Below are 72,089 nucleotides of genomic sequence, written 5' to 3' on the forward strand. Positions count from 1 at the left end.
GATATAAGTCTTCCAAGTAGTCCATATCCACAAACATAGCTATTCAAATAGCTCATATTACCCTGCAAGGGTGTACTTCTTCACACACGCTCTCACCACTTACCACCGTATACACATCATGTATCTCGGCAACCTTCAAGCGGAAGCCTGGCAAGGGTGTCGACCACAATCTGACTAACCACGCAAGACTCTAGTCCAGGTTTATTGCCTATCTGAGGCTGAACCCACAAGGGAAGTCTGGCCGAAGTTCCCATCACAGCCCAAAACGATGTGTGCAGGGTTCCCAAGTCCACCTCGACCGATGGTTCTACGCTTGGTACACCGGGCCACTATGCCTAGTCTGTTCCATGCCCACCTGTATCGGGTGCCACTTGGTAGACTAGTAGCACTACCTACAAACACCAGAAAGTAGTTGCAACTCTTGGACAGAGATTGAAGCGGTTAATAAGTCGAGAGAGCTTGATTACCGGAGCCCAATGTTTGGTAGTAATTGTTTTGGATAACATATACATGACTCAGTTCATAAGGACGATCTCAGTGAGACAACCCACCATGTACTCCTACATGGCCTCTCATCGCTACCTTTACTAAATCATGTTCACACACTTAACTCTGAACATCAGGACATGATCACAACATTCCAATTCATTCTCGGATGAATCGGACCTGACACAACTCTAAGCAATAGTAGGCATAATAAGCAAGCATGGATGAGTAGTCACAACATGGCTCAAGCAATTCCTACTACAGCTAGAAGGTTTTAAGTATTTACTATGGCAAAGACAGGTCATGCAGACGAATGGGTTCAACTATGGCAACATGTAACAGTTGAATCGTTGTTGTCCTTATGCAATAAAAGAGAGCAGGAGCGAGAGAGTGGGATTGTATCTGAGTGATCAAATGGGGTTTGCTTGCCTGGCACTTCTGAAGATAGTATTGTGCTTCATTGGTGTGAATGATCATAACATCGAAATCATCTACTACCGAGAGGGGACAAGAAATGAAAAACCAGAAGGAACCACTAGAAAAAAAAGACACATTCGTGACATTTTGGGCCGAACGAATATTTTTCTGTCATACTTATGAACTTCTATGACGATAATTGCGACAAAATCCAGTATCATCATAGATGTGGTGGGGTCCTACTTCTATGACAAAAAATCATGATAGAAAATGGGCTTTTCATCCTGGGCAGGCCGGAGACGCAGCTGCATGACATTCTTTGGGCCGTCCATGATAGAAAGAACCGTTGTAGAAGTGAGGGCGAGGAAAATATTGGGGTGTTCCCAGTTATGGTGGGTGGTCGGGGCCGAGCGATGCGCATTTCTTTCATACACGCACGCATGTGGGTGCGAGGCGTTGGGCTCTAATTGAACCCGAGCGAGGCGTTGGGCTCTAACTGAACCCGAGCGATCGATCGATGGCTGTTAACTGAACCCAATCGAGCAATTCCTTCGCTACTGTTGCTAACTGAAGCTGATCGATGCTGCCTTTGGATGAACAGTGAGTGTTGCTGGGGGGTTTGTATGAATAGTTCCCGGAGGGGGTGGCTGAACAGGACCCCGTGGTGTTTCCTCTGGATGAACATGATCTCGATCGATCGAGCTGGTTGAAGCTGGATGAACCGGACCCCGTGGAAGGCAGGATGAACAGGACCACCCCGTGGAGGGTTGGATGAACAGTAGACGGTGGAGGGCTAGATGAACAGTGGCCCTTGGAGGGGTGGTTGAATAGGAGCCCGTGGAGAGGGCTGGTTGAACAGTAGCCGGTGGAGTAGCGCGCGGTGGAGGCTGGATGAACAGGAGCCCGTGGATGAACAGTCACAGGTGGAGGCTAGAGGAGTTCGATGGTGGATGAACAGTAGCCCATGGAGGCTAGAGGGGGTCGACGGTGGAGATGAACAGTATCCCGTGGAGTCCTGTTTTGCGGTACGCCACACCCCTCCCGATGAACAGGACCCCCGTTTCGACCATAGCGCTCCAACACAAGTCCGTTGACTTCGTTTTACGATACGCCACCCCCTCCCGATCAACATGACCCCCGTTTCGACCGTAGGAGGTCCGTTTCCTCCGTTTTGCGGTACGCCAGACCCCTCCCGATGAACAGGATCCTGTTTCGACCGTGGCCGATCGAACACAAGGCCGTTTCCTCCGTTCTGCGGTACGCCAGGCCTCGTTTCCATTGATTGTTCCGTCCAACCCCCCCCCCCTCCCCTGACGAACATGACGACGCATTCTGTTCCGACCCAGCCGGTTGGCTCCCCATGAACACGATGACGACGCTGTTTCTCTGTTCCAACCCAGCCATGTACACGATCCCTCACCGTACGTATGCGTGAGTAGGCATTCGAGACCCTGTCCGGATGTACGTACGTGGCCGTATTTTCTTTCTTGCACACTGGCCGCTGTACGTACGTGTACATGCTAGGTGCGCGCCTCTATTACGACACGTGCGCGCCTCTACATCGACCAGTATGTACGTACACGTTCGCGACCAGAATGACAACACTACGTACGCTTTGACCAGGTGGGTCCCGACTGTCAGGCACTTCCTTGTGTGTGAAGATGTAGCTGGTGGGTCCTAGCTGTCAGGGGGCCGAATCATTTTTTTTGCCTGGACGCACTTCCTTGCGTGTGAAGATGTAGCTGGTAGGTCCCAGCAGTTAGGGGGAAACGTTTTTTTCGCGAAACACAATTGCCCGCCCGGTGGGTCCCTGCTGTCACGCGGAGGAATAATTATTTTGCGCGTAATAAGGAGGCGCTTCCTTGCAGCCGCCGTAGACCCAGCTGTCAGCCTCTCCACGTACAATACTCTTCCAATGGAAATCGATCCTTGACCACGTTGACCACGCCGCGCCGAGAGCACCAGGGCGGTGGACGATGGCGAGGCCTAGGAAGGGGACGACGCGGAGCCGGGGAAGACGCGGCAGTGGAAGCCTGCGCAGAGAGGTGTACAAGGGTTCACTGGTTCGGCTGCGGTGTGAGGCTGCCATCGCCGTAGGGCCTGGCCAGCGGTGGGAATAGTAGGGGGCGTGAGGCCTCTACGGCAGCACAGCTGGCCATGGGAGGCAGGAGCATGCGGCACGACCGGCGCTGCTTTGGGCGCCTGGAGCAAGAAGACCAAAGGTTGAAGAAGTACTATGGCTGTTGGATGGACATCGTACGGTCACTGGATGTCGAATTGTTCATATTGACTAAGTTGACAAAGCATTCTGTCCCCGTCAACTTAGTAGGCCCACAAGTCAGCCTCCCACCAAGGTGGGTCCCAACTAGCAGGGGGTATTCATTTTTCTGTGCGTAATAAGGAGGCACCTCCAGTGGGTCCGAGCTGACAGCGGGGGCAACGTTTTTTCGCGAAATACGTTGGCCCGTCCGGTGGGTCCCAGCAGTCAGGGGGAAACGTTTTTCGCCAAATACGATGGCCCATCCGGTGGGTCCCTGCTGAAAGGTGGAGGGATAACTATTTTCCACGTAATAAGGAGGCACTTCCTTGCGGCTGCCATGGACCCAAATGTCAGCCTCTCCATGTACAGTACTCTTCTGATGGAAGTCGTTCCTTGACCATGTTGACCACGCCGCGCCGAGAGCACCAAGGCGGTGGACGACGGCGAGGCCTAGGAAGCGGACGACGCGGAGCCAGGGAAGACGCAGTAGTGGATGCCCACGCAGAGCGGAGTACGAGGGTTCACTAGTTCGGTTGCAGTGTGAGGCTGCCGCCGCCGCAGAATAACAGAGGGTGTGGGTGAGTGGAGGGATGCCCTGGCCAGTGGTGGGAGTAGTAAGGGGCGGTGAGGCCTGCGCGGCAGCACAGCCGACCATGGGAGGCAGGAGCAGGCGGCACGACCAGCGCTGCTTTGGGCGGCTGGAGCAAGAAGACCAGAGGTTGAAGAAGCACGACGGCCGTTGGATGGACATCATACGGTCACTGCAGCTAGAATCGTTTATATTGACTAAGTTGACAAAGCCCTTGGTACGCATCAACTTAGTAGGCCCATAGGTCAGCTTCCGAAACGGTGCGCCCTAGATGTCAGGGGGAGGAATCATTTGTTGGGCGGGTGAAGCTAGAATATCAGAGTTTGAAGAAGAAACACGGCATCCGTTGGATGGACATCCAACGGCCACTGCTGCAAGAACCGTGTGTTAACTATAGGTTGACAAAGCCTTGCATACGCATCAACTCTCTTTTTATTGAGGGGACGCGTCAACTTAGTAAGGCCACAAGTGTGTGGCAGAGAACTTATAGCCCATTTGAGATTTGTAAGAATGTGCAGCCAATTTTTGAATTCTAATGGAATTTACTATATCCCATTTACAGTTTGTTAAAATTACGTCCCATTCCAACCAACCGTTCAAAACAGAATTCAATAAAATTTCCCACATTTTGATGGGATCCGAAATATTTTTATCCCGAAATTTCTAGTCAGATTAAATACAATTTCAATATAAATTTATATTACATAAAAATCCAACAAAACATTGCGCTCGCAACAATTAATGAAATTAAAATTTTCAATATCCAAAAATAATATTTTATAAAGTAATTACGTGTTTGGTGCATTTTTTATAGTTACTGCCCAGTTTTTGTAATTACATCCCATTTATGATTTCTTAAAGCCCATTTTCTTGTTAAGCCTAATGCATCCCTCCTAGGAAAGATTTGCAGCCCAGTGGGGCGGAGAATAACAACTTGAGCTTGCCTGGGTATTCCTAAAAAAAGTATAGTCGAGCTAGCCATTTTCAGCTTGAAAAAAATTAAGATCTGGGCTGGATATCTGGCCTAGGCTAGACGGGCCATAGCCCGCCCTATTAATAGCTGGAGCGATGTTTTCGCTGTTGTTCAGAGAAGAAAAATTAATATCTGGGCTAAACATCGCTGAAGAAAAACTCTGCAATGCTCACACCTAAAAAACACAAATACTGCTCGAGCTGCTTGGTCCCAGCTGTCGGCCGATTCTTGTGCAATTCTCTCGTTTATTGACTACATAGGTTGACAATGGTGTGGGACCATGATGTCAGGAAACTAGGAGGAAGCAAAAAAATTATAGTTTTATATACTAATAAGGAGGCACTTGCGTACCCGCGGCTATGGCCCTGGTGGGTCCCCACTGTCATCCTCTCCAAGTAAAGTCATCTCCACATCCTCATGTCCGTTGATCATGTTAACAACGCGAGACGGCGGCGCCACGACGAGCGCAACAACTCGAAGGACGACGGAGAGGGCCTCGCGGGCCCTACGGATGGTCTGATATAGCGCCCACTGCTCATTCGGGAAGCCAGGATCAAAGGGCCACATGTCCGCGATGGCATTGTCATCCGCTTGTTCACCGGTGCTCGTTGAGCAGACGGAGGTTGCAGCACAGTTCCTCCTGTGCTGGTAGCTCTTCCGCCATTAGGGCGTCGAAGTGCGGCCACACCTTCTCTATGGTGAACACGACATGAACCGGCTTGGACAATGGCGCCGGCTCCTGGTCGGAAGCTACATCCATCGTATGATTGTCGTCGCTCAGTTCGCCGAGGTAGCCGGCGAGCCAGCATGTCCGGCTGCTGGACCGACCCGCTGCCAAGCACGAGTCTGACTTCCCTGGCCCACCCAGACCGCCTCCCTTGCTTGCGTGCACTTTCCGCCCAAACCGGTCAGCGCCGCCTGCCCCGCTTCCCGGTGCATGCGATTGCTCCGCCTTCAAATGACACAAGTGCCGTCCGCCCGTCCTTCTGCCGCCCACATTCATGATACGCGGTTGCCAAGGCGGCTACTCGGGCGCAGCACATCCATCCCTCCGCCGCCCACCATTGCTATATAAACTGCTGCGCTGGCCAAAGCCGCAGTCATCTGCATCCGTTCCTATTCTCCTCTCCACACCACTACTGCCCACCATGGCTTCCTCGTGCTCCAGTGCTCTTCGGGACGGGAAGACAACAGACCACAAGGAGATGGCAGCCATTGCTGCCGACAGGCTGGCCGGCAGGTAGCCGGAGGACGACGACGTCCCAATGGAGAACATGGTAGTCGATGATCCGGCGCCAACCCCCTCATCCGTGCCATCCTCGCTGGTGCATTGCACCATGACCATCGGCGAGGCCCGTGCCCAATATATGGAAACACTGAGGCAGAAGCGTGAGGAGCAGTTCCGGGAGGCGCAGGCCAACGCCGCCTACAACCGCCATCTCCTCCAGGAGCGCCTGCAGGCGGAGGAGCAGATCACCGTAGAGCGGGCGGAGCAGGACGTGCTGCTCGACTCGTACTCCTCCGCCTGCGAGGGCCGCCTCGAGTGCTGGCGGTACCGCATGCGGGTGGCAGAGGTTGCGGCCGCCTACAAAGAGGGCGATGAAGCGGGCAAGGCGCTGTTTGGTGAGACCGAGGACGAGGCAGAGGACAATGCCGGTGCTGACGAGTCCCCGCTCCGCTGGTGTTGATGAGGCGTTGCTCCGCCGAGGCCCCGTGGCACCAACAACGAGGCAGAGGACACTGCCGGCTCCGCCGAGGCCCCACCCTGCCGACAACGAGGGGAAGGATTTCCCCCGCTACGCCGAGGTGCCGCCCACCGGTAACGAGACAGAGGACATCGCCGGCTCCGTCTAGGCCCCGCCCCGCTACCAACGAGGCTGCGCCACATAGAAAACGAGGAAGAGTGGAACACGGTAGGTCACTGCCACTCGGGTCCAAGTAAGTCCACCGCTGCTACCCTCCGGTTGCTGGCACTGAGTTGTACATCATGGAGCAATTCTATGATTACAGGATGATTGAAGAGCGCTCCGTGGTTGAGCAAGCTCATGCGATACAGTTATTTTCTAGAGAACTGGAGAACTTCAGTTGTATGCTACCGGACAAGTTTGTTGCCGGAGGTATCATCACTAAGCTTCCTCCTTCGTGGATCTCATTGGCACTCTTGATGTGGAAGAAAAGGCAAGAGAAAAGGACACACATGCTTGAGGAATTGAGGGAGGATCAAGTGCCAATCTGGTACAGAAGAAGAACTTCCAGCCCCACAAGTTCAAGAAGAAGGGCAAGTTTGATGGTAAAGCAAAGTTTGATGGTAAAGCGAAATTTGATGGGAAGAACAAGGCTGTGCAACACACGAACTTCAAGAAGAAGAATGACAAGAAGAAATGTGTTTGTCATGTGGGGATCCTGATCATTGGGCTCCTAGTTGCCCTAATCGCTATGATGAGCTAGGCGGGTTGACCACTAACGGTCGGTTAGCTTCTTGGCGGCGACGTGGAGTCGGAGAGCTATGTTGACGAAGGACGCTGCTTCTACTTAACTGCTGGTGCAATTGGCTGACTGACACGTGGGCCAAACAGGCATCTGGGCCACATGTCAGTTACGCAACTACTGTCGGATGTGGGGTTCCGGCTAATCCTTAATGTTCGATCACTTGGGTGCGCGCGAAGTCTTTCCCTTCTACCAATCTACGCTCTAGCTTGCTAAGATCTTGCGGACGAACTCGACGAACTTACAACACAGAAAGACCCAGGGTTTATACTGGTTCGAGCCACCGTTGTGGTGTAATACCCTACTCCAGTGTGGTGGTGGTGGATTGCCTCTTGGGCTGATGATGAACAGTACAAGGGGAAGAACAGCCTCCTGAGCTTGAGGCGTTCTTGTGCGTATGGAATTGTGTGTATCTCTGGGTCTGACGAGCTCTCCAGCCAAGATCCTGTGTCTCCACTATGGTGGCTAGCTCTACTTATAGAGGCCCTGGTCCTCTTCCCAACTATCGAGCAGAAAGGAGCCAACAATGGCGGGGAAATTTGAAGGGGGACAGCTAGTACGAGCCATCCTGACAAAAGTAGTCTTCGCCTGCACAAAGCTCTAGTGGTGATGCCGTCTTGGGTTCCACGATGACCTCCGTCTTGCAGTCCATGGTTTTGGTCTTGTTGCACCAAAATGGCAAACTTTGCCTGAGGCCTCGGTACTCCGCAGCTGCGCTTGCCTCCCTTGCACCAAAGAGGAAACAAGGATGCTGCCCGCGCCGGCGCCCATCTGGCGCCCGCCTGGTGTCGATCGTCATGGCTCACGTCATGAGGGCCTCATGAGGTTTGCCCCGCCTTGGCATCTCCACTCCTCGCGAGCCTGCGTGACTAGGCTGCTCGAGAGGAGGTCTTGCGTCATCCGCCTCGTGAGGCTTGGCCCCTCGCGAGGGTCTTGGGTGCTTTGTTGATGAAGATGGGTCGTACGGCCTGCTGTCCCTGCCACGCCATGGGCCACAAGCAGGCAAGTCTGGGGACCCCCGTTCCCAGAACGCCGACAGTAGCCCCCAGGCCCAAGGTGCGCGCGGGATTGGCTTCGCAGCGAAGCCAAGGGTCAAGTTCGGAGCACCGCGTGCCCCAAAAGCCTGCGGCCTCGGTTGACGCGTGGCGGTTGATTGGATGTGGGCGTCTCCGCTTCCCCACGCTGCCTTGACGACTGCACGACTTGACAAGTCCCTCCTCCTCGCTTGCTTGCTTCTTCCTCCTTGCTCCACTGCTTGCTCCAATGGCACCTATCGGAAGGTTTTCCCCAGAAGAGAAAGGGAAAGCTCCCCGGGATGTCTTGGAGCCACTCCCGCTAAAGAAGAGGCCAATCCATCGCCATGACGAAGCGGCGATGCAAGTGGTGACGAGGCCTCGGTGCGAGCGGCCTCCACCAGGGTACCCGCTACCCCTGTACGCCCAAGCTGAGGGATCGGGAGGACGAAGTGACGAGCAGCGCCGCCCACGCCGCATCCGAGGTCGCCACGCCATGGCGATGCGTGCAGTCCACGCCACGGACTCCTCGCGCGAATTGGTGTTGTGGGCGCCGATGCCTCCGAGCTCCTGGATCCTCTTCCCGCGGTACTTCTCCGACATGATGCCGCCGAGGGGGCCTCTTGAGCTCTGGGTGTAGCATGCCAACTACAGCGCTCCGACGACTAGAGCGAAGATTGAAGCCGTCCCCACCGGCAAGATCTTCATGACTCGCGGCTGGGGCGAGGTCGCACGGGTCTGTCGTGCGAGGGGCGCCATCGCGATCCACTTCGAGTACGATGGCGTCTCCGCGCTCTTCTTCATGGTTTTCGACGCTGAGGGCCGCCGCCTGGAGTGCTGCTCCGGAGAGGAGCGCGAGGCTGATGCGCGCTTCGCTCGCGACCACTCAAGCAGCAGCAGCCCTTGGGAGTTCAGCAGCTCTCCTAAGCTCTAGAGACTCCAGAGACGAGCGATCTCCTACGTGCCCCCGAGCTCTCGCCGCACTCGGAGCAGGGCTATGGTGTCTGGCCACCGCCTCCGCTGATCTGGATGGGGTTGGCGCCGGCCTCCCATGGCCCACTGTTGATGATGGCGTCTGCCACGGAAGGATATAGATAGGATCCCCCTTAGCATCAGCTTTTGCTTCCTGCGAACAATCATGAATCACCCAGTGGGGGCATGTAAGGATATGCAATGCCTTTGTACTTATTTTCCTTGTTATGAAGATTTGATGAACGCATGTCCCGTTGAGACTTGGTCTCCCCTTTCTTTCCTTGCGATAGCTCGTTGCTCTATGCTGACGGGTCCCGGTCCCAAGGCGGCTACAACCATCGCTGGTATGCTAGGTCGCGATGCCGTGGTCAAGGCCAGGAGGTGCGCGGCCCAATGTCCATTAAGAGCCCCTGAGGCGCGATGCTCAGGAGGTCCCCCTTAGCGCCCAAGCGGCCATGGTAAGGAAAGAAAGGAAGATAACTTGGCCGCAACGGGGTTGCGGCATGGTGTGACCGACTACTAGGCCCAAATATTTAGCCGATCCGAGGGCGAGACTTATCTTGCTGACTTCGTGGTGATTCCTGATGTAGCGCTAGGGCTGTGCGCCAACTTACGCGACGTAGCTAGGCCGGTCCATACGAGTTTTCCTTCTCCCCATCTCTTCTTAGTGCTCTACGTCCTTAGGTCCCAGCCCTCGAGCGAGCTCAGCCGCCACTCGTATGCCAGGTCGCGATGCCATGGTCAAGGCCAGGGGTGAGGGCTGGAGAGCCAGTAAGAGCTCTTGAGTCGCGATGCTCAGGACCCCCCTTTTAACGCGCAAGAGAATCGCACGAGAGAAAAGGAGACTCGTGGTGCCGCCTGCTATCCTTCCCGCGGGGTCCCTGTGGACAGACACAAGAAGAAACATGGTTTGCCGTTACTGCTGCCTGCCTGCCGCTGGATGGTCCGGGTGTAGTGAAGGCACTGAGGGCCTGGTGAGGTGACGTGCACGGCGCGTGCCACGAGCCAGAGCTCGACCACTCAGATTTGTCAGTCATGGCAGGGACGGACCCATGCACCGGTGTCGTGCCTGTGTAGAGGCCCCGAGGGAGGCGATGATCGAGCAGGTGATAGCAGTTGGCAGGTTAAGCATGAAGAGCAGATCGACTTGGGTAAATGCAGGAAGATACATGCCACTGGGTCTGGCCCGAGCGGCATGGGGATGATGCAGCCCGAGGGGCGCCCCTAGCAAGGTAATCTAAAGACATAGCAAAAGGGATACATGCCATAGGGACGGACCCATGTGGCCTAGGAATAATGCAGCCCGAGGGGCGCTCCCAGCTTAAATGGAATTAGAAGATGTCACCGGGTCTTGTAGACGAAGTAGAGTTAGTGCAGCTGAAGCCACACATTAATGGAATGGCTCCTCATGAGCCGCCGGGACCCTGAGCCTCGGGAGGCTCTAGGGGCTCAGGAGGTTTCTTGGAGACCGTCCCCATCTCCTCCAGGACGGCATGGGACCTGGCCTCCTGAGCCGTCAGGACTTGCCGCACGTCGCACTGATAGGCCGACGCCACGCTCGGCAAGCCAAGGGGCATGCGAACGTAGCTGTGTGGTTGGACCCTCACAGCGGCACGCACGCGAAGGCTAGAAGCACTCCTGAGCTGCGGCCCTGTTGAGCCCTGGGATGTCGATGCAGACGCGCAACCCGGCATCCTCGCCTGGATGGGGGGTTGCGCCTTGTGAGCGGCCGTGGCCGCGCATGGCCCTTGCTTCTTGGAGTTCCTCGGTGGTCTTGGTGATGAACTCCTGAGCGGTGGGCACTTCTTGCCCTGTGCTCTCTTGAGGAAAGTGTGTCGTGAAGCACGCTTCCAAGTGGTGCCCAAGTGCCTACCTCGTGAGGTTGGCAAGGTCCGAGGTTCTCCAGGAGAGAGCCCCCGAGCCCTGCCGGAGGATGGCGCAAGGCGCACTTTCCTATGCGGTGGAGGGAGGTGCCCCTGGAGCGGGCGCTGATCCTGACGAGGCTCCTAACGCGACGCCATCTTCTTGGGGTCCTGCGCGGCGCGGCTGCTTCTTCTTGGGGGTGGTCTCCGGAGGGCCTTCACTTCTGTTGTCAGGGTTGTCGATCGCTGCGGCTTGGAAGGCGCGCTCAAGGGAGCACTCTGCATCCCTTTCTTCACATGGGACCGTGATGATTCCCCCGCTTCCTGGCATCTTGAGGACGTTGTAGGCATGGTGAGTGATTGCCATGAACTCGGCCAGGGCTGGATACCCGAGGGTGGCATTGTACGACAGGCGGATGTGCGCGATGTCGAAGTCGATGAGCTCGGTGCGGTAATTCTTGCGCTGCCCGAAGGTGACAGGCAGGCAGACTTGCCCTATCGGTGTGGTAGAACCGTCAGTCACTCCTGAGAAAGGCTTGGTTGGCTGGAGGTGCTCATAGGGCACCTGGAGGTTGTCGAACGTGTCGACGAACATGATGTTGAGCCCTGCGCCGCCGTCGATGAGAGTCTTGGTGACTTGCACATTGCTGATGACTGGGAACACAACATAGGTAGGGTGCCAACGGTGGCTGCACACTTGAGCTGGTCTGCCGTGTTGAAGGTGATGGCGCATTGGGACCACCTGAGCGGGCGCGTGGCCTCGAGCTTGGGGAGCGCCGCATTCACCACATGAGCGAACTGTTTGAAGATGTGCTGAGAGGCTGGGGCCTGAGCACCGCCCAAGATGCAAGTGATCGCGTGCGGCTCCTGGAAGCCCCTAGCCCCCTTGTCCTGGTGGTGGTCGTCGTTCCTTCCCGGTGGCGGCAACGGGGGAAGACCGGCGTTGCCCTAGGGGCAATCCTCATGAGGCGGGTCCCTCCATGCGCCCTCGCGAGGTTGGTCCTGCCAGCGGTACTCACGAGGCCGATCGCGCCACTCCTGGCGCGTTGCGCTCGGGGCGTCGACCGAAGCGTCCTTCCCGTATGGCTCTGAGCTCTTGACAGTCGTTGGTGTTGTGGGTGTTCAGGTTATGGAAGGCGCAGAACGGACGACCATTCTTGGATGACTTGGCCTGATCTCTGCCTCGCTTGGTGTCGGGCTCCGCTGCGAGCACTACTGCCTCTTTGCGCTTCACGTCCTTGGCCTTGGCCTTCTTCTCCTCCACTCCTGCAGCTGGCAGCTCAACGAGAGAGAGGTTCCCCTCCTTAGCTCTTGCGCACTTGGTCACTAGGTTGAACAGTTTCTGTGATGTGCAAAGCTCCTCGTGGATAGCTAGCTCTTCCTTCATCTTGACGTCACGGACGCCATCTGAGAACGCGGAGATGATGGCTTCGTCCGTGACCTTGGGGATCTTGAGGCGAGTGTTGTGGAAGCCCTGGAGGAGATCGAGCCGTGCTGCAGGTTCAGGAGCCAGGAGCGGGCCCCATCCTTGAGAGCCATGGGGAACCAGTTCGCCATAAATTTTTCGTCGCCGTTGGCCGCTTCGATGCTCAACTCATAGACCTGCAGGAACTCTGCGGGGTCGACGGTGCGGTCGTATTGAGGAGGTATATCTGGCTTGAACTTGCCTGGCCAGGCAACGCTACGCAGCTCGGGGGTGAAGGCGCGGCAGCCGGTCGTGGTTGTCGGGGCCCGCTTCGGAGGTGGAGTTAGGTGTTGGCGAGGTCCGTGCTGCGCCACTTCAGGCGGCACGCAGTCTTGACGAGGTGGTGCGGGGAGCACCGGTGCAGCTTCTCGCGGCCGCAGGATTTCTTGGCAGCTTCTTTCGTCACACGCGGGCACCGGGCGTGGTGGATCACGCCGCGGAGGCACGTGCCTTGGTGCCAAGGCACCGTCTTGGGGTCGAGGCAGTGGAGGCATGCCATCGGCCCCGTCGCCTACGGCTAGTTGAGGGTGAGGCAGAGAGTGGGACAGCGTCGGAGAGCCCCCTGCGGCACGGACGAGCTCGGCGACGCGGTCAAGCCACTCCCCATAGAGGTCGTCGACGGGGCGGTAACGCAGGAGCTTGTTCGCCGCGATGAGCGCGGCCCATGCTTCCATGGGAGCGCGGTGCACGTGGGATGAAGAACCGGCAGGGGTGAGTGATGGAGTAGCGGTGCGGCCGTCCTGCCGCACTGAAGGATGACGCAAGGACGCCTGCTGCTCATACCCCACCGGGCCGGTGGCAGCGTTGGTGGCAGGGGACAAAGAATGATGAGGTGGCCCGCCGACGGGAGCCGGCTGAGCGACACGGGCGGCGAGTGCAGCCCGACGCTCAGCTCGAGCATGGCGAGCGTCTGACATGGAGACGACGGAGCGAGGACTGACGGAAAGGAAGCTACAGCGCACCCCTACCTGGAACGCCAAATGTCGGATGTGGGGTTCCGGCTAACCCTTAAGGTTCGAACACTAGGGTGCGCACGAAGTCTTTCCCTTCTACCAATCTACGCTCTAGCTCGCTAAGATCTTGCGGACGAACTTGACGAACTCACAACACAGAAAGACACGGGGTTTATACTGGTTCGGGCCACCATTGTGGTGTAATACCCTACTCTAGTGTGGTGGTGGTGGATTGCCTCTTGGGCTAATGATGAATAGTACAAGGGGAGGAACAGCCTCTTGAGGTTGAGGTGTTCTTGTGCGTATGGACTTGTGTGTACCTCTGGGTCTAATGAGCTCTCCAGCCAAGATCCCGTGTCTCTACTATGGTGGCTAGCTCTACTTATAGGGGCCCTGGTCCTCTTGCCAAATATCGAGCAGGAAGGGAGCCAACAATTGTGGGCAAATTTGAAGGGGGATAGCTAGTACGAGCCATCCTGACAAAAGTAGTCTTCGCCTGCACAAAGCTCTGGTGGTGACGCCGTCTTGGGCTCCACGATGACCTCCGTCTTGCAGTCCATGGTCTTGGTCTTGTTGCATCGAAATGGCAACCTTTTCCTGAGGCCTCGGTACTCCACGGCTGCGCTTGCCTCCCTTGCACCAAAGAGGAAACAAGGACATTGCGCGCGCTGGCGCCCGCTTGGTGTGGATCGTCATGGCTCACGTCATGAGGGCCTCGTGAGGTTTGCCCCGCCTTGGTATCTCCGCTCCTCACGATCCTGCCTGACTAGGCCACTCGGGAAGAGGTCTTGCATCGTCCGCCTCGCGAGGCTTGGCCCCTCGCGAGGGTCTTGGGTGTTTTGTTGATGAAGATGGGCCGTACGGCCTACTGTCCCCGCCACGCCATGGGCCGCAGGCAGGCAAGTCTGGGGACCCCCGTTCCCAGAACACCGACAACTACAACTGCAGTTAAGTCACTGAAGCTTCTGTTCATCACAGCCGGACACAGGTGGATAGCTTTAGTTAATTAATTATACCTCCAGCGCACCCCTTTTTAGTTGAAGAATGTATGAAATGTAATGAAATCCGACATGTTTATATGAAATCCGATCGTGTATGAATGAATTTATTTCGATTAGTTCGAATTCTTGTATCACTGGCATTAGATGAACATGCAAAACAATACGTACTAGCATTATTCCCAGGGTGATCACCTCGTTTGCAGCAGTTTCACATGTACTCCCTTCGGTCCTTTCTAGTCTGCATACAAGTTTTGTTTGCAGTCAAAGTATCTCTACTTTGACCAATCTTATAGAAAAAAGTATGCACTTCCACAATGCGCGAAGTAAAAAGGAACAGAAGGAGTACAAAGACTTTGAGCAGCTTTTTAGCGTTCCTCTACATTGCAATCAAACACACAGGCCTGGAAATTCATAGAGAACATTCAAAACAATCGATGATTATGCATCTCAGCGATTCACATGTCAATATTTACTTCACAACTAAAGAATAAGGAAAAAATGGATCGATGCTGCTGACAGCAAAGGGTGTCCCATTCGAAAATATCAAATGCATGTCTCCTTGCTAAAATCAATGAGAAAACTTTGACAAGGTTTTCCCATTCCAAAATATCAAATGCCTATGATTGTGGAATGGGCAGGGTTAGCCATCATTTCGGACATTGACATGGCGCCTTGTGCTAAATAAACCAGTTGTTCTTTTTGTGCAGTTCCACCAAAATCAACCAAATTCACGTGTAGCTTGTATGATTTCGCCCTTATATGTTGCAACGCCTTGAACTTATCGGCACCTCCTTCCTTGTGGTGGAAATGAATGATTCGATGTATTCATGAACATTTTGTGCAGTTCCCATTGAAATCAAGTTGAGCACCCCTGTTTGCACAAATACAAAAAAAGTGATTAGTATAAAGCAAACTGTACTATGAATTGACAGTTTAAACAGGCACCTACATGGTCCATGTAGAGCACACTTTTGGAACTCACCGAAAAGAATCCTAGAACAACATTGTACTCACGCATCACAGCAAGAAAATGAAGATTTGTTAGTCCTTCTGAGCTAAAGTTAGTTTGGTCTTGTGGGGGGTAATGTAACCATCCTTCAACTGCTCCTTCTGATGAGAAGATAGACAGGGCTTCTTCATCCTGGCATAATCGGAACTAGTTACTTCACGTACTCCATATTCTTCTTCAGAGGAGGATGATCCTGTTGTGCAAAGACAAGAGGATAACTAAATGCTAGCATCCCTGTTTGCTCGAAAAAAAGGAAAGGGAATATTTAAAATAGCACAAATGAAGCACTTCCCAAGGACAATACCACTTTTTGATGACAGTGTCTAAACAGTAGCGCAACACCAATAGAGATGACAAAGCTCAATCATATGGATGAAATCAGTGGGCGAGTACCAACCTTTGTCAGGAGGTTTATTGTGTAGAGCATATAGATGAAGCACTTCCAGGGAACCATCTGTTGCTATCTACTCTGGTGGCCATGCTTACTATATACTCCTCGATTAGATTAATGTTTCCAACATCTTCTTGTGTAGTTCCACTAAAATATATGGTATCTTCAAAGAAGATACCTGTTTGCACAAGTAGAGATAATTACATATTACATTAAGAGTGGCATCAAATCAGTGGCAAAACAATTGCTCGTTCCAGCCATAGCAATAAATTAAGATGCAGAACTATATCATTACTTGTGTCATCACAGTTCCAGTGCTTCATTACAGCACCAGGAGTTGATTTCTGTTTTTCTTCCACTTGTTCTTCCCCTTCATCACTTGGTTCAATAACAGACAAGCTTCACCTCCAATGTAATATTTGGCATGTCAATTAGGTTGCACAAGTATAGCACTAAACAATGACATTAATTTTTTGATGAAAGTGGCAAAATACAGGCCAACAGTTGTGAAATATCTTGATCTTACCTCAATGGGATATTGCGGTGCACATACAGATTGGAAGTCTTGTCTCCATTTGTGTAGTTCACTAAAATCAAGCAACATTACCATACAAGTAGCACAACATATGAAAGCACACTGCAGAATCATGTGAAAGAAGGCTAGTACTGACCTCTCATGATGCAGAATTCAAAAAACTCACAAGAAGAAGATCTGAACCAAATTTTCCAACACGAATAGGAAGTAAGATCTCCTCTTGTGCAGTTCCACTAAGATCAAGCAATCAAGCAACATTGTCGGTGTGACACTTTGGTTGAACTGCACAAAACACTCTTAAAACAAAAGTGTTTTGTGTAGTGCAATAAAAGGTCACAATGGCAACGAGGTGAAGTAGATAACCCTGTTTACACAGAGGTGCAAAGGAAACAACTAGTGGTCAATTACGGTGGATGACACAGAAGCCAACAAAAAGAAGCATCTACCTTATCTAAATGGGAAAGAAAGCAAGACAGTAGCATTTCTCAAACGGTGGCATTGATTAATATTAACAGACAGATTATATTAACAATAAAATTTGTTAAACATGTAATTTGCTGTTAACTGTGGCATTGCATCAAATTTCCAGCGGCATTATTAGAGGGTGCTTGTTTACAGGGAAATTTTGGTGGAGGGACTAAAAAAACTCCGTGTCAGTCCCATATAAACCAAACAGGAGGGACTTTTAGGGACTAAAAGTGGACATTTGTGACTAAAGAAAGAAAACCCCGAGGGAGAGTCTTTTTGGGACTTTTTCCAATAGTTGTCCCTGCCACGCATCGCACCTTGTCTCTATTAGTTCATTACTAGGGGTAACATGGTCTTTTAGCATGTCATTTAATAACCTCTAGTCCATGTTTAGTCCTTGGAACCAAGAAGGTAGGGACTAGGGAGTTTTTAACCAAACATGGCCTTAGATTAACAACAACTAAAGAGTTGCACGAGACAGTGGACGCACCAGCACCATGTGCATCTACCGATGTACTGGGTGATGCACAGTCTGTTGCAACAAAGAACAAACAACCAAGGAGCATATTTGCGTTGGTCCCAGTTTTGTTATCTTTAGACACCTTTCCCTATGTGAGCGCAGCTAATCTAGTCCCGCTCAAACTCTATAGCCTTGTCTCCCAAAACAAAAGATCATTTTGTTACAGATGTGCGTACTGCGTTTGTCATTGTTTTTACTTTTCGACCAACATAGGTGCTGGATAGCCAGTCTGTACTAGTACTTTCCCCACTTCCTTTCCTTTGTGAACCACGTCCTAGATTTATGCTATACAACTTTCCCCACTACTTTCCCCCATTCCTGTCCTCTTCAAACCACGTCTTAGTTTCATGCGATACAACTATCCCCCTTCTTTTCTTTTTTGAACCACGTCCTAAATTCATGCTATACAAATTTTCCCATTACTTTCCCCCATTCATTTCCTCTTTGAACCATGTCCTAGATTCATGGTATACAACTTTCCCCACTACTTTCCTGTTTGATCCAACACCTAGATTCGAGTGCAGAAGCGGAAAAAGCCCACATGCAGCTAGAGCAATGCATGTGGAATAAGTAAATTATACCTTAAGGTTCTTGGGGTATGGTTCGATGGGCGACCAGAGGCCGTTCGACCCACACTATGTACATCGGCGAAGAAGAAGGGGTCGAAGGCCCTCCCGCGCCGCCGCTGGGTGAAAGTGAACATCTGCGCCGGTAGTGGATTCCCTCCCTCGCCAACGGCGACATTGTTAAGCCTCATTCCCTTCCTGGCGGATGGATCCTGCCAGCTCTTTGACCAGCAGTGAGGGGAGAGAGAGAGAGAGAGGCCAACAAGTCTTGTCTAGATCTGGAGAGGGTGAGAGAGTGTGAAGAGAGCAACTACAAGCAGACCAGCGGTGAGGGGAGAGAGAGAGGCCAACGAAGTCTTGTTTAGATCTGGAGAGGGTGAGAGAGTGTAAAGAGAGCAACTACAAGCGCTGAGGCTGCAGCGTGTATATATATACTGGAGAGAGTGTGAAGAGTGCAAACCCTAGAAAACAAGCGCTGAGGCTGCAGCTTATACATGACGAGGTGATTATACGGTCACTACGAGATCGTATAGCTCCGTATCCATCCATTTTGACCAGTCAAAGAATCCTCCTGGCACGAATTATGCTCAAGTGTAGTTATCGAACCCGAGACCTCAAGTTTGATGAGCGAACAGGCTAACCAGCTACACAACCCTCCCATTATGTTCAACGAGAGGAAAATAACCTTTTATACATTCCTGCATTCATGGGACAAGCATGCCGTGTTTTTTTGTGTGTGGGAGTCATTGGGATTTAAATCATAATCGTGTCATGTGGCTTTGGTGGTAAGACTATCCACAGTGGTGCAGAAATAATGAAGCCTTAGTCACCTTACCTCTCTCCATGTAGTACGTCGGGTCCCACCAGTCAGAGGGTGAAACAAACAAATTAATAAGAAAAATTAAAAGCGGCAGTGGTGTAGTCCCTCCATTTCTTTATAGTCTGCAAATAAGGTTTGGTCAAAGTCAAGCTTTGTAGAGTTTGACTAATTTTATATTAAAAAGTATAAACATTCACAATATGAAATCAATATTATCAGATGCACCATGAAACATATTTTCATACTATATAGCTTTAGTATTGTAGATGTTCATATTTTTTTATATAAATTTGGTCAAACTTTGTGCAGTTTGACCTTAACCAAATCTTATATGCGGAGTAAAAAGAAACAGTGGGAGTGTCTTACCTCACACATCTTGCTACTGCTCGGGAACATTGTCCAATTGATCCCTCTGTTCGCTCACGTACTATTTTAAGTGAATCCTTATTATAACATGCACACAATTTGGGGCACTTGTATTCGACCTAAGTCAGTGTGCCACCGTATCTTGTATGACTCCCTCCGTCTAGGTGTAATAAGTCACGTTAGAAGGTGCAACGGGACCAAGGTGCAAGTAGATTGGAGGAGAAGGAGAAACTTGACCGATCATTCCTCCAATCAAAGCCCTGATTTCTCTCTCAAAACGCAACAATTAATCAAAACAACTAAGAGATGCCGTTTTAGCTACCATGCAGGGCCACGTATTAACTCGCATGCAAGCCGACTTTGATTTCTTGACTGATCAATGCATAGTTTGTGATCCATGCATTGGGTTTGCGAGGGAGATAACAAGGCAGAGTAAGGAGCGTTTTGTTACATTGCTTAGGCTGGTCATAGTGGTGACTAACTTGGACTAGTAAAACATGCATATGTTACTAGTCTATGTTACTACTATGTGAAGTTTGCCGTCGGAAGCGAGCCGATCTGGCACTCCTGAGCTAGCAAGGTTTTTCTAGCCCACCCAAGCTAGCTGGCCCATGAAAGCTAACATATTTTAACAGTTCCAAACGCCTAACGTTGCCCGGCTATGCTATAAGCTGTTCTTGCTAAGGATCCAAACACTCCCTAAGTAACAACGCTCGCTATCAATGAGGGCAGGAGGGGATTGAGATGCGAAGTTAATGGACGACTCCTAAACATTTTGGGAATATCTGATTTCCGTAGGATGACTTAACTCCTAGACGGAGGGAGTACTACTCCTTAGTCCAGGTTTGATGGAATATGCATCACCTCTTCTCTTCTTGTACGTACTCCATTTGTATCTCACTTCCTGTGGCTTCGCACTCACACGATTTTCCTATTCTATTAACCTATGTGTGCGTGTGTGTGTGTGTTTAACAACATGTGTGTGTTAGAGAGAGCGACAGATCGACCTAATCCTACAGAGAGATGGTGTGTAGTGTATGATTTTAGCCGCGAGAGTTGGTGCATCCTCTCATTTCCGGGCGTCCGATAGGGACATGCGGACAGCTGCCACGCCCGCTCCTGAACAACCTGGCCCACCCAAAGCCCCTCCATCGCCCGCGCACGCTTCCCGCCTGAAACGGTCAGCGCTGCTCCAAAGAATCGGTGCCGCATTCATGCCCGGGCAGAGCGGACGCGACCTCTCACTGGCGCCTGCGTTGAAGGGAGAAGCAGATTCAAGAGTGATGGTTGCTTCGTCCGTCAAACTTACTGCTGGGTCTATGTGATTTGACGGCTCATTGGTCATTATTACTGAGGTGGTAGGACTGCTGGATGTCCCACACTTTTGGCGAAAGGAGGTACTACTAGATTACAATTTTCTCCATTCTTACGTCGGAGGAGTGCAACAGCTGTGAAAACATGCATGCTCAGTGATTACATGGCCCACCTCACACTACAACTTTATTTATAAATGATGTGGCACCTACTACTCGTTCTCCTATAAACCTTGCGCTTGGCATCTCCAAACTATTAACCTTGCGATTGGCTCTTCGCCTCTTCGGGAAGTAGAGCAATAATGGTAGGGACAATTGCATTTTTGCCCCTAGTTGGAACCTACCCATGGGTTTTGCCCTTTCTTTTTGACTCTGCTCAATTTTGCCCTTAGATTTGCCCCCGAGGTCGCTCGAATGCCCTTTGACCATTTGACTAGTACTTTGAAAATTCATAGCAAATTCGTATGAACTCGGAAAAATGCAAATAAGATATCGAAATGTTCAGAAGAACATTACCTTTATGTGCATCTCATTTGCATTAAGGACAAAAGTATTGTTTAAGCTACCCGAGGTTATTAGTGTTATTAACATTATTAAAAATAAAAAGGTATAAAAATACTTTTTTCAACAATAAAAATTACATGCAAATGTAGGTGATGTTTTCTAATCATCCTGATATTTTTTTTGCATTTTTCTCAGTTCATATCAACTTGTTATGAAGTTTCAAACAACTTTGACCATTATATTGAAACTTCATAACAAGTTGATATGAAATCCGAAAAATGCAAACAAGATATCAACGTGTTCAGAAAATGTCACCTACATTTGCATGCAATTTTTATTCCTGAAAAAAGTATTGTTTATACCTTTTTATTTTTAATAATGTTAAAAACATTAATAACCTTAGGTAGTTTAAATAGTACTTTTGTCCTAAATGAAAATGACATACACATAAAGGTAATGTTTATCTGAACATTTTGATATCTTATTTGCATTTTTCTAAGTTCATATCAATATGTTATGAGTTTTCAAAGTATTGGTCAAATGTTCAAAGGGCATTCGGGTGACCTCGGAGAAAAATCTAAGGGCAAAACTGAGCAGAGTCGAAAGGTAAGGGCAAAACCCGTGGGTAGGTTCCAACGAGGGGAAAATGTATTTGTCCCATAATGGTACTGCAGTATATATCGTTCTGGCTATATGAGACCGAATGAATTGCTGCACGTCCACCACGTGGCGAGGGTCGAGGGGCGTGGGAGAGTGCATACTATTATGTTCGTTTCAATATGGACTACATACGGAGGAAAATGAGTGAATCTACACTCTAAAATACGTCTATATACATCAGTGTTTGGAGTATGTACTAGTAGTTCATATTGAAATCTACTAAAGGACATATATCCCAAACAATATGATAATCTCTCTAACCAAGGTAGGGACGAGTAAACGGAGGGAGTACTAGTAAAATTTTCTCCTCGTCCTGCGAGCCACCGCACGCCTGGGCGAGGGAGCGGGCGTAAGGCATAGTAAGCAAGCTTCACCTCATCCTGCGAGCCACCGCGCCCGTGGGCGGGGGAGACGGCATACAATCAAGCTTCTCCTCGTTCTGTGAGTTGACGGGACACAACAAAAGTACTCGAGTGTATAGAGCCTTGCCTCTAAGGTAGGCCCCACATGGTTTGCCTCTTTTTTAACATAACGTGTCAAGTCACAATTTGTTTGTTCACCCGTGGTAGACGATCCTCCCTCCATCTAGTGGACAACCAGTACACGTGTCAAATTACCACGTGGGCTGCCTTTTCGTACAAAAATGAGCTCCACCGTGTACCCGCGCGGGTGTGGTTGGGAAAGAGACGGGAGTACGTGCGCCATGCGTGCACCTCTTCTCTTCGTGCACGTCCCCCACCTACGTGGGTGTGTGTGAGAGATACAAACCTAGCCAAATGGCTTGTGCGTTCATGAGTGTTTTTTGCTTTGGGGGGTGAGGTTGATTTCGTGAATGTATTTGTGGGAATATGTGTCGATGACATCTCAAACAAAATTTTGCATGCAATGTGTGTGAAATGGAGGCCTATCCATATCATATATAGAGGGTCGGGCGATCCACGAGAAGAGAGGGAGGGGTCATAGATATCGATAGAGTGGAAGAGAGGATCAAGTGGGTGGGTGCGAGATCGATGAAGAGAGCCATCAAAATTGTGTGTGTGTGCAAGTCAAAGATATAGGGCGACTGACCTAGCTACCGGAACGTCAGAGGGCACAGGTCAAGTTTGTGTGTGGCAGGGAGACATGACTAGAGCGCTCGATGTATCACTGTGTGTGTGTGGGAGGGGGTGGGGGAGGGGTAGGCAGATGCCTAACTATAGAGGTAGAACGACTCATATATGTGTTGAGAAGGAGAGACCCAGCTATGTCTTGAGGGAGATCGGTCGACATCCATACATAACTGAAGGACGGGAAATAGGATGGGATAGAGAGAGAGAGAGAGAGGAGAGAGAGAGGGAGGGAGAGGGGTAGAGTGCTGGATGGGTGATGGAGCTGCTTCTCAAAGATGGTGGGAGAGGCCTACTAGACCAACTGAGGGTGGAACTGCAATATTATCAATAAGAGTGGGGATGTGTTTCTGTGTGTGCCTGTGCGTGATAGATATGTCGGGACACATCCATGGATGATGAAGGGGAACCATGTGTTTGGTAAGCAAACCTAACTAGATTGGTAGATCAATTGTTGTTTGTCAGAGGAAGGGAGAGACATAACTAATGAGGTAGATCGATCGACGCGTGGGGAAAAATGAGTTATAAGGACCTAGCTAGCTATATGTATAGCAGGAGATCGGTCGATGTACGTCCATTTGTTAGAGGCAAATAAGGCCCGGCGAGACGGATAGACAGAGAGAATGGAGCTAGGAGGTGGTGCGAGAGGCCCAGCTACTAGCTAGATAGGGGGAGGAGTGTGCGGTTGTGAGATCGATGAAAAGAGGGGCGAGAGTTTACACGTGTGTGGGACCATATGACAGACACGAGGCAAGGACACATAAAGGAGGAGATTGAAGGTGCGTGTGTATGTTGTAGGCAGACATCGCTGGAGGGGTTTATCGATTGGTGTGTGTCGGAAAGGAGTTGTGGAGACTGTGGGAGAACGACCAAAAGAAAAAAATGAATGTGCACGATGGATAGAATGCTAAGGGTGGGGGAGGGTGAGGAGGGCGTGTGCATGCACGAGAGAAAGTTAGTGGTAGCTACAAAGGTTAGAGGATTGTGTGGGTGTAAGAGACTAACAAAGATCATAATTTGATATGAAAGTGGATTCATATATTTGAATAGGAGATCATATTATTTTAAACATACGAATGCATGAATATAGCGGTGATACGCATGTTGTGGTTTTGCACATGTTATACCATAATGTGATGATGCATGGGATTTGTAACTCACAGCTAAATTTCGAACAATCTAAACCATACTATACATCGAACAATCTCAGATTTCATTTGAATTTGTGATAATGTGTGGCGTTTGCAGCTTACACCTAAATATCGAACAATCTAAACAATACTATATATTGAACATTCTCACATTTTATTTGAATTTGTGGTAACGTGTGGTGTTTGCAACTCACATCTAAATACTTGTAGGCGTAGGGGCGGGGCACCATACATAATGTGATAAACACATTATACATATGAGACATGGTTTAGTTTGTGAAGATCTAGCTAGAGCTTGAAATGTACTATGATTTGAAATCAACATAGAGTGGATTCAAAAAATCAAGTTCGAGTTCATATAGTACACATAGTTCATATGTAACTCGAGACTAATCATGTGGTGTGCTATGAAGATAATACACAAACGATGGTTTAACTTGACAATAATGATGATTGTAGATCTTATTAAAACAGAGAAATGAATTCAAATCCTTTAAATTCACAACAAACATTATTGTAGATCTTATTCAAATAGAGAAATGAATTCAAATTTAGTTCATATTGAAGCGGCAGTATATACGTTTGGAATGCACTACAACGGTCATTTGAGTACTAGGTTGCATGCATTATACACGTAGCGAAATATTTTAATTGAACATAACATGAATTCAAAGTTTTGAATGACATTTGTAGTGCGAATTGATTTGGTACAGTACATGTTAGGCTTGTCCGGAAATTTCAACCTGCGCCTTGTTAGCCCGAAATATTTAAGATATATCTTTGTCTCGTTGTGCTCCGACAACTCCCTCCATCTCAACCCGCGCCTTGCTATTCCAAAATTAAAACGCGCGTGAAAACTCCCACCTCTTGTGAAATCCCGACAGGCGAAATGCCCATGAACCGAAAGAACCGCCTCAAACCGGTGGGGGTACTTTCATAACTTACCCCACATTTCGGACAAGCGCGTCCCTATGCCATGGTTCCCCCACTCCCATCCCATCCGCCCACCCATTCGTCCACCGAGGCTGGCAAAACCTGCAAAGCCCCACACCCTCCTCCGTCTGCCACCCAGCTGGAGCCTCTTCCCCAATGACGTCGTCCACAGCAACACCTCGACGTCCCTCATCCACCGTACCGGATGAGGATCCGTCGTCGATCTGGTCGTCCCGCCGGTTTAGCCACCCCGTCCTCCACCTCCAAGGAGCTTCCTCATACGTCTCCATCGTATCTACTTTTCCAAACACTTTTGCCCTTGTTTTGGACTCTAACTTGCATGATTTCAATGGAACTAACCCGGACTGACACTGTTTTCAGTAGAATTACCATGGTGTTATTTATGTGCAGAAACAAACGTTCTCGGAATGACCTGAAACTTCACGGAGCAACTTTTTGGAAAATATAAAAAATACCTGCAAAAGATGAAGGCCAAGGGGACCACCACCTGTCCATGAGGGTGGGGGCGCGCCTGCCCCCCTAGGGTGCGCCCCCTACCTCATGGGTCCCCTGGAGCTCCTCCGACTCCAACTCCAACTCTATATATTGTGTTTCGGGGAGAGAAAAATCAGAGAGAAGAATTCATCACGTATTACGATACGGAGCCGCCGCCAAGCCCTAAAACCTCTCGGGAGGGCTGATTTGGAGTCCGTTCGGGGCTCCGAAGAGGGGAATCCGTCTCCATCGTCATCATCAACCATCCTCCATCACCAATTTCATGATGCTCACCGCCGTGCGTGAGTAATTCCATCGTAGGCTTGCTGTACATTGATGGGTTGGATGGGATCTATCATGTAATCGAGTTAGTTTTGTTAGGGTTTGATCCCTAGTATCCACTATGTTCTGAGATTGATGTTGCTATGACTTTGCTATGCTTAATGCTTGTCACTAGGGCCCGAGTGCCATGATTTCAGATCTGAACCTATTATGTTTTCATCAATATATGAGAGTTCTTGATCCTATCTTGCAAGTCTATAGTCACGTATTATGTGTTATGTTCCGTTAACCCCGAACTGACAATAATCGGGATACTTACCGATGATGACCATAGTTTGAGGAGTTCATTTTTTCACTATGTGTTAATGATTTGTTCCGGTATTGTATTAAAAGGAGGCCTTAATATCCCTTAGTTTCCGTAAGGACCCCGCTGCCACGGGAGGGTAGGACAAAAGATGTCATGCAAGTTCTTTTCGATAATCACGTATGACTATATTCGGAATACATGCCTACATTACATTGATGAACTGGAGCTAGTTCTGTGTCACCCTAGGTTATGATTGTTACATGATGAACCGCATCCGACATAATTCTCCATCACCGATCCATTGCCTACGAGCTTTCCATATATTGTTCTTCGCTTATTTACTTTCCCGTTGCTATTGCCATCATCACTACAAAATACCAAAAACATTACTTTTACTATTGTTACCTTTTGCTACCGTTACCACTACTATCATATTACTTTGCTACTAAATACTTTGCTGCAGATATTAAGTTTCCAGGTGTGGTTGAGTTGACAACTCAGCTTCTAATACTTGAGAGTATTCTTGGGATCCCCTTGTGTCGAATCAATAAATTTGTGTTGAATATTTTACCCTCAAAAACGGTTGCGATCCCCTATACTTGTGGGTTATCAAGACTATTTTCTGGCGCCGTTGCCGGGGAGCATAGCTCTATTCTTTGAGTCACTTGGGATTTATATCTTCTTATCATTATGAAGAACTTGAAAGATCCAAGAACCAAAATTTATCCCTCAACTACGAGGGGAGGTATGGAACTGCCATCTAGCTCCGCACTTGATTCACCTTCTGTTTTGAGTAAGCTTGCGACACCTAAACCTGCTTATGCTATTCATTCTGATATGTCGCATGTTATTGATGATGCCACTTCTGCTATACATGATACTTATGATGAAACTACTTCTATGCTTGATACTACCGTGCCACTAGGTGAATTTCTTGATGAACAACTTGCTAGGGCTAGAGAGATTGAAAATATTGAATCTGATAATACTAATGAAATTGATGATGAAGACTTGCCTGTTATTCCTGAGGGTTATGTTTTTGATAAAGAAGCTTCTTTAGCTATTTTAGCTTGCAAGGATAGACATGAACTTAAGAGGTTATTAGCTAAATGGAATAAGCAATCTCTAAATGCTAGGATGAAACCTGACCCTGCTTTTGCTACTTCACCTATCTATGTTGCTGATAAGGATTATGAATTCTCTATTGATCCTGATATAATTACTTTGGTTGAATCCGATCCTTTTCATGGCTATGAATCTGAAACTGTTGTGGCACATCTTACTAAATTAAATGATATAGCCACCCTGTTCACTACTGATGAGAGAACTCGTTACTTTTATATCCTTAAAATATTTCCGTTCTCATTAAAGGGTGATGCTAAGACATGGTTTAATTCTCTTGATCCTGGTTGTGTGCGTAGTCCCCAGGATATGATTTATTACTTCTCTGCTAAATATTTCCCTGCTCACATAAGAAACAAGCTGCTTTAAGAGATATATATAATTTTGTGCAAATTGAAGAAGAGGGTCTCCCACAAGCATGGGGGAGGCTTCTCCAATTACTTAATGCTTTGCCTGATCATCCTCTTAAGAAAAATGAAATACTTGATATCTTTTATAATGGACTAACCGATGCTTCCCGAGATTATCTGGATAGTTGTCCTGGTTCTGTTTTCAGGGAAAGAACACTGAATGAAGCTGAAATTCTATTGAATAATATGTTGAAAAATGAAAATAATTGGACACCTCCGGAGCCTATTCCTGAACCAACTCCGAAGAAGAGGGGTATTCTGTTTCTCAGTCCTGAAGATATGCAAGTGGCAAAGAAATCTATGAAAGAAAAAGGTATTAAAGCTGAAGATGTTAAGAATTTACCTCCTGTTGAAGAAATACATGGTCTTAATTTACCGCCTGTTGAAGAAACATACGATCTTAATCCTTTACCTATTGAAGAAACTCATGGTCTTGATAACCCGACATAGGTAGTAAAGGTAAATTCTCTCTATAGATATGATAAAGCTGAAATCCCATTTACTAAATTTGCTAGCCCATGCTTAGATGAGTTTGATAAATTTATGGCCAAGCAAGAAGATTTTAATGCTTATTTTGGTAGACAATTGAAATACAATTCAAATATGCTTGAGCACTTGGGTGATTATATGGATAATGTCAAAGGTGAACTTAAACTTATTAGTAAACACGCTTCTATGGTTACCACTCAAGTAGAACAAGTACCTAAAGCTCAAAATGATTTTCTCAATGAATTGAATAGTAAGAATAATGATAATGCTGTCAGATTATGACTAGAGGTGGTAAAATGACTCAAGAACCTTTGTATCCTGAAGGCTATCCTAGGAGAATTGAGCAAGATTCTCAGGGAAATAATATAGATGCACCTAGTCCTTCTAAAAGGAAGAAAAAGAAAAATGATAGGACTTTGCATGCTTCTAGTGAACCTATTACTGAAACACCTGAGAATCCAAATGATATTTCTATTTTTGATGCTGAAACTCAATCTGGTAATGAACCTGAAACTAGTGATAATGTTAATGATAATGTTCATGATGATGCTCAACCTAGTAGTGATAATGATAGAAATTGAACCTGTTGTTGATCTTGATAACCCACAATCAAAGAATCAACGTTATGATAAGAAAGACTTTGTTGCTAGGAAACACGGTAAAGAAAGAGAACCATGGGTTCAGAAACCCATGCCTTTTCCTCCCAAACCATCCAAGAAAAAGGATGATGAGGATTTTGAGCGCTTTGCTGAAATGATTAGACCTATCTTTTTGCGTATGCGATTAACTGATATGCTCAAAATGAATCCTTATGCTAAGTATATGAAAGATATTGTTACAAATAAAAGAAAGATACCGGAAGCTGAAATTTCCACCATGCTTGCTAATTATACTTTTAAGGGTGGAATACCAAAGAAACTTGGAGATCCAGGAGTACCCACTATACCATGCTCCATTAAAAGAAACTATGTTAAAACTGCTTTATGTGATCTTGGAGCCGGTGTTAGTGTTATGCCTCTCTCTTTATATCGTAGACTTGATTTGAATAAGTTGACACCTACTGAAATATCTTTGCATATGGCTGATAAATCAACTGCTATACATGTCGGTATTTGTGAGGATGTGCCTGTTGTAGTTGCAAACGTTACTATTTTAACGGACTTTGTTATTCTTGATATTCCCGAGGACGATAGTATGTCTATTATTCTTGGAAGACCTTTTTTGAACACTGCAGGGGCTGTTATTGATTGCACTAAAGGCAATTTCACTTTTCATGTTAATGGTAATGAGCATACGGTACACTTTCCGAGGAAACAACCTCAAGTTCATAGTATCAACTCTATTGGAAAAATTCCATCGATTATATTTGGAGCTTTTGAATTTCCTCTTCCTACTGTCAAGAAGAAATATGATATTCTTATTATTGGGGATGTGCATATCCCCGTTGAGGTAACATAGTGTTATTCGAAATTTCTCCGGTTCCATGTTATTCGGAATGAGTTCGTTAACAAGACTTGATCAACCTTGTTAGTGGATTCCTTTTGATGATCATGAGATGGATGAAACTAGAAGGCACAACCTTGTGTACCCCACTTTTACTTTCTGTTATTTATATTAAATAAAATAAAAATAAATATTTTTCTGTCTATTATCTGATTATCCATGCAATATAAAAATACCCCGAAAATAAAAGTTCTCTAAATGCCCTGAAATTTAAATATGATTTTTTCTAGAATATTTGAGAATATTTGGCACTGAGAACACAGCAGGGGGGTCAAACACCTACCCACGAGGGTGGAGGGCGCGCCCTACCCCCCTGGGGCGTGCCCCTGCCTCGTGGGCCCACGGTGGCCCTCCTCCACTTATCCTTTCAACCACACACTCCTTCTTCCTCCCCCAAACACGAATAACCAGCTCAAACCCGAGTCCAAGCTCGTTTTGCTGCTATTTTCGATCTCCTTGCTCAAAGCACCTCTCACAAAACTGCTTTGGGAGATTGTTCCTTGGCATGTGACTCCTCAATTGGTCCAATTAGTTTTTGTTCTAGTGCTTTATTCATTGCAAATTTTTTCTGACTAGGTGACCATGTTCTTGAGCTTGCATGTCAAATTTGTATGGTTCCAAGTAGTTTTGATGCATGATATAGGCCCTAGGCACTTGTAGGAGTAGTTGTTATCAATATTATTGAGTTTGGTTTACTTTTATTTTGAAGTTACTAAAAATTTCAGAATTTTTCAGAAACGATGAAGAGACTTTTGAGGGGCTCATCGAGCCGAAGCTCGAAGGAAAAGGCACCGAAACCTAAGTATAATCTGCCTCGCACCACGGAGGTTCGGGCGTGTGAGTGGCATTCCAATGATTTCTTGAGAGCAGCCGGGATTTATGAAGATTTTCATGAATTGGCTAAGAATGTAGGCCTTACCGCTTTCCTCCAACACCAACGCGATCAGTATCTCTTACTCACAAATATCTTTGTGCAAAACTTTCATTTCCATCCTAGGAGCTCACCACCTACGATGGAGTTTCATTTATATGATGAGCACAAGGAGATGTCACTTTATGATTTTTGTCGGGTTTGTTTAGTCCCTTTTGAGGGCAAGACAGAGGAACCACATCGCGAGGATGTGGATGGATTTATTGATACTATCACTATAGGGGACATAAGGAAGGTTTCCGATGCATGAATCACTAGCATACATTTTCCTGTTTTACGCTATTTTGCATTATTTGCTAGTCGTTGTTTAATTGGTCGCCGAAACTGTGGAAACCTTAGTGTCCCAGATATTATTACTTTGCTCCACGATTTATATGGTCATAACTCTATTAGTATGGGCGGCATTATTGCTAAACGGTTAAGTCTGAACCGTACAAAGGGCCCATCTTTGGAGGCATCTATGCTTCACGCCTAGCTGCACATTTTAACATACCTATTAGGCATTATGAGAAGGAAGAAAAAGTGATGCCTCGTGTTTATTTAGATTATAAAAGTATGGTGGCACATGATTTTATTGTTAAGAATAGGGAAGGAGAGCTTAAATACAAATTGTTCTTTGATAAACATCATCCTGAGACTATTACCCTGCCTGCTCCTTCTTTGTTTGATTTATCTGCAGGCCAGTACCTTGTTCTGTTAAAGGCTATCCATGCCTACCGGAACCTTGCACCAGCCATGGAGCCAGAGCCAGAACCACAAGTTGATCCTTCACGACAGTCTAATTACCAGTGGGACCCGGAGATGATTGTCAGCCAGTGGCAATCAGAGTCTTCTTCTTCTCAATACGACCCCAGCTATTATTATGGATATCTGCCAGGCCAGCCGTGGCCATATACCAACTTAGGCCAAAAGCCTAAGCTTGGGGGAGTACGTATTTCTCACCGACATTACATTTATGTTCACACACTCATTGCTAGATGTCGGTGCTCATACTTTTTCATTTGTATCATCCATGCTAGTTGATTTTCCTTTTATGCTTTCTTCTTGTGTGTTTGATAACCCTTAAGAAAAACCAAAAAAATAGTTGTAGCTTTTAATTAGTTTACTTTCCATGCTTGTAGTAGTAATTAAAAAGAAAACCCAAAAAGATTTCCTGTTCTTCTTTTGCTTGTTGGGAGCTCTCCCGTGTAAATAGTTTAATTTCTTTTCTTTTCTTTGGGGGTCGATAGGAGAAGACCATAATTAAATTATTGAAGTGGCTCTTATATGCATAATTGTTGATCTGACAAAAGAGCCCATATTGCCTTGTCTTCTCATGGTTATTGAATGCTTGCAGATCGATTCCAGCTTAGTCCAATGCACGTGCACTGTTATTATTATTCACATCTTTCGGTCGTTGAAGTTAAAGGCAATTATGACGATATATGATGGACTGACTGAGATGAGAAAAGCTGGTATGAACTCGACCTCTTTTGTTTTGTAAATATGATTAGTTCATCGTTCCTGATTCGGCCTATTATGAATAAACATGTTTGCAATGACAACTAGAGATCATAGTTTCTTGTGCCATGCTTGATTAGCTATGAGTTATAATGGTTTGTCTTGCGTGCCAACATGCTACTAAAATGGTTGTGATGTGGTATGATAGGGTGGTATCCTCCTCTGAATGATTTAAGTGACTTGACATGGCGCATGTTCACGCATGTAGTTGAAACAAAATCAACATATCCTTCACGATATTTATGTTCATGGTGGATTATATCCTACTCATGCTTGCATTCGATGTTGATTAATTTTAATGCATGTTCATGAGTGTTGTCTCTCTCTAGCTGGTCGCTTCCCAGTCTTTTGCTAGCCTTCACCTGTACTAAGCGGGAATACTACTTGTGCATCCAATCCCTTAAATCCCAAAGTTATTCCACATGAGTCCACTATACCTACCTATATACGGTATCTACCTGCCGTTCCAAGTAAATTTGTATGTGCCAAACTCTAAACCTTCAAATAAATATCCTATTTTGTATGCTCGAATAGCTCATGTATCAACTAGGGCTGTCTGTATCTTCCATGTTAGGCGGGTTATCCTCAAGAGGAGTGGACTCCGCTCCTCACTCACGAGATAAATGGCTAGTCACCGGGATGCCCAGTCCCATGCTTTATGCAAACTAAATCAAAATAATTGCAAACAGAACTCCCCCTGGGACTCTTGTTAGTTGGAGGCACTCATTGTTTTGAGCAAGCCATGGATTGATGCTTGTTGGTGGAAGGGGGAGTATAAACTTTACCATTCTGTTTGGGAACCGCCTATAATGTGTGTAGCATGGAAGATATTGCCATCTCTTGGTTGTTATGTTGACAATGAAAGTATACCACTCAAAATATTATTCACCTCTATTTCAAAACCGAGCTTTGGCACCTCTACAAATCCCTGCTTCCCTCTGCGAAGGGCCTATCTATTTACTTTCATGTTGAGTCATCATCTTCTTATTAAAAGTGCCAGTTGGAGAGCACCGCTGTCATTTGCATTAATTATTGTTAGTTTACATTGAGTATGACTTGACTGGATCTATTTTACCATGAATTACAATGTCTAGTCAGTCCTTGGTCTTTAAATGTGCTCTGCATTTATGTTTTGTGGCCTCGGAAAGGGCTAGCGAGATACCATCTTGTTATATCATATTATGATTGTTTTGAGAAAGTGTTGTCATCCGAGATTTATTATTATTGCTCGCTAGTTGATTATGCTATTGATATGATTAAACTTGAGACCTAACCATTATTGCGAATGTGGTTAGTTATAATCTTTGCTGAAAACTTGAATGTTGGCTTTACATATTTACAACAACAAGAGAAAATAGAGTTTGTCAAAGTTTTTCTTTATCACTTTCAGTTTGTCAACTGAATTGCTTGAGGACAAGCAAAGGTTTAAGCTTGGGGGAGTTGATACGTCTCCATCGTATATACTTTTCCAAACACTTTTGCCCTTGTTTTGGACTCTAACTTGCATGATTTGAATGGAACTAACCCGGACTGACGTTGTTTTCAGCAGAATTACCATGGTGTTATTTATGTGCAGAAACAAACGTTCTCGGAATGACCTGAAACTTCACAGAGCAACTTTTTGGAAAATATAAAAAATACCTGCAAAAGATGAAGGCCAGGGGGCCCACCACCTGTCCACGAGGGTGGGAGGTGCGCCCCCTACCTCGTGGGCCCCCTGGAGCTCCTCCGACTCCAACTCCAACTCTATATATTGTGTTTCGGGGAGAAAAAAATCAGAGAGAAGAATTCATCGCGTTTTACGATACGGAGCCGCCGCCAAGCCCTAAAACCTCTCGGGAGGGCTGATCTGGAGTCCGCTCGGGGCTCCGGAGAGGGGAATCCGTCACCATCATCATCATCAACCATCCTCCATCACCAATTTCATGATGCTCACTGCCGTGTGTGAGTAATTCCATCGTAGGCTTGCTGGACGGTGATGGGTTGGCTGGGATCTATCATGTAGTCGAGTTAGATTTGTTAGGGTTTGATCCCTAGTATCCACTATGTTCTGAGATTGATGTTGCTATGACTGTGCTATGCTTAATGCTTGTCACTAGGGCCCGAGTTCCATGATTTCAGATTTGAACCTATTATGTTTTCATCAATATATGAGAGTTCTTGATCCTATCTTGCAAGTCTATAGTCACCTATTATGTGTTGTGATCCGTTAACCCCGAAGTGACAATAATCGGGATACTTACCGGTGAAGACCGTAGTTTGAGGAATTCATCTATTCACTATGTGTTAATGCTTTGTTCCGGTACTCTAATAAAAGGAAGCCTTAATATCCCTTAGTTTCCGTAAGGACCCCGCTGCCACGGGAGGGTACACTACAAAAAAAAGACACATCCGTGACATTTTGGGCCGAACGAAATATTTTTCTGTCATACATATGACACTTCTATGATGATAATTGTGACAAAACCCGGTATCATCATAGATGTGGTGGGCTCCTACTTCTATGACAAAAAACATGACAGAAAATGGGCTTTTCGTCCTGGGCGGGCCGCAGATGCAGCTGCATGACATTCTTTGGGCCGTCCATGATGGAAAAAACAATGGTAGAAGCGAGGGGTGATTTCAGGGAGTTCCCGGTTACAGTGGGGCCGATCGATGCACGTTTCTCTCGTACACGTACGCGCCTGTGTGCGAGGCGTTGGCTCTAACTGAACCTGAGTGAGGCATTGGGCTCTAACTGAACCCGAGCAATTGCACTGTAGGCTATGCGTTACTGAACCCGAGCGATCGATCGATGGCTGTTAACTGAACCCGATCGAGCGATTCTTCGCTACGGCTGCTAACTGAAGCCGATCGATTGGATGAACAGTGAGCGTTGTCGGGGGGGGGGGGGGGGTGGATGAACAGTGAGCGGTGGCGTTGCCTCTGGATGAACAGGACCCCGTGGTGTGGTGGAGGGCTGGATGAACAGTAGACGATGGAGGGATGCCCATGGAGGCGTGGTGGAACAGGACCCTGTGGTGTGGAGGGCTGGATGAACAGTAGATGGTGGAGGGATGCCCGTGGAGGTGTGGTTGAACAGTAGCCGGTGGAGTAGCGCGCGGTGGAGGCTGGATGAACAGGAGCCCGTGGAGGCTGGAGGAGGTCGACGGTAGCCCGTGGAGGCTAGAGGAGGTCGACGGTGGAGATGAACAGTATCCCGTGGAGTCCCGTTTTGCAGTACGCCACACCCCCCCCCCCCAATGAACAGGACCCCCGTTTCGACCGTAGGAGGTTCGTTTTGTCCGTTTTGTGGTACGCCACACCCCTCCCAATCAACAGGACCCCCGTTTCGACCGTAGGAGGTTCGTTTCCTCCATTTTGCGGTACACCACAGCCTGCCGATGAACAGGACCCCCGTTTCGACCGTAGGAGGTCCGTTTCCTCCGTTTTGCGGTACGCCAGACCCCTCCCGATCAACAGGACCCCGTTCCGAACGTAGGAGGTCCGTTTCCTCCGTTGTGCCGTATGCCAGGCCTTGTTTCCATCGCCTGTAACGTCCAAGCCCTCCCGATGAACATGAGCACGCATTCCGTTCCGACCCAGCCGGTTGGCTCCCACGCGTTCCGTTGCCTCCCGATGAACATGACGTCTTCCGTTGCCTCCCCATGAACACGACGCATTCCATTGCCTCCCCATGAACACGACGACAATGTTGTTTCTCCGTTCCGACCCAGCCATGTACACGATCCCTGGCCGTACATATGCGCGAGTAGGCATTCGAGACCCCGCCCGTATGTACACATACGTGGTCGTATTTTCTTTCTTGCACCCTGGCCGCTGTACGTACGTGTACATGCTATGTGCGCGCCTCTACTACGACAGGTACGCACCTCTACTATGACACATGTGCGCCTCTACATCCACCAGTATATATGTACATACACGTTCACGACCAGAATGACAACGCTAGTACGCTTCGACCAGGTGGGTCCCGACTGTCAGGCACTTCCTTGCGTGTGAAGATGTAGCTGGTGGGTCCCAGCAGTCAGGGGGCAAATTGTTTTTTTTGCCCGGACACACTTCCTTGCATGCAAAGATGTAGCTGGTGGGTCCCAACAGTCAGGGAAACATTTTTTTCGCGAAATACAGTGGCCCGTCCGGTGGATCCCAGCTATCAGGTGGAGGAATCATTATTTTCCGCGTAATAAGGAGGCACTTCCTTGCTGCGGCCATGGACCCAGCTGTCAGCCTCTCTACGTACAATACTCTTCCGATGGAACTCGATCCTTGACCACGTTGACCACACCGCGTCGAGAGCACCAGGGCGGTGGACGACGGCGAGGCCTAGGAAGGGGACGACGCGGAGCCAGGGATGACGCGGTAGTGGAAGCCCATGCGGAGAGGAGTACGAGGGTTCACTGGTTCGGCTGCGGTGTGAGGCTGTCGTCGCCACAGGGCCTGGCCAGCGGTGGGAATAGTAGGGGGTGGTGAGGCCTCCGCGGCAGCACATTCGGCCACGGGAGGCAGGAGCATGCGGCACGACCGACGCTGCTTTGGGCGGCTGGAGCAAGAAGACCAGAGGTTGAAGAAGCACTACGGCCGTTGGATGGACATCGTATGGTCACTGGAGCTAGAATCGTTTATGTTGACTAAGTTGACAAAACCCTCCGTCCCCGTCAACTTAGTAGGCCCACAAGTCAGCCTCCCACCAAGGTGGGTCCCAGCTAGCAGGGGGTATTCATTTTTTGTGCGTAATAAGGAGGCACTTCCGGTGGGTCCGAGCTGACAGCAGGGGGAACGTTTTTTTCACGAAATACGGTGGCCCGTCGGGTGGGTCCCAGCAGTCAGGGGCAATCTTTTTTTTCGCGAAATACTGGTGGGTGTCCAGTGGGTCCCTGCTGTCTGGTGGATGAATAATTATTTTCCGTGTAATAAGGAGGCACTTCCTTGCGGCTGCCGTGGACCCAGCTGTCAGCCTCTCCACGTACAGTATTCTTCCGATGGAATTCGGTCGTTGACCACATTGACCACGTCGCGCCGAGAACACCACGGCGGTGAATGACGGCGAGGCCTAGGAAGGGGACGGCGCGGAGCTGGGGAATATACGGCAGTGGATGCCCACGCGGAGAGGAGTACGAGGGTTCACTGGTTCGGCTACGCTACCGTCACCGCAGAATAATAGGGGGTGTGGGTGAGTGGAGTGGAGGGATGGCCTGGCCAGCGGTGGGAGTAGTATGGGGGCGGTGAGGCCTCCGCGGCAGCACAGCCGGCCACGGGAGGCAGGAGCAGGCGGCATGACCGGCGCTGCTTAGGGCGGCTGGAGCAAGAAGACCAGAGGATGAAGAAGCACTACGGCCGTTGGATGGACATCGTACGGTTAGTCGAGCTAGAATCGTGCATATTGACTAAGTTGACAAAGCCCTTTGTCCCCGTCAACTTAGTTGGCCCACTATACTGGGTCCCAGCTAGTAGGGGGAGTATTCATTTTTTTGTGCGTAATAAGGAGGCACTTCCTTGCGTGCGAAGATATAGCTGGCGGGTCCGAGCTGTCAGCGGCGGTAATGTTTTTTTCGCGAAATACAGAGGCCCTTTCGGTGGGTACCAGATGTCAGGTGGAGGAATCATTATTTTGCGCGTAATAAGGAGGCATTTCCTTGTGTTTGGCCGTGGACCCAGCTGTCAGCCTCTCCACGTACAGTCCACTTCAGATGCATGTCGATTGAGGGACTCAGGAATCAAGTACAAAGCAGCCTCTCAAGGCAATTCTCCAGTCCGGCCATTAAACGTCTGGACACCATCAAGCGTGCCCGGAGTAACCTACAACAAGACCACCGGGCATGTTTCGAGCAAGCGTAGCAATGCGGCCCCAACCCCAGCCCTCGCGAACTTGCGAAACCAGTGTTGCGCGTACATAACTACGCTCTAGAAATACCATGGGCAAAAGGGGAGGGGCACAATCACGGCACGCCCGAAACATGGCTTAAACCGCACTAGGGGCTGCCGACTTTTTCATTTTCTCTTACTTTCAGGACTCCACTCTTCGGAAGGCCTGTCCGGCATTACAATTTCCACACAAACGATACAACAACCAGGGGAGCAGAAAGCTACGCCGCACTACAGAACTCTAAGGTGGTCTCAATAACGAGCAGTATACCTGTTTCGCATAACATTCCGCAGCTCGCCCCTGGAAAGGACATATTTGATAGTCCCATCTTTTGCTTATCGCACTATTTGTATCGTCCTGCTTTGATCGCAGCCTTTTTAAATAAACAATGCATAGCTTCCGTCTATTATTGCATTACTCTTTTTTACGAATATATGTTCATTAATGACATGTTGCACCCGTACACTTTGGTACGGCCAATACGCTAGGGGCTTAAGTACCCCACAATACGGTGTGAGAAGTCCGAACACTTTCACAAGTGCGGCACCCCGAACTTATAGCATTATATGCATCGGCTCCGAATCATGTCTTGGGTCAATAGTTGGGTTTGCCCGGCTCCTAGGTTTTGGTACCTTACGTTCCGTTATATCGGCTAAGGTAGCACTAGGAGGACTACTGCTATTGTGCCCCAGTTGAGCTGGGCTAAGCACCTCAGTATTGAAAGCTAAAACTAACCGTCATGATGAGGCGAGAGCTAGTCGCTGTTCGAGAGGTTTTCGAGTCCCTAAAGACTTATGCCGCTTAGAGCGAGGAGTCGGCTTTGTCTGGCCTAGGCGTGGATAGCACCCCGAACTCGGTTGTCGGCGTTCTAGGAACGGGGGTCCCCAGACTTGCCTGCGTGCGGCCTGCGGCATGGCTCAAAGGGGGGCCTAGCACGGCACATCTTCACCAACACAACCCAAGACCCTCGCGAGGAGCCAAGCCTCGCGGGGCGGACGACGCGGAGCTTCCTCAGGCGCGGCCTCGCCAGGCTGGCTCACGAGGAGGCGGAGAGATCAAGGCGGGGTACCTCACGAGGTGCCCGTGACGCAAGCCATGACGACGGGGGGCGCCAGGCGGGTGCCAGCCCGCATAGTGTCCTCCCTTCCTCTTTGGTGCAAAGGGGGCAAGCGCAGCCGCGGAGTACCGAGGCGTCAGGCAAAGGTTGCCATTTCCGTGCAACGAGACCAAGACCAGGAGTAGTACGAGACAGAGGTCACCGTGGAGCCCAAGACGGCGTCATCACTAGAGCTTTGTGCAGGCGAAGACTACTTTTGTCAGGGTAGCTAGTACTAGTTGTCCCCCTTCAAATTAGCCCGCCATTGTTGGCTCCCTTCCCGCTCGATATTTGGGAAGAGGACCAGGGCCTCTATAAATAGGACTAGCCACCCACAGAGCAAAGAGAGCTGGGAGGTTGGAAGAAAAGAGAGAGCTGAGGGGTTGGAAGAAGAGAGGGGGATCGAAGGATAGAGAAGATCAGTTAGAGAGAGAGAAGGGTGACTGAGCTCCTCCCACCAGTTCATCGCCCCAGCCAAGAACAGACCCTCGCGAGGCTGTTCTTCCTTGTATTGTTCATCATCATCAGCCCAAGAGGCAATCCACCACACCACACACTCGAGTAGGGTGTTGCACCACAATGGTGGCCCGAACCAGTATAAACCCTCCGTCTCTTGTGTTGTTCTTTCCTTAGTTTAGATCCTAGCAAGGCGAAGGAGTGCAGGTAGGCAGGAGGCGAAATCTCCACGCGCACCCCAGTGTTTGAACCTCAAGGGTGTGCCGGAACCCGAAATCCGACATTTGGCGCACCAGGTAGGGGTGCGCCGGGATTCTTCTTCCACCACCCCGTTCTCCTCCGACCATCACGCCCATGTCTGACGCTCATCGGGCCCGCGCCGAGCGCCGGGCCGCGCTCGCTTCCCGCGTCGCCCAGACGGCCCCTGTCGGCGGGCGTCCTCGCCGTTCCCCGTCACCTGCCGTCAACGCCGCCACCGGCCCGGCGGGGGACGAGCAGCAAGCATCGTCCCAGCATCCGTCCGTGCGGCAAGACGGCCGCACCGTGACTCCTTCGCTCACCCTAGCTGGTTCTTCATCCCGCGCGCTCCGCGCGCCCATGGAGGCTCAGGCTGCACTCATCGCGGCGAACGAGCTCCTGCGCTACCGTCCCGTCAACGACGTCTACGAAGAATGGCTCGACCGCGTCGCCGAGCTCGTCCGCGCCGCAGGGGGCTCTCCTGCTCCGTACGTTCCGCTGCACCGCACCCCGCCCCATGCGGGCAATGAAGCTCCGGCGGCGCCCCGGCTGCCTCCTCCTGAGGAAGGCGCCATGGCTCCAAGGCGCGTGGCCCCTGGGCGGAACCCGCTCCGTCAGGCGCCAGCGCAGCAAGAACAGAGCTGTCAAGAAGTCCCTCACCCGCAAGAAGCTGCCCGGGTGCTCCCTTGTCCAGTACGTCGCGACCATGCTCCTGCTCCTGCGCGTCAAGACCCCGCGCCGCTCCCAGCTGCAGCGCGTGGGGACATGCAAGACCAAGCTCCCCGCCATCAAGGGCCTCCCGTGGCCATGGCAGGCTGCTGCGCCTTCACCGCCGAGCTACGCAGCATCGCGTGGCCCGGCAAGTTCAAGCTAGACATGCCTCCTTGCTACGACGGCATGGCTGACCCTGCAGAGTTCCTCCAGCTCTACGAGCTGGGCATCGAAGCTGCCAAAGGAGACAAGAAGGTCATGGCGAACTGGTTCCCCATGCCACTCAAGGACGGGGCCCGCACCTGGCTCCTGAACCTGGCTCCAGGCACAATCTCCTCCTGGGACGAGATGCGCACCCGCTTCATCGCCAACTTCCAAGGCACTCGTGACCGGCCACCCGCCGTGAGCGACATGCGCCGCATCAAGCAACAGCCCGGGGAGACCCTGCAGAAGTACATCCAGCGCTTCAACAACGCACGCCTCAAGATTCCTAAGGTGACTGAGGAGGCCATCATCTCGGCCTTCTCCGATGGCGTGCGCGATGTCAAGCCTGCCGCAGACCCAGAAGAGAAGAAGCCCAAGGCCAAGGATGTGAAGCGCAAGGGGGCTGCCGTGCTCGCGGCAGAACCAGACACCAAGCGGGGCAGAGATCAGCCCGAACCTTCCAAGGGCAGCCGGTACTGTGTGTACCACGACCTCCACACCCACAACACCAACGAATGTCAAGAGCTCCGAGCCGTGCGAGAAGGAAGGATCGGCCGTCACCCTGACCGCAGTGACCGGGGCTACGGCCGAGGAGGAGGAAGGAACACAGGACGCTGGGAAGACCGTGGCCCGCGCCAAGGGTGGCGCGATCAACCTCGCGAGGATCGCTGGCAAGACCCACCTCGCGAGGGAGGCTGGAGGGAACAGTCTCGCGAGGGAGACTAGAGGGATCAGCCTCGCGAGGATCGCCCGCAAGGCAACGCAGGCCTCCCACTGCTGCCGCCGCAGCCAAGGAGAAACGAGGACCGTCACCAGGGCGAGGGGGCTGGGAGCTTCCAGGAGCCGCGCGCGATTGCCTGCATCCTGGGCGGGGCACAAGCCCCAGCCTCTCAGTGCATCTTCAAGCAGTTCGCCCGCGAAGTGAATGCAGTCCTCCCCAGGCTCGAAGCCAAGCGGCCTCTCAGCTGGTCAGCATGCGCCATCACGTTCAGCTCAGCAGATCAGCTCAAGTGTGCGGCTACAGCCGGAGTCCTCCCGATGCTTTGTTCCCCAATCATCAGCAACGTGGTGGTCACCAAGACCCTCATCGATGGCGGGGCAGGGCTCAACGTCCTGTCCGTGGAAACATTCAACAACCTCCAAGTGCCCTACAGCCAGCTTCAGCCAACCAAGCCTTTCTCCAGTGTCACCGATGGCTCCACGGTCCCAATTGGGTAGGTCCGCCTCCCTGTGACCTTCGGGGCACGCGACAACTACCGCACTGAGCTCATCGACTTTGACGTCGCTCACATTCGCCTGCCGTACAACGCCATCCTTAGGTACCCAGCGCTGGCCAAGTTCATGGCCGTAACTCACCACGGCTACAACGTCCTCAAGATGCCAGGAAGCGGTGGAGTCATCATGGTGCCCTGTGAAGAGAAGGACACGGTGTGTTCCCTGGAACGAGCCTTTCAGGCCGTGTCACTGGAAGACCCGGATCGTGGAAGCAGGAGGCCTCCCGAGACCGCCCCTAAGAAGAAGAAGACATCGTACGGCCCGACTACTCAGGAGGCAGGCCCCTCTGGGCCCGCGCCTGCTCAGGAGGAACCTCCTTCCATCGCATAGGAAAGCGCGCCCGGCGCCCTCCTCAGGCAGGGCTCGGGGGCTCTCCCCTGGAGGGGCACCAACCTCGCTAGGGTCACGAGGGAGGCGCTTGGGCACCACATGGAGGCGTGTTTCGAAGCACGTTTCCCTTAAGAAGGAGCAAAGCAAGGAGATCCAGACCCCCAGGAGTTCGTCAGCGAGGCCATTCAGGAGCTATAGGAGTCAAGAGTCATGAAAGGCGGCCGCCGCCTACCAGCAGTGGCTCCCCATCCAGACGAGGATGGTGGGCTGCGCATCTGCATCGACATACCAGGGCTCAACCGAGTCGCCTCTCTGGAGCGCCTCTGGCCCTCGCGAGTGGGGCGCTACGGAGGCCCACCCCACAGCTACGTTCGCATGCCTTACGACTTGCCGAACACGGCTGACACGTACTGGCGCCTCATGAGGGGCATCACGGAGGCACGAGAGGCAGGGCGTTCCGCAGCCCTGGCAGGGATGGAGATGGCCCGTGAGGAGCCGCCAGCGCCTCCGGAGCCTCCCGAGGCCCCTGGGCCTAGGGGATCGTGAGGATTGGCTTCCGCAGCCCATCGAGCCTGCTATATCAATGCTCCTTCGTCCTCAACATCATTAGGTGACATCTTTTGAGTTTTATTTCCAGCTGGGAGCGCCCCCCCAGGGCTGCATTATTCCCAGGCCGCGTGGGTCCGTCCCTACGGCGTGTATCCCTTTTTTTATTCCATGTTGTTAGCTTACCTTGTTGGGGGCGCCCCTCGGGCTGCATGATCCCCAAGCCGCTCGGGCCAGGCCCAGCGGCATGTATCCCATTTGTGTTTATTTCCGATCATGCGTTAGACCCACCATGCTTGATTATTTGATGTCGGTCCATGACACCTCTTTTTCTCCATGCCGACCGCTTGCACGTTAAAGGGGGGTGCCCGAGCATCGCGACTCAGGGCTCTTACTGGCTCTCCAGCCCTCACCCTCTGGCCTTGTCCATGGCATCGCGACCTGGCATACTAGCGACAACTAAGACCAGCTCGAGGGCCGGGACCCGAGGACGTAGAGTGCCGACATCGAACCAAATTTGCAGGGACACATCACAAGATAAGGCCCAGTGCCAGGCGCAACCCGCCTAGAGGTAGGGCCCCGTGAGTTCCGCGCTGGCTCACGGGTGCCCAGATACACCTCGCCAGGCCCTACCGTGACAGCCACGTGTCAGGGCGGGGCTGTACACGCCCCGGGGGCTCCTCCCGGAGGGGGGCCCCCTCCCACGTACCATTGGAAGCACCATGCTCCGTGCTGGCTGACGACACTGCCGAGGAGCGGCTATGCCCGTACACATACGGTAGCGCTATGCTCCACGCTGGTAATAAACAACTAAGGGTGGCGCCCGGGCCGCACCAACCTCAGGGAGCCTAGAGCTCAGTGTCTAGCCTCATCGTAATGCCTCCCCTCGGGAGTGCCGCGCGAGGGGGCTGGGCACGGGGGCTGCGCCTGGGTCACACCCAGATGCATGCCGCCCAGCCAGGTCCCCCTGGGCCTGGTTCGTCGCGCGCCTCTCCCCGAGCGGAGCCAAGGTACGAAGGCCGTTTGAGCGTCAAGGGGGACTCCTGAGCATCGCGACTCAAGAGCCTAACTGGTCACGTAGCCCCTCACTCCGTGGCCCCTTCCTGGTTTTCGGTCGGGACCAACGCTTGGTGAGGCACGCATGCGGCCGGGCTCTACAAACGTAGAACGGTAGATCCACCCGCATCACACCTCCCTACTTGCTGTTCGTGCGCCAAGGGGGACTCCTGAGCATCGCGACTCAGGAGCCTAACTTGTCATGTGGCCCCTCACTCCTTGGCCTGATCCTGGTTTCCGGTCGGGACCAACGTTGGGTGAGGCATGCGCAGGGCCGGGCTCTGCCGGCGTAGAACATAAGCAAGTAGGAAGGAAAGGCGCAAATTTCAAGGAATTCAAAAGCAAATATTACAGTCCACACTGTTATCTCAATGCCAAACGCAAGTTTAAACGCCTCCCTGAGGCATGATACATGTGCAGGAATTAAAGGCAGGACAGGAGCCGCGACGGAGTCACTTGTCGGCGATGGAGCAGCGCGGATTGGGTCCACCTCACGGAGCGGTGGGGTCGGCAGCGCCTTGCTTCGGCTTGGTGCTGAAGGCCCGGAACTTCCCCAACAGGGCCTCTGCGCGATCCTTCACGGCCTCGGCAGCGGCACGCTCGCCGCTCACTGGCTCCAGCAGGCTGTCGAGGTCGACACCGGGATCACGAAGGTAGATGTGGGTGAGGACCCGCGTCATTGCTGCAGAAGACAGGACACGCGCCTCGGCCTCGGCCGCGGGGCCAAGGCCAAGGGCGACATCTTCAAGAGCGTGAACCAGGAAGGGAAGCAGCTTGGCAGGGCCGTCCTCAGCGCCAGCCAGTGGGCTCTCCAGGCCGCTGTCGTAAAGCGTCCTCAGTGAGGTGCGAGCCCTCGCCTCCATCTCCGCGAAGGCCACGCGGTCCTCGGCAAGAACCAGGGCCTCATCGTCCAGCTTGGCCTTCCTCGCCCCAACTCCTGCTCCAGCGCGCCTAGGCGGTCGCGGCGTTTCTTGAGCTTGACCTCCCTCTCCTTGAGAGCCGCCTCGCGAGCCTTCACGCCTTCTTCCTGCTCTTGGCGAAGGCGGACCTCGTTTGCGAGCTGGTCCCGCAAATCTTGCAGTTCACCCTCCAGCGCCTTGCAACGACCACGGACGTCGACCACCTCCCCCAGGGCTGCGTCACGAGCAGCCTTCGCCTCAAGGACGGCCTGCTTCTCCTCGTCGCATGCCGTCGAGGCCTGGACCAGCGCCGCCCGAATCAAAGCGTCGGAGCGAACCCATCCAGAAGCCAGCTCCAAGCGCCCGGCCACCAAGCGGGGGTCGGCGGCAAGAAGATCCTAACGCAGTCGGTCCAGCTCAGCAACATCATGATCCAGAACGGCAGAAGGAGTCGGAGAGACAGCAGCCGGTGGAGTAGGAGGAGAAGGCGGCAGCTCGGCCACAGCATCCTGAGGCGGAGTCTGCCGCACCCCGACAGCCGTAGTGGCGGCGGCAGGCAAGAGCACCTTGGGAGCCACTTGGGCCGTGCGGGCTGAGCTCGCCCCAGCCGGCTCAGCCAGGCCTCGCAAGGACGACCGGGCAGGAGAAGCCTATGCGTCGCGGTCACCCTCCTTCGTGGGCAGAAGCGCTGCCACAGATGGAACCTCGGGAGCCCCCTTTGGCTTCTTTGCGGCGGGCACCAGCCTATCCAAGAGATGCAGACGTCAAGCCTCAGAAGCAGAGCAAGAGATAAAGACAAGAATCGAATGCTTATGGGTCGTCGCCAGTGAGCTCAGGCGGCCTCCGGCCAAGTTTGAAGCCTGAAAGACGGCTGGAAGGGTCAACCTCGGGAAGCTTGGAGGCGGAAGGTGCGTCTGCGGTCCGCCCCGGTGCCGGGGCAGACCCGCGGGAGATCAGCCCGGTCCTGTCCTTCTTCGGGATCGGGGGCGAGCTCCCGCCGTCCTGCTCGTCGTTGTCCACATCGTCTTCTTGGTCGCCATCCTCGTCGTCATCGCTCGGAGAGAGGCGGAGAACACGGGACCTGCGCCGGGGGAGGGGAGCCCTCGACTCTCCGTCAGTCGCCTCGGAGTCAGGCCCTTTTCCCCGCTCCCCTCCTTCCTCCTCTTCGCTGGAGTCGTCAGAGGGCACGTCCACCGGTTCCTCGGGAGTTTCCACGGGCACGGGCCCATCCCCGTTGAAGACGGGCACGGACTCCACTACCTGATCCCAGTCGTCGCGGAGGAACAAGGGCATAGGAGCGCCCGCCAACCTCGCCACATCGCCCCCGACCAGAGATTGGAGGACCGCAGCCAGATCTCCGTCAGCTAAGGCCGCGGGGCTCGGACGGGGCCTCCACATCGGAAGTGAGTACTGCCGAAGCGGGGCCAGCTGGTGCTCCAGGAATTCCCTCAACAGTGACGCGCCAGTCAGCTTTGCCGCCGCCATATTGGCCGGCCTCAGATCCGCGTCCATCTTCTCCAACATCAGCTTCGCGCGGGGGTCCGTGAGCTCTGCTCGACCACAATCGCTGGAGCTCGTGGGCTGCTCCGTGGGCAAGATCAGCCGAGGGTGGATGCGCCGAGCATCCACCAAGACCCACTTCCTCCTGAAGCCCTCAATCCTTTTCCCAGGGTTCGAAATGGCAATGGCACCACCGTACGCGACGAAGCTCGCGCACGCGGAAGCAGTACCACGAGAGGTCCGGAGGTAGAAGTAGTGGCGCAGCAAGGCCACTGAGGGCTGCACCCCTACGTGAGCCTCGCAGTAATAGGCGAAGATTGCCAGGAGAAGGACGGAGTTGGGGTGGAGATGCAGGGCTTGTAGCTTATAGTGGCGGAGGACAGAGAAGAAGAACTCGAAGAAGGGAGGCACCAGGCCAGCAGCAATGGCACTTACTAAGAGCGGATAGAAGGTGCTCCCTTGACCCTCAAGGGTGGCGGAGCTGGCTTTAAACACCTTCGCCCCGTTGATGCCCCACGCCGTCGTCATCTGGCGCAACCGGGCAAGGCTCGCCTCCGATACGTTCGGCGGGTCCAGGGCAGACGAGTACCAAGCTACGGGCGGGGGCTGACGAGGCGCCATGGCTTCCTAGGTCACACGGTCGGAGTGGATCTGGAAATTTTGGAGGAAGGAAAGGCACAGGAAAGGGGATCTGAGCAGCAACCGGGGAAAGCAAGAAGCAAAGCCTAGGTGGATGCCGTTCCTTTATCAACTCGCGCGGTTGCTAGGGCACCCACGTCCAATCAACCGCCATGCGACGCCCAAGGCCGCAGACTGTTAGGGCCTGCGGTGCTTCGCTTGTGCCCTTCCGCCTCCCTGCACGGCCATGTCCGGGCGCGCCTTGGGCCCGGGGGCTACTGTCGGCGTTCTGGGAATGGGGGTCCCCAGACTTGCCTGCCTGCGGGCTGCAGTGTGGCTAAAAGGGGGGCCCAGCGCGGCCCATCTTCACCAACACAACCCAAGACCCTCTTCGAGGAGCCAAGCCTCACGGGGCGGACGACGTGGGGCTTCCTCAAGCACGGCCTCGTCAGGCTGGCTCACGAGGAGGCGGAGAGATCAAGGCGGTGTACCTCACGAGGTGCCCGTGACGCAAGCCATGACGACCGGGGGTGCCAGGCGGGTGCCAGCCCGCATAGTGTCCTCCCTTCCTCTTTGTTGCAAAGGGGGCAAGCGCAGCCGCGGAGTACCGAGGCATCAGGCAAAGGTTGCCATTTCGGTGCAACGAGACCAAGACCAGGAGGAATATGAGACAGAGGTCACCGTGGAGCCCAAGACGGCGTCATCACCAGAGCTTTGTGCAGGCGAAGACTACTTTTGTCAGGGTAGCTAGTACTAGTTGTCCCCCTTCAAATTAGCCCGCCATTGTTGGCTCCCTTCTCGCTCGATATTTGGGAAGAGGACCAGGGCCTCTATAAATAGGACCGGCCACCCACAGAGCAAAGAGAGCTGGGAGGTTGGAAGAAAAGAGAGAGCTGGGGGGGTTGGAAGAAAAGAGAGGGATTGAAGGCTAGAGAAGATCAGTTAGAGAGAGAGAGAAGGGTGACTGAGCTCCTCCCAGCAGTTCATCGCCCCAGCCAAGAACAAACCCTCACGAGGCTGTTCTTCCTTGTATTGTTCATCATCATCAGCCCAAGAGGCAATCCACCACACCACACACTGGAGTAGGGTGTTACACCACAACGGTGGCCCGAACCAGTATAAACCCTGCGTCTCTTGTGTTGTTCTTTCCTTAGTTTAGATCCTAGCAAGGCGGAGTAGTGCAGGTAGGCAGGAGGCGAAATCTCCGCGCGCACCCCAGTGTTCGAACCTCAAGGGTCTGCCGGAACCCGAAATCCAACATCGGCCTTCCGAACACTAGGTGCTTCGCCAAAATTTAAAATTATAGAATTCTATGGCTAAGTGAGAGTGTTCAAGCATTATAGTCTGATTGCCTTGTTCGTTGTGTTGAGCGCCTCCATCGAAGGACCCAAGAATGGGAAAAAGAGCGCTCATGTTTATCTCGAACACCCCAGCACTCGTGCCATGGGGGCAGAAGCCGACGACTCTCCATCTCTCAAATTTGATAAACGGCCGCACAGAAGGTAATATTTTAAATTCAAAAAGCATTGCTTAGCGCCCATGAACAAGTTTTCAGCGCGCAGGACAAAACGAGCGAGTTTACTGAAAAATTACATCCATGGAACATTCATCCGCCACAAGGCGGGCACCCTTCAGAACGCCCTCGTAATACATCTCGGGCTTGCGATGCTCCTTGCCTGGCGGTGGCCCGTCCTTCACAAGCTTCTCAACATCCAGCTTGCCCCAGTGCACCTTCGCACGGGCAAGCGCCCTAAAGGCACCCTCGATGCATACGGAGCGCTTGATGACTTCGAGCCTTGGACAGGCCTCCACCAGCCACCTCACCAGCCCGAAGTAGCTCCCAGGCATGGCCTCTCTAGGCCACAGCCAGATTATGAGGCCCTTCATGGCCCTGTTCGGCCACCTTATGGAGCTCGACCAGCTGTTTCAGCTGGTCGCTTAAGGGCACCGGGTGTTCGGCCTCAGCATACTGAGACCAGAACACCTTCTCCGCCGAGCTTCCCTCCTCGGCTTGGTAGAAGGTGGCGGCATCTGACACGCTACGGGGCAAGTCTGCGAATGCTCCTGGAGAGCTCTGGATTCGGGTAAGTAACAAGTAATTCACTTTTACGTGCTTGCTTTGCATAAAGAATGCCTTACCCGCCGCTATCTATTTTATTGCCTCAACCTCCTGGAGGGCCTTCTGGGCTTCGACCTTGGCAGACTTGGCATCTTCAATGGCCGCCGCGAGCTCAGACTCTCGCGTCTTCGAGTCAAGCTCCAAACTCTCATGTTTTTTCATGAGAGCCTGGAGCTCTTGCCACACCTCGCCAACCTGCGTCTCATGCTTCTCCCGCTCGATGCGCTCCGTGGCCGCCCTCTTCTCGGCCTCGAACAGCGCTTGCTTAAGGGTCGTCACCTCAGTTGTGGCCCATACAATGGCCGCGTTAATCCTGTCACTTTTTGCAATTGCACCTTTCACACATTTCAATAAGGTATTTCTTACCTTCCTTCTCCTCGAGCTGCTGCTTGGCTAGGCCGAGATCTTGCTCGGACCGCTCGAGGTTCTGCTTCAGCGTGCCCACCTCCGGTGTCAGTGCGGCGGATGCTAGCAGCGAAGCCTGCATACGCATATTGACTTACTTTTGTTAGACTCCTGCGAATGTTATTAGATCCTCTATTTGGCTTTTCTTTCCGAACGCCGAACAGAGCATCAGGGGCTACTGTCTATGCGGTAATATTTTTACATATTCCTTACTTACCTCAAAGCCTGTTAGAAGGCTGGCACAGGCTTCAATCAGTCCGCTCTTGGCAGACTGAACCTTCTGGATCACCGCACTCATAATAGTGCGGTGCTCCTCATCGATGGAGGCGCCATTAAGCACCTCCAGCAAATTGTCCGGTGCCTCCGGTTGGACGAAGGTCACCGGCTCGGTAGGCTTTGTCCTCTTGGAAAGAGGCTGCCTACCGGAGTCCGGAACCGTTGAAGGTTTCGGCGTGCTGTCCGGCTCAAAGCTGGACTTAGAGCCCTTAGGGGTTCTATCCCCTTCACGCCTGGAGTCCAGGAGGTTGCCTTGCGGCGCCTCCAGGACCACCTCCTCCTGGCTTGGAACCTGTTGGGACGCCACCTTGGCGTCGTCCGTAGGGTGGGGGGAGGTAGCCGCCGGAAGCGAATTCACATCCGACGAATCAAGGGAGTTGCTCGACGACTGGTCGAGCCCGGCCTTGGGAGGACTGCATAGACATGTTCGACGTAAGGAAAAGTTGTGCAATGGGGGAATACTATGAATCACTCTGGTATCCAGATACTTACGATCTCGCCAGGGGCTTGGCCCTGTGCGGCATCTCCTCTTCGCCGTCGTCGGCGTTGGTGGAGTAGTCCGAAGGAGGGGTCTTCCCCCTCTTGGACCCTTCGGCCTCCCCAGTTGGGGCGGCCTTCCTTTTCTTCCCTCCCCCCGCTGGAGGGGGAGAGGTCTCTTCTTCCTCCTCCTTGTCTTCATGGGAGGAGTGCGCCTTGGAGTCGTCGGATGATGAATCCGACACCTCCTGGCGCCGGGCACTCTTTCGAGTCCCCGTGGCCTTCTTCTTGGCCTTCTTCTCCAGCACCACGTAGGGTGCCGGAACTAGCAGCCTCGCCAAGCGAGCGTCCGCTGGGCCTTCGGGCAAAGGAGTCGGACAGTTGATCTGTCTGGATGTCTCCTGCCAATCCTGTCAAAGGTAAGGGAGCTTAGATCCCGCATGGAGTCAAACTATGAAAGACTAATACCCTGTAAAAGGTAAAAACAACTTACCGCATGAGCGTGATGCTGCATGCTGAATCCGCGATCCTCGGTAGCGGATGCGGGGGCCTCGGCGCCCTTGAAAAGCACCTTCCAGGAATCTTCGTACGTCATGTCGAAGAGCCTGCTCAGAGTTCGGTGCCGCGCCGGGTCAAACTCCCACAGGTTGAAAGCCCGTTGTTGACACGGGAGGATCCGGCGGATGGGCATACCCTGGACTACGTTGACAAGTTTGAGCTTCTTGTCCACCAGGGTTTGGACGCATGTTTGGAGTCTGGTCAGCTCTCCTTTTTTGCCCCACGACAGGCCCGTCTCTTTCCAGGAGGCGAGCCGCATAGGGGGTCCGGATCAGAACTCGGGGGCTGCGACCCATTCAGGGTTGTGCGGCTCGGTGATGTAAAACCACCCCGATTGCCACCCCTTTAGGGACTCCATGAAGGAGCCCTCGAGCCATAGGACGTTGGGCATCTTGCCCACCATGGCGCCTCCGCACTCCACCTGGGTGCCGCGCACCACCTTCGGCTTGACATTGAAAGTCTTGAGCCATAGGCCGAAATGGGGGCGGATGCGGAAGAAAGCCTCGCACACGACGATAAACGTCGAGATGTTGAGGACAGTGTTCGGGGCCAGATCATGGAAATCTAGGCCATAGTAGAACATGATCCCCCGAACAAATGGGTGGAGAGGGAAGCCCAATCCGCCGAGGAAATGGGGGAGGAACACCACCCTCTCATGGGGCCTAGGGGTGGGATGAGCTGCCCCTCTTCAGGAAGCCGGTGCGCAATGTCGTTAGACAAGTATCCGGACTTCATCAGTTTTTTGATGTGTCCCTCCGTGATGGAGGAGACCATCCACTTGCCTCCCGCTCTGGTTATGGCTGGAGAAGGTTGAGGTGGGGTGTGCGGACTTGGGCGCTGGAGCTCGAGTGCGCGGAAATGGATAGGCAAAGGAGGAAGAAGGCATGGATGAAAAGGTGGATCCTTATCCCCTTATATGGGTGGACAAGACTATGCATCCCCACCAGCCTGGTAAAACTCGCTTATCTCCCAAGCGCCATAATCAATGACCCGGTTGGGTTACCCACGACCGTATCGATGAGAATCCCAGAATATGGGGACACGATCTCTGCTTTGACAAGGCGTGCCAAGGAAACGCCTCGCTAAACGCGCTAAGGTGGGACATTAAGACGATTCGAATAAAGACTTGGCCGTGGTGTGATGTCATGCTATGGAATACGTCACCAGATTAGATTTGTGTAAATATTATTCTCTCTATGGCAATATGTGGAAACTTATTTCGCAGAGCCAGACACTAACTTTGTGTTCAAAATCTTGTATGAGTACTTGGAGGAGGAAACCGCCTTGCAATGCCGAAGACAATCTGCGCGTCGGACTCATCGTCATTGAAGCCTGGTTTAGGGGCTACTGAGGGAGTCCTGGATTAGGGGGTGTCCGGATAGCCGGACTATACCTTCGGCCGGACTCCTGGACTATGAAGATACAAGATTGAAGACTTCGTCCCGTGTCTGGAAGGGACTTTCCTTGGCGTGGAAGGCACACTTGGCGATACGGATATGTAGATCTCCTACCATTGTAAACGACTCTGTGTAACCCTAGCCCATTCTAATGTCTATATAAACCGGAGGGGTTTAGTCTGTAGGATGAACAACAATCATACCATAGGCTAGCTTCTAGGGTTTAGCCTCTCTGATCTCGTGGTAGATCTACTCTTGTACTACCCATATCATCAATATTAATCAAGCAGGACATAGGGTTTTACCTCCATCAAGAGGGCCCAAACCTGGGTAAAACATTGTGTCCCTGCCTCCTGTTACCATCCGCCTAGATGCACAGTTTAGGACCCCCTACCCGAGATCCGCCGGTTTTGACACCGACATCGGTCGTTGACCATGTTGACCATGCCACGCCGAGAGCACCAGGGCGGTGGACGACGGTGAGGCCTTGGAAGGGAACGACACAGAGGCAGGGAAGACTCGGCAGTTGTTTTTGTTTCCCACGCGAAGGGGAGTACGACTGTACGAGGGTTTACTGGTTCGTCTGCCGTCACCGGAGAATAACAACAGGTGTGGGCGAGTAGAGGGATGGCTAGGCCAGCGATGGGGGTACGGTGGGGCAGCGAGGCTTGCGCAGTAGCACAGCTGGCCGCGGGGAGGAGGGAGCAGGCAGTCCGGACGGCGCTTGTTTGAGAGGCTGGAGCAGGAAGAGCAGAGATTGAAGAAGCACGACGGCCGTTGGATGGACATCCAACAGTATACAGGCCATATGTGGAAAGCCTCAAATCTGTGGAAAATAGCATACATCCCATCTGCCATTATTTCAAATAATTTACAGTCCATTTGCTAATTCTTACGGGTTTTTTTGGAGCCCATATTCTTTTTGTTAGCATTACAACCCATATTGTGGCCACGGTAAAAAAAATTATACGAAATTTTGCATATGTCGGTGCCTTCTCGATGCATTCATTGTTGATGTGTGGAGGCTCGATCTTGCGTGCTTCTTTCTTCTTCGAGTGTAAAGAAGTAGACGTTGCTTCCTCGCATCTAGTCTCATGTATAGCCTCTATTCTAGTAGGAGTATCAACAAGTGCACTAATCTCATCTCTTGCCTCTGTGCTAGCTAAAAGTGATAGAACATCTACTAAATTGTGCTCTATCAATATATGGATGTACTCTTCTTCCCAATACAAAAACTTGCATCCATTCTACTCCCTCCATTGCACAATACATGCCTTCTATTTGTCAAAATATATATGTATCTAGACATGTTTTAGTATATAGGTACATCCATTTTTGGACAAATGGAAGAAAAGTATTTTGGAACGGAGGGAGTACACAGTAAATTTTTTAAGTTAGCACAACTAGTCTAATCCGAGAGCACAACCGAAGATTTGGTCGGGTTCTTCCTCCTTTTGCGGACATGTGGGACATCCAGCATCTAGGTCATGTCATGAAATAAAATAGAGTGGTAGTTGAAGCCACGAGATGCGCATCTTGGGTTAAACTGTAAATAGAATCTTACTACTCTTGAGTAACTCCGAAAGCGGCCACCGAAGATCTTTATTGGATTTGTTTTTCATCACCAGCACGTCGATGTGAAAGATGTGCAGGTTCAGTGGGTCCTCTTGCGTTTTCACTAACATGTGTTGCCGCATGTGAGCAAACAAATGATGGGCTCCGCGCGTCCGCTGGCTGGCTGAGAAGAGATATAGAGGAGGGATGAGCATGGACTGCAGGAAATTTGTTCTACGTACCTCGATATAGGCTCGATATAGTGGGGTGGCATGGGCCATAACTAGCATTCACGTCTAGCAGTACGGCACACACGACCCACACGAGTCCCATCCGACACCAATTTTCTTGGAGTCCGTGCTACAGCCATCTCTTCTCCCTCCTGTTTTCTCAGCCATCGCGCGGTGGGCGAGGTGGGGGTTTGCCGATAGTCAGTTTGCTCAACCGCGGTCCCACTTGTAAGTGAAAATGCAAGACCGCACGCATTCCCGCTTGAGCGGCGTGCCGGACCAACCATGTGGGGGTGCGACGTGAACACAGCAGGCTTTTCCTTTTGAACTCGTAACTTGTAAAATTTGGTTCTGCTCCATGGCGCGACCAATAGATAGAAAATAATGATTTTTCCTAGAGTAATGAGAAGTTTGGTTCTAGCGCCGTTCATGCATGGAGTACGTACGAAAATTATGAAGTTGATGCGAAAGGTAAGATAATTACTTTAGTATCATATACTACTACATGGATTTGACGGAAAGATAAAAATACATACGGATCCATCAACGACATCCTCACGCCCTAGTGCATCGGGTCACCAACCGACGTGTGAGGAGCAGCGGCGTTGGCGGCGAGCTCAACATGCTTCTAAACAGTGTCGTCCAAGGTTGCCCTGCGGTCCAAGAAGGCCAGCGGCCTATCGTCCTCCTCTTGCATGTAGTAGTCCTTGTGGACGATTTGTCATAGAGGTGGGTGATTATGTCGATGGTGTCTTGCGGCGCCAGGCGCTGCGCGGCGAGCGCGACCTCGAGGTGGACATTCTCCGGCGCGGCGGTGGGCAGTCGCAGGGCCACCAGTGCGTCGAAGAGGTTGTCACCATAGTGGCCGTTGAGGGTGGCGGGCATCGCAGAGCCTGGGCGCGTCGGCTGGAGGCTAACGTCAAAGTCGTCCGCAAGCTTCTTGACGACTGTGAACTTGTCGAGGAAACCGACGTGGACCTCGTCGAACAAGGAGACGAAGCTGTCGTCCAATCGGCCCCTCGCCCTGGCAGCCTCAAGCAATACTACTGGGAGACGTTCCTCGGTGCCGGGCCGCAGGCCAGCGTCGTGGACCCTCTGGCACAGCCGGCTAATGCTCACGCTCATCGCCTCCATGGGTCTAGCTTAGCTTCTAGTCAACCTATCTTGCGATTCGAGTGATCACTCTTGCCCTTGGTTAGCGTGCGTAGGGGCGTAGGATTTCATACTACTCCTCGACCCTCTACTGCACCTGCCTTTGGCTGTATGATAGGTGGGCCAGCCACCCCCTAGGCCCATATGTCATTCACCCAAAGGCAGTTGACGTAAGTTAATGAAGTTGCGTCCCCCTCTGTGCCGGTGTAGTATAGTCATCTCACCGGACCTCTAGTTGGGGCCAAACGAGAGAAGTTTGATGTTTACTGGTTTATTGGTCCCCTTTGCATTTTGCGCCAAGTTTTGACCTTTGATTTAACTAATAAAATCTTAATGCATGTAAACAAAAATGTTGTGTAAGTCACCTTACGAAAACCAAATAATCCCAAAATACTTAGGCACGGTGCATTAACTCCCTCCTTGTTTCTTATTTCGTGACATATCAACCAATGAGAGATGTGGGCCGTGCATGCTTTCAATGACTTGAGACTACCAAACATGATATGCAGTGTTTAGTTCATTGCATGTAATCCTATTAGTACTCTAGTTAGCAAAAAAACATTAAGTTCTCTCGCCGATAGGAATAAAACACCATGTATTTATTTACAGAGGGAGTAGTACATTTTTTGTGACATGCATTACTAGATATTGCTAGTCAAATACTAAAATCCAGATGGACATGGTAGTACTCCTAAATCCAGACGGTGGTGCTACTAGTACTAGTAGTAGTACTACCAATGTAGTAGTAGGAGTACTAGCATTGTACTACCCGTTGGTCAAATTATTATGTGCTGCTCCTCACAGTGAAGTGACAAGACCCTGCGCCGGAGATGACACCAGACGCTAGGCGCCGTGTTCGGCATACCATAGTCAGCCACACTGTCTGCAGTCACTATCATCATGGCTCTAGAGCTAGCCTGCTTATAACTAGCCCTGTTCGACATAATTTCCCGTGCGTAGATGCCTGTGCATTGCACGGAACACCAAGATTGGGGGTGGACGACTCCGGCAGCGGCCATCGCACCAGATTTTTCCACGACCTTCTAGATGTGGTGGGGAGGAGATAAGGCTGATTGTGAGAGACAAGGAGTTGTTTGTAAATAGGGAACAACTGCGGGCATCTTTTTGCAAAAATGGAGAAGCTTGGTTTGTATGCGTCAGATCTAGATCCGACGGCTATTGGTGAAAGATGGGAGGCACAACATCATCACCAACTCAGGACCTGTTTGATTCGCAGGATTTTGAAAACGCGGGAATAGGACACGGCAATATTACAAGTTGTGATGAAAGGTTCTCTTGGAGACTGCGGCCATGCATTTGCAATCCCCGTCGCAAAGGCAGCTATCGATAGTGAGGTTGAGGGGGACACAGCGCCGGAGGGGTCGCCACCGCCAGGAGAGCAGGGCAGTCAGCACGGCAGATTTTGTGGGGAGGAGGCCGATGATGACGAGCAGCATGTCGTCGGGGAGGCTGCTGATGAAGTCCAGGCTCGACAGATGCAGTTTTGGCTCGAGCCGCCTCCGCTTGTTGGCTGCCTCGCTGTCCATCTCAACCGGCGGCGACGCCGGTGTACACGTGTGCTGGTGTGTGTTGTGTGCTGGGTGTGCGCGAGTGCGTCCTTCTATGCATGCCGCCGCACAGTGGTGAATTGTGCACGAGTGCGTCCTTCGCGCGCAAGAAGTTTGTCCTCAATGCGCCCTCAATTTACTAGCATGCGGGGTGCTACCCCGAGTGGTTTCAACTTTGTTTACTTCACCGCGTGTCAGATGGGCCTCTAGTTTACTTATTTTCACCCACTGCGACATGGGCCAGCACACGAAGATACAGAACACGAGCTGACAAGGCAGCATGTGGATTGGTTGACCGGTCAACTAAACAATATACCGAGCTATACGCTGACACAGTGAGAGTATAATTCGTCGGTATAGAGAGGTCGAGTGAGAGGGGAGGCCCGTGAGAGATAGCAGAGAGAGAGAGAAAGAGCTACTCCCTCCGTTCGATAATGTAGTTCCAACATTTTTTTTAAGTCAAACTTTTGAAACTTTGACCAAGTTTATAAAGATATTACTTATATCTACAACACCAAAGATAAATGATAGTATGAAGTAAGTACATGTTGTGATGAATCTAATGATCGTTCCAGATGTAAACGTGTTTCTCCACATATACCTGGTCAAACTTTTCTGAGGTTTGACTTTTCAAAACATCCATATGCTTATGGACGTGACAGAGTCCCTAACTAGAGAGAGAGAGAGAGAGAGAGTGAAAAAAGTGTGTGTGCGTGTGTGAAAGAGACATGGACAATACATGATAAAAGTAGAGAAAAACGTGCGTGTCTTATGAAAACATATCACACATGCATCTTCGACAACGGAGGCAAGGTGAGGAGATAGTGTGTGGTTGTTTGGAACCGAGAGAGCAAGACCCCTAGCATGTGGCCAAGAGGGGTCGGACAAACAAGGGAGAGAGGTCGAGAGAGACGTATGGAGAAAATGCAGACATGGGGAGGAGGGAGTGTATGTTTTTCATAGAGAGATCCCCTGGAGATCGTGATGGGACTACATGGGTGGGAGATCGAGTGACAAGGTGTGTGCACGATAGAAGATGCCCCGAGAGATATCGAGATAGACGTATGGATGGAAGGAGACAATACATGTGTTCCTGATGGCTAGTAAGAGATAATCATACTTAGGAGGGGGGAGTGCTTGCACCTATGATGGAGTGAGGGATTATGGTACTTAGGGGGTGCGTGTCACATGGAGACAGAACAAGGGCGGAGAGTGTTGGATGGGTCTATATGTATAGCGCGAGCGAGACATGTGTATGTGTGAACCAGTGAGATATAAGCCCAGTTTGGCTTGCGTCCTGAGCATCTTTTGCCTGTCCTAGGGTTGTGGCTGGATTTCATGCACGCTTGTTTGGTTGCTAACCTGTGAAAAAGAAAGCCCGCCTGGACTGGGTTCAATTGCACTTTAATTAGCCTGGCCGAACTCCAGACATTGCAAGTAGCCTGGCCCAGGCGACCGATTTCGAACGCCTGGCCATGCTTGGTCGTGTGGCCACGAGGCTAACAGCAACATGGATGGATATTAGCATTAAATAATTGATGCATGGATAGATTGATGGGACGTTGACGCTTTGCCTAGCCCAGGCATGAACCAAACGCTTCAGCACCACACAAGCCTGGCCAGGCAGAAATATTTTACATCTCACGTCCACACCAGGCAGTACCGGCCATCAAGGCATGATGTCAGGTCACGAACCAAACTGACCGATAAAGTTTGAGAGAGATTGAGGAGCCCCGATAAGGCTGAGAGCTAGGTCAGATAGCTGAGAGGGGGAAAGAGATATTCCATCTGCTCGATAATGCAGTGCATATAAATTTTTTAGAAGTCAAACTTTGGAAACTTTGATCAGGTTTACGCAAATGTTATTTATATCTACAATACCAAAGATACATCATACAAAACTACATCTAATGGTATATGTTTGTTGTACTAGATGTAATTCTTTTTCTCCACGTACATGGTCAAACTTTGTGATGTTTGACTTTTCAATAAATCTATATGCTATGGACCGAGGAGAGTGCCTCAGTCAAGACAGATCAAGTGCATGTGAATGAGAATGAGTAAGTGTGCAAAAAGAGTATGTGTGTGAAAGATAAAGTGACAACAAACGATAAATTAGAGAGAGTGTGTGTTTTTTCGTTTCTTATGTGAACATATGAAGCATGCATCTCCGAGATGGAAAAGCGAGGCGAGGAGATACACGAAGATAGCTAGTGTGTGATTGTTTGCAACGGAGAGAGACACCCCTTTAGCACATGTCCAATAGAGGTCTGGCCAACAAGGAACAAAGGTCGAGAGGGACACATGGATGGCATGGACGCATGGGGAGGGAGAGAGGGTGTGTTTGCGATAGAGAGATCCCGTCGAGATCGTGAGGGGACTATATGGGTGGGAGATCGAGGGAGTGCGTGCACGATAGAAAGATGCCCCGAGAGAAATGAGATAGACCATGCACATGTTTGTGATGGAGACTAAGATTAGCTAGTCATATACATATAGGGGGGACTGCGTGTGCCTACAATTGAGTGAGAGACCATCATACTTGGCTAGCTGGGCATGAGATTGTGTGTGTGCGCATGTGAGATGGAGAGAGAACGAGGGGGAGAGATAGAGTTTTAGATGGGCCTATCGAGTGCGAGTGAGATATGCATGTGTATGTGTGACCCAAGTGGATGGAGAGTTTGAGAGAGAGGGGAAGAGCTCCGAGACGACATAGTGGTGCATGAGAGAGTTACGGGCAAAGAGCCAAGGAATTTGTGTGCGTACGATGAGTGCACCCAAGATATCTAGCTTGGACTAGCTAGAGTATCATACATAGTGTGCGAGAGAGCCTATAGATGGTGTATATATGCATGCGAACTAGAGAGAGAGAGAGAGAGAGAGAGAGAGAGAGAGAGAAAGGGAGAGGGACCAACAAGGTTTTTGTGTCGGATGCGTGCGACAGAATTGAAGATTGTCGGAGAGAGAGAGAGAGAGAGAGAGCGAGAGAGAGAGAGAGAGAGAGAGAGAGAGAGAACAAGAGTTCGGGAGAGGGGGAGGTCGCGTTTTATGCATCAAAGACTGATATAAACCATGTTTCGATATAAACTTGCATTCAAATATTTGAATTGGAGAACATGTTGTCTGCAGTCCACACATGAACGGATATATGCATATATCAAACAAGTTCATTAATTTGACTTCCAACATGTTCATGGAGTACTACAATACTGTACAACATGCTACTCGATTGAGGTGTTCAATTTTGGATTAAGTTCACTATTTTGACCTACTAAACGATCTATTTCATTGAATCGAGATATTTCATTTTGGGTTTGATTCGCGTTTTTGAGTGGGTCAACTATTTGCCATATAGTAAATCGCTAGCAATGAGCATGTAAAAACACATTACTCCCGAGCATCATCTCTCCATCTAAAAAATAACTGGCAAGCTAATCTTTCAAAATTTGATCTGAATCGACTTGGTAAGGTAGACGTGGATGCTCGTTCTCCCAAAATTTGAACAAACCGTTAAACATCCTCTCTACTTGGTGGAATTCACCCAAGCAAATAAATGGGAGACGTGAAATTACCGTCCTATGTGGGACACGCATCAATTGGCCCGTTGTACATCAAGGGTAGGTTCGTAACTTCATCCAAGTGCGCCTTCTCCTCGGCCGAAATGACATGCGCCGAATAATTCATAAACCATGGTCGGTAAAACATGCTCTCCTTGCCCGAAATAGCTCGCGCCCACTATTTCAAAACACGCTCTCCTCGCCCGAAATCGCTTGCGCCCACTATAGTTCAAAACATGCCCGCCTCGCCCGAAATCGCTCCCGCCCATACCCAAGCCGAGAAGCCTATAGGCAAGGGTATAACTTTAACTCCCCCTCACATTTCAGACAAATGCGTCCGTAAGACATGGTTCCACTCCCCTCCCAATTCCCCCCCCCCCGCCCGCCCCCATTCATACCTCGTGGGTGCCAAATCACCTTCTCCCCGGGAAGCTCCCTTCTCCCGAGCCGCGAAACCTCAGACCCACCTCCATGGTGCCCCCACCGCACCAATTTCATAGTCGCCCTCCTCCCTAATGCCGGAGACGCTGTCGATTTGCCGTCGTGCACTAGGCCGTGTGCCTCTTACTCTCTGCTGCTGGTGCTGCCTCGACGACGGCCGTGTGAACCGTACCGGAGCCGATTCACCCCCGCTGTTGTTCACAGCACCTGTAACACCCACGATGCAGCTATATCTCCCATGTGTCGGAGCACGACTTAGAGGAATAACTGCATTGTAGGAAATGTCGCAAGAGGGGTAATCTTTACACATCCCATGTACTGAATAAGAAAAGAGGTACATAGTTGGCTTACAATCGCCACGTCACACAATAGCATAAATAAATAATTACAATCATCCAGATACAATCAAGGTCCGACTACGGAACCAAAATAAAGACAACCCCAAATTCATAAGATCCCTGATCCCCCCAACTGGGCTCCACTATTGATCGTCTGGAAAGGAAACGTAGTATCGTCCTGAGTCCTCATCGAACTCCCACTTGAGTTCAGTCGCATCTCCTGGAATGGTATCATCGGCACCTGCATCTGGTTTTGGAAGTAATCTGTGAGTCACGGGTACTCAGCAATCTCACACCCTTGCGATCAAGACTAGTTAAGCTTATGGGTAGGGAAAAGGTATGAGGTGGAGCTGCAGCAAGCACTAGCATATATGGTGGCTAACATACACAATAGAGAGCGAGAAGAGAAGGCAAAGCACGTTCGAGAATCTATGAGGAAGAAGTGATCCAAGACTACTTACGTTCAAGCATAACCCGAGACCGTGTTCTCTTCCCGGACTCCGCCGAAAAGAGACCATCACGGCTACACACGTTGTTGATTCATTTTAATTAAGTTATGTTTCAGGTTCTCTACAACTGGACATTAACAAATTCCCATCTGCCCATTACCACGGGCACGGCTTTCAAAAGTTCAAATCCCTGTAGGGGTGTCCCAACTTAGCCCATCACAAGCTCTCACGGTCAATGATGGATATTCCTTCTCCCAGGACGGCCCGATCAGACTCGGAATCCCGGTTACAAGACATCTCGACAATGGTAAAACAAGTCCAGCAAAGCCACCTGAATGTGCCGACAAATCCCGATAGGAGCTATACATATCTCGTTCTCAGGGCACACCGGATGAGACGTCCTACGAGTAAAATCAACCCTCAAGTTACCCCGAGGTGGCCCCGCAGTCTACTCGGTTCGGACCAACACTCAGAGGAGCACTAGCCCGGGGGGGTTTAAAATAAAGATGACCCTTGAGTCCGTGGAGCCCATGGAAAAAAGTCTAGGTGGCAAATGGTAAAACCAAGGTTGGGCCTTGCTGGAGGAGTTTTATTCAAGGCGAACTGTCAAGGGGTTCCCATTATAACCCAACCATGTAAGGAACGCAAAATCAAGGAACATAACACCGGTATGACGGAAACTAGGGCGGCAAGAGTGGAACAAAACACCAGGAATAAGGCCGAGCCTTCCACCCTTTACCAAATATATAGGTGCATTAAAATAGACAAGATATAATAATGATATCACAACAATAAACATGTTCCAACAAGGAACAAACTCCAATCTTCACCTGCAACTAGCAATGCTATAAGAAGGGTTGAGCAAAGCGGTAACATAGCCAAACAACGGTTTGCTAGGACAAGGTGGGTTAGAGGTTTGACATGGCAATATGGGAGGCATGATAAAGCATGTGGTAGGTATCGTGGCATAGGCATAGCAATAGAGCGAGCAACTAGCAAGAAAAGATAGAAGTGATTTCGAGGGTATGGTCATCTTGCCTGCAAAGTTCTCCGAGTTGACGTAAGCTTGATCCTCGTAAGCGTACTCAACGGGTTCCTCAATCACGTACTCGTCTCCCGGCTCTACCCAAAGAAAGAACACAAGAAAAGGGAACCACAGTCAACCACGGTTAAATGCGCAAGCAACATGATGCAAAACATGGCATGATATGCGAGATGTGATATGCAATGCATATGTGTGCTTTGGAAGGGAAATATTGAACCAGGCGTCAACTTGGCAAACCAAGAGTGCCGCTGTAAAGATGAGTTGATATCGGTCGAAATCGATATAAATATCACCGGAATCGCATGCATGGTTTGCAAATGGCAAGCAAAACAATAATGGCACCAATCTGCGATTTACAACACGATGCCCTCTAAAAGCATCAAGAAAAATAAGCTACTGCACTCTAACTTAGCAACAAAGCACATGGCAGTGATCCACTCAAGATGCTTGACAAATGATGAACACTGAGCTACGGCTAAATCACTCAATAGCAGGTTCAAACAAGCACGGCAAAAGTGCAAAAGATATCAGGTTCATAGACTTACTGAAAATAACAACATGCCAGGATTTAACATCATGAAGTAATGTTTAGAGAAAGATAACAAAATGCTACAGGAACATATCATGTCAAATCAAGGCATGGCATGAAACTACTCCAAGCATGTAACAAAAGTCCCTTACTGACCATAAGCCAAAAGGGATCAGAAAATAGTATGGCAACCATGTAAACATAGAAAGTTTCGTTAATAAATTCAGACTTGGCAGAAAACTGGAACATGGCAAAAACAGAGTTACATAGGCATGTTTGCGAGGTTGATGCACTCACCACAAGGCATTGCATGACAAACTAAGCATACACCCAGCAAGAAGACATGATCAAAAAGCTAACCATGGCAAGAACACTCTCATAGCATGCATGGAACAACTACAGCTGTTGGGTTTCGTAGTAATTTCAAAAAAATTCCTACGCACACGCAAGATCATGTGATGCATAGAAACGAGGGGGAGAGTATTGTCTACGTACCCTACGCAGACCGACTGCGGAAGCAATGACACGACGTAGAGGAAGTAGTCGTACGTCTTCACGATCCAACCGATCAAGCACCGAAACTACGGCACCTCCGAATTCGAGCACACGTTCAGCTCGATGACGATCCCCGGACTCCGATCCAGCAAAGTGTCGGGGAAGAGTTCCGTCAGCACGACGGCGTGGTGACGATCTTGATGAACTACAGCAGCAGGGCTTCGCCTAAACTCCGCTACAGTATTATCGAGGAATATGGTGGCAGGGGGCACCGCACACGGCTAAGGAACAGATCATGTGGATCAACTTGTGTCAACTTGTGTGTTTAGAGGTGCCCCTGCCTCCGTATATAAAGGAGGAGAGTAGGGGAGGCTGGCCGGCCAAGGGGGGAGGCGCAGGAGAGTCCTACTCCCTCTGGGAGTAGGATTCCCCCTCCAATCCTAGTCCAACTAGGATTCCTCGGAGGGGAAAAGAGGAGGAGGGGGCCGGCCACCTCTCCTAGTCCTAATAGGACTAGGGGAAGGGGGGGGGGGCGCGCAGCCCATCTAGGGCAGCCCCTTCTCTTTTCCACTAAGGCCCACTATGGCCCAAATAGCTCCCGGGGGGTTCCGGTAACCCTCCCGGTATTCCGGTAAAATCCCGATTTCACCCGGAACACTTCCGATATCCAAATATAGGCTTCCAATATATCAATCTTTACGTCTCGACCATTTCGAGACTCCTCGTCATGTCCGTGATCACATCCGGGACTCCGAACAACCTTCGGTAAATAAAAATGCATAAACTCATAATATAACTGTCATCGTAACCTTAAGCGTGCGGACCCTACGGGTTCGAGAACAATGTAGACATGACCGAGACACGTCTCTGGTCAATAACCAATAGCGGGACCTGGATGCCCATATTGGCTCCTACATATTCTACGAAGATCTTTATCGGTCAGACCGCATAACAACATACGTTGTTCCCTTTGTCATCGGTATGTTACTTGCCCGAGATTCGATCGTCGGTATCCAATACCTAGTTCAATCTCGTTACCGGCAAGTCTCTTTACTCGTTCCGTAATACATCATCTCACAACTAACATATTAGTTGTAATGCTTGCAAGGCTTATGTGATGTGTATTACCGAGAGGGCCCAGAGATACCTCTCCGACAATCGGAGTGACAAATCCTAATCTCGAAATACGCCAACCCAACATCGACCATTGGAGACACCTGTAGTACTCCTTTATAATCACCCAGTTACGTTGTGACGTTTGGTAGTACCCAAAGTGTTCCTCCGGTAAACGGGAGTTGCATAATCTCATAGTCATAGGAACATGTATAAGTCATGAAGAAAGCAATAGCAGCATACTAAACGATCGGGTGCTAAGCTAATGGAATGGGTCATGTCAATCAGATCATTCTACTAATGATGTGACCTCGTTAATCAAATAACAACTCATTGTTCATGGTTACGAAACATAACCATCTTTGATTAACGAGCTAGTCAAGTAGAGGCATACTAGTGACACTTTGTTTGTCTATGTATTCACACATGTATTATGTTTCCGGTTAATACAATTCTAGCATGAATAATAAACATTTATCATGAAATAAGGAAATAAATAATAACTTTATTATTGCCTCTAGGGCATATTTCCTTCAACAACAACCTCGGCAAAATTGATTAACACGTAAACAATCTGCCAGAAACACTTTATAGCAAAAGTAGAGCAAGATTGAGTCATGCTAGGTTACTCAATAATTTCAAACAAAGACATGGATGGATAGAGCATAACAATATCTCAAAATCATCCTTACTGAACATGCTCAAAATAGTCATGGATCAATTCGTAGCAACATGAATACATGGCATACAAATAACATCAGGGAAATGACTTAGAAGAATTCTAAGTCCCTGAAATCAGCAACATTACGAGAGCTACTTTGCATCCTTGTGCTAGTCACCACAATGATCACAAAAATACATGGCATACACCCCTGTAAAGATGACATGTCATAGCCCAAAACACATGTAGGGCTCAAGTTCATAGGAGGCACACATTAAACATGGCAAAAATGGCAAATGTCCAAAATCTGCTAAGAATCAGAACCTAACATTACATAGCACTCTTGCAACAGCATTTAGGGCATCAAGATGAACTCAAATGAACATGGTGCAATGGAATGAAATGAAGTGCACATCCAGACGAACAATTTCATATATCACACGCGCAAAACGGAGCTACGGATGCAAAGTTATGATGCGATGAAGAATGCTAAAATTATGGAAAACTAGGGACTTAGAGAGAGGCAAAAGTCAACCCTAGGGTTTCTCTCAGATGTGGATTGGCACGGACTTCGAGGTTCGCCGGAAACGCTGCAACGGATGGAGTTCGACGAAGACGACGGCCGGAGACTCGCCAGAGTCGAGCGGAGGCGGTGGCCGGACTTGGGGGCGGATCTGGCCGGGGTCGAGGTAGACGAGGCGGCGAGGTGGCCGGAGTCCTGGTGGCGGAGCGGAGGCGGCAACGTGGCGGAGGCGGCCGGCGACGCGCTCGGGTGGCGGAGTAGGCTAGCCGGGCGGCGGGGTCGGTGGTAGGCGGCGGTAGGCGGCGGCCCGGTTCGGGCACGACGGGGGCCAGACTTTGGCTCACGGGCCCGTGCAGCGATGTGAGGCACGGTCGCCACGTGGCCCCCTGTGATTGGACGCGGGCGGTGGCACGGCGTGTCCGACGGCGGACGGACACGTCTGGCGCGGAGAGGGGAAGGTTAGGGTAGGGTTTGATCCGGGATTTTTGGGGGGAGGCACCTATTTATACATAGAAGGAGCTAGGAGTCTCCAAATTGAGCACAGTTTTCGGCCATGCGATCGTGATTGACCGACCGATATGATGGAGGGGGTTTAGGTGGGTTTTGGGCCACTTTGGAGAGGTGTTGGGCTGCAACACACACGAGGCCTTTAATGTTCCTCGGTTAACCGTTGGAGTATCAAACGAAGTCCAAATGGCACGAAACTTGACAGGCGGTCTACCGGTAGTATACCAAGGCCGCATGGCAAGTCTTAGTCCAATCCGAGAAATTTTAACACCCGCACACGAAAAGAGGCAAAAGGCGATGCTGGAGGTCATAGGAGTGCCGGAATGCAAAACGGACAACGGGGAAAATGCTCGGGTGACGAACATGTATGCAAACATGATGCACATGATGACATGATATCAGATGCATGGCAAAGGCAAAAGCAAAACGAAGATGAAACCCACAACATGGAATATCATAACTTAGTACCAAAAATGGCAAGAGTTGGAATACAAATATAGCAAGTTACATATGGGGAATTACAACACTCCACCACTACGAAAGGATCTCGTTCAGAGATCTAGGACTGGAAAAACTCTGGGTATTCGGAATGGAGGTGGTCCTCGTGTTCCCAGGTGGCTTCACGGTCGGAATGATGAGACCACTTCACTTTCAGGAATTTGATAGACTTGTTGCGAGTCTTGCGCTCAGTTTCATCAAGAATAGCAACGGGATGCTCATGATAAGACATGTCTTCTTGGAGATCAATCTCTTCAAAGTTGATGGTGCGGTCAGGAGTCTTGAAACACTTGCAGAGCTGAGACACGTGAAACACGTCGTGCACATTTGCAAAGTTGGATGTAATCTCAAGTTGATAGGTGAGATCGCCTCTTTTGCCAATGATCTTGAAAGGACCCACGTATCTAGGGGAAAGCTTCCCTTTGATACCGAAGCGACGAGTACATTTCATTGGAGAGACGTGGAGGTAGACATGGTCTCCGATCTCGAAAGCCAAGTCACGTGCTTGCTATCATAGTAACTCTTCTGGCGCGATTGCACGGCTTTGAGATTTTCACGAATGACTTTACACATTTCTTCAGCCTCTGTGATCAAGTCGTTGCCAAGAAGTTGGCGTTCACCAGTCTCTGACCAGTTAGGAGGAGTATGACACTTTCTTCCATAGAGAAACTCGAATGGTGCCTTGCTCGAACTCGCTTGGAAGCTGTTGTTGTAGGAGAACTCGGCATATGGAAGACAATGTTCCCACTTCATACCGAAAGAAATGACACATACCCTGAGCATATCTTCAAGAATTTGATTTACTCGCTCGACTTGGCCACTAGTTTGAGGATGAAAGGCTGTGCTGAAGCGAATGTTGGTGCCCATGGCATTCTGAAAAGAATCCCAGAACTTAGAGGTAAAGATGCTTCCACAATATGCAGATATGAACTGCGGAATGCCGTGTAGAGAGACAATCCTGGAGGTATATAGCTCTGCCAACTGAGCTGCTGTGATAGATTCTTTGATAGGAAGAAAATGAGCCACTTTAGTGAGCTTGTCGATGACAACGAAGATAGCATCATTGCCACGCTTGGACTTGGGAAAACCAGTCATGAAGTCCATCTCAATATGGTCAAACTTCCATTCTGGAATGGCAAGAGGTTGGAGGAGACCAGCTGGCCATTGGTGTTCTGCTTTCATTCTTCTGCAGACATCACATTCATTCACGAACTGAGCAATCTCGCGGTTCATTTGAGTCCACCAATACGACTGCTTGAGGTCATGGTACATCTTTGTACTTCCGGGATGAATAGAGAGGAGTGAATTGTGAGCCTTGTTCATAATGACTTTACGAAGGTCACCCTTAGGAACAACAATGCGATCCTCGAAGAATAGAGTATCCTTGTCATCATGGCGATAGCACTTGTACTTGGGTTGGCTCTTGGCACTCCCAATCTTCACCTTCTTCACCATAGCATCAAGAAGTTGAGCCTCACGAATCTGATCTTCCAAAGTAGGAGAGACTTGGAGGTTGGCAAGGAATCCTTGAGGAACTACTTGGATATTAAGTTTGCGGAAAGCTTCACAAAGCTCTGGCTGGTAGGGCTTGAGAATCAAATTGTTGCAGTAAGCCTTCCTGCTCAATGCGTCAGCAATTACATTGGCCTTGCCTGGAGTATATTCAATACTCGGATTATACTCTTAAATCATCTTGACCCAATGAGTCTGCCTGAGGTTAAGGTTTGGCTGAGTGAAGATGTACTTGAGACTCTTATGATCAGTGAAGATGTCCACTTTCCTTCCCAACAAGAGATGTCTCCATGTTAAAAGAGCATGGACAACTGCCGCCAACTCGAGGTCATGAGTGGGGTAGTTCTTTTCGTTGGGCTTCAACTGACGAGAGGTATAGGCCACAACTTTCTTCTCTTGCATACACACAGCACCAAGACCTTGCAGGGAAGCATCACAAAAAACCTCAAACCGTTTGGATTCATCAGGAGGAGTTAGAACTGGAGTTGTGACTAACTTCTCTTTGAGGGTGTTGAAAGCGATGTCACATTCAGGCGACCAGACATACTTCACATGCTTTTGGAGAAGGTTGGAAAGAGGCTTCGCGATCTTTGAGAAGTTCTCAATGAACCTTCGATAATAGCTTGCGAGCCCAAGGAAGCTGCGGAGTTGCTTCACATTCTGAGGTGGCTCCCAATTCACTATTGCAGACACCTTCTCAGGATTAACAGCTATGCCCTTGGGGAGATGATATGCCCAAGGTAGAGAACCTCATAGAGCCAAAACTCGCACTTTTAAAACTTCACACAGAATGGATGTTCTCTGAGTTTATCCAACACCAATCTCAAGTGCTTGGCATGATCCTCCTTGTTCTTGGAAAAGACCAAAATGTCATCGAGATAAACCAAGACGAAGTCATTTGTGTAAGGGTTGATGATGAAGTTCATCATGCGAGAGAATGTTGGAGGAGCGTTGACAAGGCCGAAAGACATGACAGTGTATTCGTATGAACCATAGCTTGTTCTGAATGCCGTCTTGGGGATATCTTCTTCACGAATGCGAATCTCGTGATAGCCCATGCGGAGATCAAGCTTGGAGAATACTTGAGCACCGTTGAGTTGTTCGAAAAGCTCGTTGATGTTGGGAAGTGGGTACTTGTTCTTTATGCTCTTCTTGTTCAATGGACAGTAGTCGACACAAAGTCGGTCCGTTCCATCCTTCTTCTTGACAAAAAGAACACCACAACCCCATGGAGAAGAACTTGGTCGGATCAGACCCATACACTCTTGAATATCGAGTTGTTTCTTCAGCTCCTTCAACTCTTCTGGTCCAAGCTTGTAAGGATGTTTGCAAACAGGTTTCGTGCCAGGCTCAAGATCAATGACGAATTCAACTGGCCGGTGAGGAGGCATTCCTGGAAGCTCTTCTGGAAAGACGTCTTGATAATCACAAACGACTGGAATCTGAGAGATGGCATCCAACTCGCCCTTCTCATTGAGAGAAAACAGACGAATGGTATCGTCACAAGCAGCAAAGACGATCACATCGTCATACGAATGTGTCAATTGAATCTGTCTAGCGGCACAATCAAGCTGAGCCTTGTGCTTAGAAAGCCAGTCCATTCCGAGAATAAGATCAATATCCGAGTTACCAAGAACCACTAGAGAGGATAGAAATTTATAGTCTCCAAATTGGACAGAGACATCGGGAGCAACCAAACTAGAAGTCATAAGCTTTCCGGGAGAAACAACTTGCATGACTTTGGGCAAAACCTTTGTGTCAACATTGTGCTTCGATGCAAAAGGGAATGACATGAAAGAATGCGATGCACCAGTATCAAAAAGAACTCTTGCAGGAATATCGTTAACAGGAAGGTTACCCATGATCACTTCTCACGAGTCCTCTACCTGAGTTGTGTTCATCATGTTGACCTTTGCAAACTTGGGATTATGCTTGACCACTGCGGTGCTGGCAGATCTCACAGGAGGAGGAGTAAGATGCCTCTAGTTGAAGCATTTGTTTGCATAGTGACCCTTCTACTAACACTTGTTGCACATGACCTCTGAGAGCGGACGATGATACGGAGCACTTAATCTTGGAGCATGAGACGAAGTCTTGTTCTGATGGCCTGGGTTGGGTGGGTTGGAAGATCCATTGCCACCTTTGCTCTTCTGCTGATAAGGCTGACGGAATGGAGGAGGAGGAGGCAACCAAAACTTTTGCTACTTAGCTACCACTTGAGTTGAAGAAGAAGGAGTTGCATCCCTGAATCTCTTCTTGGAAGCATCACACTTCAGATGAGCAGTTGATACGTCTCCAACGTATCTATAATTTTTGATTGCTCCATGCTATATTATCTACTGTTTTGGACTATATTGGGCTTTATTTTCCACTTTTATTATTTTTGGGACTAACCTATTAACCTGAGGCCCAGCCCAGAATTGCAGTTTTTTGCCTATTTCAGTGTTTCAAAGAAACGGAATATCAAACGGAGTCCAAACGGAATGAAACCTTCGGGAACGTGATTTTCTCACCGAATATGACCCAGGAGACTTGGACCCTACGCCAAGGAAGCTTCGAGGTGGGCACGAGGTAGGGGGGCGCGCCCTATACCCCCAAGCGCACCCCCACCCTCGTGGGTCCACCGAAGCTCCACCGATGTACTTCTTCCTCCTATATATACCTATGTACCGCCAAACGAACAGATACGGAGCCAAAAACCTAATTCCACCGCCGCAACTTTCTGTATCCACAAGATCCCATCTTGGGGCCTGTTCCGGAGCTCCGCCAGAGAGGGACGTCATCACGGAGGGCTTCTACATCATCATAGCCTCTCCGATGAAGTGTGAGTAGTTTACCTCAGACCTTCGGGTCCATAGTTAGTAGCTAGATGGCTTCTTCTCTCTTTTTGGATCTCAATACAAAGTTCTCCCCCTCTCTCGTGGAGATCTATTCGATGTAATCTTCTTCTTTTTTGCGGTGTGTTTGTTGAGACCAATGAATTGTGGGTTTATGATCAAGTCTATCTATGAATAATATTTGAATCTTCTCTGAATTCTTTTATGTATGATTGGTTATCTTTGCAAGTCTCTTCGAATTATCAGTTTGGTTTGGCCTACTAGATTGGTTTTTCTTGCCATGGGAGAAGTGCTTAGCTTTGGGTTCGATCTTGCAGTGTCCTTTCCCAGTGACAGAAGGGGCAGCAAGGCACGTATTGTATCGTTGCCATCGAGGATAACAAGATGGGGTTTATTTCATATTGCATGAATTTATCTCTCTACATCATGTCATCTTGCATAAAGCGTTACTCTGTTTTTAACTTAATACTCTAGATGCATGCTGGATAGCGGTCGATGAGTGGAGTAATAGTAGTAGATGCAGAATCGTTTCGGTCTACTTGTCACGGACGTGATGCCTATATACATGATCATGCCTAGATATTCTCATAACTATGCTCAATTATGTCAATTGCTCAACAGTAATTTGTTCACCCACCGTAGAATACTTATGTTCTTGAGAGAAGCCACTAGTGAAACCTATGGCCCCCGGGTCTATTCTCATCATATCAATCTCCATCACTTTAATCTTTCTTTGCTTTTTTACTTTGCCTTTTACTTTTCACTTTGCATCTCTATACCAAAACTACCAAAAATACTATCTATCAGATCTCACTCTTGTAAGTGACCGTGAAGGGATTGACAACCCCTAATTGCGTTGGTTGCGAGTAGCTATCGTTTTGTGCAGGTACAAGTGACTTGAGAGTGGCCTCCTACTGGATTGATACCTTGGTTCTCAAAAACTGAGGGAAATACTTACGCTAGTCTGCTGCATCATCCTCTCCTCTTCGGGGAAAACCAACGCAAGCTCCAGAGGTAGCAAGAAGAATTTCTGGCGCCGTTGCCGGGGAGTCTACACAAAAAGTCAACATACCAAGTACCCATCACAATCCTTATCTCTCGCATTACATTAGTTGCCATTTGCCTCTCGTTTTCCTCTCCCCCACTTCACGCTTGCCGTTTTATTCGCCCTCTCTTTCTCCTTCTCCTTCTCCTC

This window comes from Triticum aestivum, chromosome 6A, assembly GCF_018294505.1.
Source record: "Triticum aestivum cultivar Chinese Spring chromosome 6A, IWGSC CS RefSeq v2.1, whole genome shotgun sequence".
Lineage (NCBI taxonomy): Eukaryota > Viridiplantae > Streptophyta > Magnoliopsida > Poales > Poaceae > Triticum > Triticum aestivum.